The sequence below is a fragment of the Eulemur rufifrons genome, chromosome 3, assembly GCF_041146395.1.
Source record: "Eulemur rufifrons isolate Redbay chromosome 3, OSU_ERuf_1, whole genome shotgun sequence".
NCBI classification, from domain to species: Eukaryota; Metazoa; Chordata; class Mammalia; order Primates; family Lemuridae; genus Eulemur; species Eulemur rufifrons.
The window spans coordinates 26,187,749-26,259,837 of record NC_090985.1 but is presented as its reverse complement, the minus strand read 5'-3'; positions in this window follow the sequence as shown (position 1 = coordinate 26,259,837).

Sequence of the window (72,089 nt, the reverse complement as noted above, 5' to 3'; positions counted from 1 at the left end):
GGATGCAAACAAAGCACCAAGGAAGCAGAATCAGGATGCGCTGTGGAGCTCTGAATTAACGCAGGCAACCTCCCCTCTGGCTGCAGACATGCAAAGTGCTGATCAAAATGGGAGCCTTCCTCCTGGATATCAACACATGGTGAAGCTTAAAACTAATAGATCATTTTAAAAAGACACATAATATATTTTTAGAAAGAGGTTGCAGCTTAGAAGATGGATTGAGAAGGTCCAACATAGTTGAGTTTCAGAAGAGACAGAGTGGATTGAAGAGGAAATATTTATGAAGATCATGGCTAAGAATATTCTAGAACCGCAGAAAGTTGTAAATCCTCAGCTAAAATAAGCATAACTTGTTCCACGCAGGATACATGTAAATAAACCCACAAGAAGACATGTCTTAATGAAATTGAATAGTGCCATAGAGAAAACCTTAAAAGCTCTGAGAGAGAAGAGATTAAGACATAGTTCTGATCAGCCACAAGGGATGCTGAGAGACAATATAGCACTAAGTTCAAATCGCTGAGGAAAAGCAGCATTTCACTAGAATTCTATACCCAGCCATGCTATCACTCAAGGAGGACAAAAATGGGAATTTTTAGATATACAAGGACTGAGAGAGATAACTGACTCCTAGCCCTCATTGAAAGAACTAATAAATGATGTGATTCAGCAAGGAAAAGAAAACACAGGGTGGGGAGGAAAGCAAAATTCAGTACACAAAGGGTGCATTGATTGACAAAATATATTTGTAAATATAATTCATTATTAACTAATTAAAAAGCTCACTAACTTTCTATGCCTTTTTAAGAAGTTATAGCAAAGCCCTATGCAATGAGTAGTGATCCAAAGGTCCTGATCATGGAAAGGAAGGTGGAAATTGGGTAACTTTATGTTTTCTGAAAAGTTTTTAGTTAATTATGTGTATTATAATTTTAAGTAATCACTAAAACATTTGAAATATAACTCACCTCCTCAAAACCTGCTGAAGTACAAAAGGGAAAGGTGTAGACCCAAGAGAAGGCAAGAGAGGTTGTCAGGGACTGATAGTGTTTGTCCTCCAAACCCCTATGAAGAAACCCTCACCTCCCGAGTGACAGTAACGGGGTGGGGGAGGGGGCGGGCGGGGAATCTTTGGGAGGTGGTTGGGTCTGAGCAGAGCACTCACGATGGGATCAGTGCCCTGTAAGAAGAGACACATGAGAGTTTGCTTCCTCTCTCTGCTCTCTACTGTGTAAGGGTACAACAAGAAGGCAGCTGTCTGCAAACCAGGTAGAGAGCCCTCACCAAGAACTGAGTCTGCTGGCACCTTGATCTTAGACTTTGAGCCTTCAGAACTGTGAGAAATAAAGGCTTGTCATTCAAGCATCCTGGTTTATGGTATTTTTTTTTTTTTTATGGCAGCTGAGCTAAGACAGATGATGAAAAAAGTAAGGAAAAACAAAGGATTGTAAAACCAACATAAGATAATAGAAATAAGTCCAATATAACAGTAATCAAATACGATAAATGCAACTGTGTTAAAACAAATAGAAATAAAATGAGAATATAAATGGAATTTATATGTATGTATATAGAGAGATTAAAATAAAAGCACAGGTTACTAATCATAATAGAACTATCCTAGCAATATTGATATCAGGTGAGATTGAATTTACAGAAGGTGATGGTTGAACCAGAGAAGCATTTCCGCCTAAGTTAGGAATAAGACACAGCTGCCCACCATCGGTACGACCACTCAGCATTTCGCTGAAGGCACTATCTGTGCGATAAGAAAGGGAAAAAATACTGACAATGGAAAGGGCTAACATTGTGGCTATTTGCAAATTACACGGTTGTCTAGAAAATCCAGAAAAATTAGAAAAAATTATTAAAGCTGAGAAGAGAATTCAACAGACATAATGATCAACATATAAAAATGAAGTAGTTGACAATAAAGCCATCACTTAAGAAAGAGTGTTCCCAAGTACCATCAAATAGCAAATAAGAAATGTAATAGAGAAAAAATTCCCATTTACAACAGCAACAAAAACTATATGTTACCTAGAACAAATGTAATAAAAGATGCATATGAATTTTTATGAAGAAAATTACAAAATTTATTGATAGGCAAAATAAAAGATCTGAATAGATGGAGAGATTTTCATAGATGAGTAGATTTAATATCACAAATATGACAATTCTGTTCAAAATTAATTAATAAATCCAGTGGTATCCCAATCAAAATCCCAATAGCATTGTTAGTGAACATTGACAAACCAATTCCAAAATTTATGTGGAGGAGTATAAGTCCAAGAATTGACAGACTAATTTTGAAGAAAATAAGTTTAAGGAGAGGGACTTGCATATCAGGAGCAACGAAGTAGAATGGAAACATAGTAAGTAGACTAGGCCGTACAGGCACAGAGAATTAACGAATGGATCAATGGAACAAAAACAGAACTCGGAATAGCCCTAGAATAGAATGATGCATATGTGGGAATTTGATGAATTGCAGAGGTGGTATTACAAATCAGTGAAGTCTGGATGGATGGCTTAATAAGGGAACTTTCCACCAGAAAAAAAATTTAATTAGATTTCATTCCTCACCCTATTCAATATAATGAACGCCACATGATTAAAGACAAAAATGAGGATTTTAAAAAAAAGGCCTTAAAACTTCTCAAAAGAATTATGGAATATTTTTGTTGTGACCTGAGAATAAGAAATAATTTCTTAGACAAGACACAAAGAGAACAACACTTAAAGCAAAAGAGTGATGAATGTAACCACGACGAACGAAAAAACTTTGGTACAAAAAAAAAAAAATCCATTAAAACAAAAGAAATGCAACCACAGGCGAGGAACAATTTGCAGTACATATAGCAAAGCACTAGTGTCCAGAATATATAAATAACTTTTAGCAATCAATAAGAAAAAAGTGAATAATGCAATAGAAAAATGGAGAAAGGTATGAACATCAATTCACCAGAGAGCATTCCCATGTGGCCAATAGCCTGGAAAGAGGCATCGACTCACCAGCAACCAGGGAAATGCAAGCTGAACAGCAGGCACCACTTCACACTCACTGCAGGAGCAAAATCGCCCTGTCCAAGGGCACCAAGGGCTGATGGGGGTGAGGATGCTGGGGCAGAGGCCGCCTGCTGTGGAGTAGGAAGTGGATCATTGTTTCAGCACTGTGGACAGCAGCCTGGCAGGCCCATTGAGGGGGAGTGCCCCAGAAATTCCGCTTCTGTCTTGTCACCCCCACCAGCCCTTGTCATTACAGAACTGTGTAACAACCTTTACCCTCCTGAAATGAAAGCCATAGGCAATATAACCTAACCGGCACATATTATTTCAAAAAAAATCAATATATAATGCTCTATCTGTAATATAAAATGGAAACAAAAGGAGAGTGATTTATAGTAAAACAATATGTAATTCAGTATGTAAATGCACAGGCACAGCTAAATGAATGACTCAATGAAGCTACCAAATGCTTTTCTTTTTCTTATAATGAGAAAGTTTGTATTTAAAATACTTAGCTGAATATTGTCCATACTCACATATGCCATTTTGAAACAAGACTAAACAAAATACTTGCATGTATGTGTGTGCATGATCACTGTTAACTGTCAAGGAGAGCGCAGGCCAAAAGAGACACATTGTACTGGTGCCCAGAAGAGAGGATTATGTGCTGTGTGATTCTGTGGGGGTGACATTTACCTAGAAAAGCAGGAGCCCCCAGGTGAGCCACCATGGTAGCACTGCTCAAATACCACAAGAAGCATGCCCATTGGTGACATGATAATCTGAAATTGTGAAGAACTCTTGATAAAGTTCTGAACAAAACACAGTTCAATCTAACCTCGATTTCTAAGATAGTTACATTCCTGGAAGATTTAGAATAACATTTTTAGTTTATATTAAATCTATGCAAAAATATGTTATTTGTATGTCAAATTTAATAAAGAGATTTACCTACACAAATGCTCAGAGGGAACATTTGAAACTTGTGGGAGGTGCAGGGCGATTCTTCATGTGCATGATCACAGTGTGTCTAGCACCCCTGGCCTTAACCCCTAAATGCCACTGCTATGATCCCAGGCACCGTGAAAGCAGCAAGCATTCCCCATAAGTGGGTCATGGCAGGGATAATGATGCCACCGCGCACCAGTGCCCCAAAGGACCTCTCAGGCACGTGCACAGGCAGCTATGCACGCAGTTGCTTAGTGTTTGTGACGGTGGACACTTAGGAAATGATCACGTGTGATGAAATATCAAACAGTGGTTAAAATAAATAAACTCGGGGCACTTTTGCTGCTAGTAATGTGGGCTCAGTGATTACAACCAACTTTCTGCTAAAACTGCATGAAATATCAAAACAACCCTGTAAAGGCACTGAACCATGGGGCAGAAGAAAGAGTCCAGAATTGACTCACACAAGGTAGCCAAGTGACTTTCACTAAGATGCAATAACAGTCGCCTTTGCAATGGAGAAAGGGTGGTCTTTTCCATAGATGGTTGAAACAACTGGACATCCACGTGCAAAAACTGAACCTTGACCCATAGCTCACAGGTTACACAGAAACGAACCCAAAATGGATCGCAGGCTTGAAAGTACATGTGTCGTAGTGTAAAGAAATGTAAACGTATAAAACTTCTAGAGGAACACATTGGGGAAAATCTTTTTGACCTTGAGTTAGGCCAGGAGTTAGTACACTATGGCCCGTGGGCAGAATCTAGCCCAAGGGCTATTTTTACATAGCTGCCTTTGTAAGAATGTGTTTGCATTACTAAAGGCCTATAAAACATGCACACACGCATACACACACACACCCACACACACCCCCCAAACCGAAAAGCAAGAATATACAATGGAGATAGAGATCATATGTGGTCTGCAAAGACTAAACTATTTATTTTCTTACCCTTTGCAGAAATATTTAATAGTTTGCCAATCCCTTTGTTTGGTAAAGTTTTATTTGATATAACATCAAAAACACAACACAAAAAAGAAAAATATTGGTAAGTTGAATTTGATCAAAACTAAAGCTTTTGATGTGTGAAAGGCACTACTAAGAGAATGAAAAGATTTTCGTGGGAGATGTATTTGCATCTGAGAGATAATATTTTCAAATCATTACGTATCTGACAAAGGACTTTTATCTAGAATATATAAGGAATGCTCATAACTTAATAATAAGAAAACCAACAAGCCAATAAAAAGCAGGCACAAGTTTTAAACAGACATTTCACCTAAGAAAATGTATAGGTGGCAAATAAGCAGATGAAAATCATGTGTGTACATGTTCGTGTGTGTGTGTGTGTATGTGACAATACCAAGTGCAGTCAAGGACGCAGAGCAACTGGAAGTCCTGTGTGCTGCCGGTGGGAATACAAACTGGCACAGCAGCAACTTTGGAAAAACAGTTTGGCATTTTCCTAAAAAGTCAAACTTGCCATATGGCTCAGCAATCCCACTCCTAGGTATTTTCCTAAGAGAAACGAAAACCTATATTCACACTAAAACCTGTATATAAATGTTTGCTGGAATCACCAAAATCTGGAAGCCACCCAGGTATTCTCAAGCAGGTGACAGGGTAAACACACTGTGCTCCAACCGTACACGGAACGCTCCTCGGCAACATGAAGGAGCGAACTCCTGCTACACAAGCGCTCGGATGCATCGCCGCAAAGGCGCGGTGCTGAGTGCAGAAGGCAGACGCCAGGTGCTGCTACTCATGGTTCTGTTTATGTGACATTTCAGGGAAAGCCCAACTTTTGCAGAAAGGCATGGAGAAGGGATCAGTGGTCACCAGGAGTCGGGAGCGCGGGAAGGATTGACCACAAAGAGGTGGGACCAGGAAATTTGGGGACTGTTCTGGTTGGAATTGCTCCATTTCCTAACCGTGATGGTGGGTACATGACTCTGAAGATTTGTCAAAATCTGTTCAACTGCATATCACAAAGAGTAAGAGAGAACATTATTGTATGTAAACTAAATATAAATTTAAATAAGCAAACACAAGTATAGGTGTTCAAATATTTGCTTGGTCAATTCTACTTAAGGGAATATAGACTCTTATAGAAACCTGGAAGAGAAGGGTGCAAAGATATACCTATGAGGATGTTCACTGCAGAGTTGTTTGTAACAGCAAATGTTGAAAATAAATCCAAATGTCAGAGGTCTATTTGAATAAAATCTGATATAGCTACAAGACTTTAATGAACTCTACTTAATGAATGATATGGCTACATTTTAAAAGCACATTTCAATGAAAAGAGCAAGTTGTGTAATATATAGAGCAGGGATGCTAATTATTGTAGCTTTATAAGTCTGGATTTATAATTCACTTGCAGGTAATTTTTAAAACCCCCAAGGCAATGGTACATATTCTTCATCGATACTCGTCGTAGCATAACTACAAGTTCACCCTCCGCAGATAAGACAGTAATTTTTCTCTGGGCCCAAGGAAAATAAAAGAGACTTACACAGTATCAGAATTATTAATGTCCTTTCTATTTACAAAATCTGGAGCAAAAATGACAAAATGTTAATTTGGGTGGGTAGATGTGGGTGTTTGTTTTTAATTCACTGCAAAAAGTGATAAGAGCTGTGATTATCTGTTGGCCTCAGTTTCCTTGCCGGGGCCCCAGGGCTGGTTTTCCCTGCACCTGTTGGCTCCAGGCCCACCATTGCGCACCCCGGGACCGTGTTCCCAGCTTCCCCTGCCAGCGGGCTTGCTCGTCACTTCTGCCAGTGGGAGACAGGTCCCACTGGTGCCACCTCAGCACTCCTCAGGCCACTGCAGCCACTCCCCCCTCCCTCAGCGAAGCCAGCAAGGCCAGGCTCTGAGCTTCCCATACGAGATCCCAACACCAGCCCCACAGGGCCCTCCACTGAGCTCCCGGTGCTGCAAATAGCACCAGCTCCAAGCCACAAAGCTGCTTCCTGCAGTGACTGTGGTCAGGGCCACCAACCCTGTGGTTAGCATCCCTCAGATTTTCACGTGCAGACCCTTTGCACACCTTTGCTTAGTCGTCTCCTGGCTTCAGTGAGCCACCACCTTTCCCATCAGCCCAGATCCAGCTCCATCGTCTTTTCTGAGCCTCTCCTGGGCCCAGGGCTGCACAGAACCACACGCTTTGATGTCTATACAACCCAGTTTAGTGAAAATGCACCCACCTGGCACGCAACAGCAACAGCACTGCTCTATGGTGGGGCACAGAGGAGCACGACAGCGCCAACCTTGCAGGGCTGCAAGACCCCTGTGAAGACAGGCATGAGCACAAACTGCACACCAGGCACCATCCTGCATGCGTATGAGTTAAAGCACACCTAGGCTAACTACGCAGAAGGAAGATCCTCTGACGGGAAGAGCCAGGGTGACCCAGGGAGCTCACTGGGTTCCCAGGCCGAAGGCAGGCCCTGCAGTCAGAGGAGGCGGGGCAGGGCCAGGGTGTGGGAACAGCATGGGAAAAGGCTCAGAGGCCTGAACCAGTGAGACCTGCCTGGAGAACCCCAAGCAACCCAGCCAACCTGAAGAACAGGGCTGGGGCTCCCGCCACTGGGACTGGCCCTGGGCTGTGCTTTTGGGGCCACGAAGGACACCAAGCAGCTCAATCCAGGACTATGAAGCAAGAAAGTGCCCTCTACGCTGTCACATGCTGTGCCCACAAGGTGGCTTAGCAGGTGGGTTGGGCATAGTGACTAAGGACGTGGCGGGGCACAAAAGCTCCCCGTGCAATCTCTGGAGTTAACATGTTGGCTTCCCGGAAAACAGGGGACGCATTAAAAAGATCAGTGTCATGACACCTCCTAGCTGTCACCCTGACATCAGTCCCTCACTGAGCCCTGCAAATTTCACCTCTTAAATTGTTTTAAATCACTCATACTTCTCTCCATCCCCCACCTCCACAGCCTGCGCCATCATTGCCCTGGGCCTTGGCAGCTGCGACAGCCTCAGGACTGTTCTAGTCTCTGCCAGCCCCCTCCCACCCTCACCCTGTGCCACCGAAGGCCTGGCTCTGTCTCTGATGATGGCAGGGTGGCCCCAGCCTGCCTGTCCGGCCTCCTGACCTTCCACACTGCCCGGCTTCCCATCGCCTGGCTGCAGCCTCCTCCCTCAGACACATGCTCAGGAGTCTCTGTCAAGGCCACCTGCAAAGCACAACCTGAGTGTGTCATTTTAACAAAAGTCAACACTCATTTATAATTAAAAACTCTTAGAAAACCAGGAGTAGAGAGTAACCTCCTAAATTTACATTTAACATTGAAATCACCTAGCATCACCATTAATATGATTATGTGATAAAGTGAAAATGAATGCTGTCCCCTGACAGCAGGAACAAGGCGGGGATGTCCCCTCCCACCACTGCGAGTCAGCGTGGAACTGGAAGGTCCAGCCAATGAAATAGGACGAGATGAGGAAGTGAAAGGCATACTGGTCAGAAAGGAAGAAATGAAACGGGACCACTGTACCTATCTGCAGGTGACACAATGGTGCTAGGGAATTTACAACACACACAACTTCTATAAGTAGTAAGTGTGTTCAGTAAGGTATCAAGATACAAGAGCAACATACAAAAATCAATTGTATTTCTAAGTACCAACAATGAATATTTGGGAACAGAAATTAAAAATATCATTTATAATCACTCCAAAACATTGGTCTAAATCTAACAAAATGTGTAGGACTTGCATGCTGAAATCCACACAACGCTGACCAAAGCACTCAAAGAACCTTTAAACAAATGGAGGGACATAACCTGTTCGTGGATGAGAAGACTCAACATAATGATGCCAAGTTTCCCTAAATTGATGTACAGGTTAAATGAAATTCCTATCAAAGTGCCAGTAAGGTTTTTTAATAGTTATAAACCATATTGTTTTAAAATTTATAGGGGAAGGAAAACAGAATAGCTAAAATAATTTTGAAAAGAGGAATAAACAGAAGGAATCAGTCTACCTGGTTTCAGGATTTATCTTACCACTACAGTAACTGAGTCCACGCGGTATTGGTGGAGGGAAGGACAAAAAGACCAGTGGAACAGAGGAGAGAGCCCAGAAATCGACCGTCACAAATATGTCCCACTGATTTTTGACAAAAGCACAAAAGCAACTCAGTGGAGGAACTTGAACATCAGTAGGCAAAAGAGAAAGGAAAAAACTCTCAACCTAAACCTTACACTTTGCATAAAAACTAACTCACAATGAACCCCAGATTTAAATGGAAAGTTATAAACCTTTTAAAGCATAACACAGGAAAAGATCTTCAGGATCTATGGATTGATGAATAGTACCTAGGTGTGGATACCAAAAGCATGATCTATTAAAAAAAATTAAAAGCTTTTGTTCTGCAAAAGACCCTGTTAAAAGGATGAAAAGACAGGCTACCAACTGGGACAACGTGTTTGCAAACCACATGTATAATAAGGGACAGGTATCTGGAATACATTATTAAGAAAACCCACACAGAATCACTTAGGAAGTGGGCAGGAGCCTGCAGAGACACTCGTTGGTGAGGGTGTGCAGATGGCAGGTGAGCACGGCAGACGCGCTCGGCGTCGCTCGGCGTCAGGGAAATGCAAATTGAGACCACGGTAAGAAATCACTACACATCTAACAGAACAGCTAAAATTACATACACAAAGTATCCTATATATGCAAATGCCAAATGCTGGTGGAGATGCAGGGAAATCGGAGCTCTCGTGCATTCTGGAGGGAATATAAAGTGGCACAGACGCTTTAAAGCAGCGTTTGGCAGTTTCTTTTAAAAACCGACCACATATTTACCATACGACCCAGCAATTGCACTCCTGGGCATTTATCCCAGAGAAGTGAAAACTTATGTCCACATGCGTATTTGGGCATGATTATTTATAGCGGTTTTGTTTGCAATAGCCAAAAATTAGACACAACAAAAATGACCCTTCCTAAGTGGATGGTTAAACGCACTGTGGTCCATCCATACCATGAAACACGACTCAGGAATAAAAAGGAAAAAGCGTTTGGTACACGCAATAATTTGAACGGCTTCCCATGGCCGAGTAAAATAAGCTGACCTCGAAAGGTCGCATGCTGTATGAATTCATGAATGCAACATTCTTGAAATGACAAAATCACAGAACTGGGAGCAGATGAGTCAGTGCCAGGGGTGAGGGGTGGCAGTGAGGCCAGTGTCCTGACTAGAGGGCGTGGCCCGGGGACCTTGGTGGGGACGGAGCGGCTCTGTGTCGGTTGCAGTGGTGGTTACTCGAATCTACACGCAGTCAAAAGCCAAAGAGCTGAGCCGGTCCCGTTCCAGTGTCAAGTCCCTGGGCTGGACCGAGTACTGGGTGTCTTTATCACGCTGTGTATGTAACTGTGTAAGATGTGACCACTGGGGGACACTGGGAGACGGCTACACAGGACCTCTCCGTGCCATCTTTACAACTTCCTGTGAGTCCATAATGATTTCAAAATAAAAAGTTTTTAAAATGTTTATTGTAAAAAAAATTTAAAAGACATGGTATGCAAAACCTTACATCCAGCCCACTGGTGTGACTGTCCTCCTTCTCCTCCACCCCAACAAGGGTGGTTCTGGGGGGTGGATTTGGAAGCCTTGTCGCATCTCTGTGCTCACAGCCTGCCAGGAGGTGGAGGGGAGCCTGTTCCCGAAACCCGTAGTCCAGGCTTCCCTCGCTCCTGGGCACGCTCCGAGTGTGTCTGTGGGGTGTGGATGAGACGCTGAGGACCACATGGGACAAGGGGTCCAGACACTTTGCTAAGTGGAAACCCTGACACGTTACAGGTGGGATATTGAGATAGTCCGGGCCTTTCCTCCCCGGACTGTGAGTGTCCTGAAGGCAGGGCGGTGTCGTGCCCTGCTGGAATCCTCGGGGCAGCCCTGGCTCTGCAGGAACCTGGAGGACAGGTGCCTGGGTTTTAGGACAGGAGGCGAAGTGGGCAGTGTCACTTCTCCTTCAGGGGCAGCAGGGCCCCTGCAGCACAGACGGGAGGCACCCTGCCTCTGTCCCCAGGACCCTGGTAATGGCAGTGCCATGGGCAGGAGGCTGGTGAAAGCCACGGCCTTTCAGAGAGCTGGGAAGGTCCAGCAGGCAGCGGGAATCCTCCCACTGGGAGGTTTTAGGATTAGAAGAAAATCAAAGAAACCCTCCGTCCAGTGATGGCTTCACACAGGGCTATTTTTAAGACATCTAATGCCAGGGCTTGTCAGATGGGATTGTGATTAGGTAGCGGGGTGTGTGTGTGTGCGCACACACGCAGGGGCATCTGTGGGCTTTTAATTTTGCCGTGGAGATTACTTGCGTTTTCCCCGAGCCCAAGCATCTCGCTCTCCCTGTGAGTGACAGTGCCCTGCAGTTTGAGATCCGCTGGGCTGTTCCTGGGATCTGAGCACCTGTGTGACTCCTTCAGTCACAGGCTGACTGAGTGGCTCAGCGCCAGCCCCCGCCCACCCTCCAGGAGATCACGGTCCAGGAAAGCCCAAGTTCTAGGGTCGCTCGCAGGAGCGAGGAGCAGGGGGCTTCTTCTAGGAGGCGGGGCGTACCAGGAAGGCTCGCCGCCCCCAGGAGACTGGCTGTGAGCTGCGCTGCCCCAGAATGGGGGTTCTTTGGGGATCGGGCCAGGCACCTAGCAAGTTTTAGGGAAGAGCCTCACTGTGCTCTGTGACACACACAAACCCAAGGGAAGCCTGCAGGGTCATGAGTCAAGTAGATGTTTTTAGATCCAGCCGTCTTCCCTCATGGGAGCTATTCCCGGTCACCCTGTCCTGCGCTTGGAGGCTCGGGACGCAGTCCAGCCTCACCTGCTGGCATCCTGGGCAGGTCTGGACAGCCACCCTCGACAGCACTGAGATTTCTCGGATGCTTTTGTACTGGCTCAAGCCCTGGGCCCCCGGCCCATCTCCGTAGCCTCTTGCACCCAGTCCTCTTCATTTTAACCTGGTCTCTGCCAGCCCTCGCCAAGCACCCGGCCTCGTACCCCGGCCAGCGGCAGGGCACCACACAGCAGGGATGGGGCGAGTGACCGTCCATCCACCAAGGAAGCCCGGCCCAGAGAGAGGTAAAGAGAGTCACCAGGGCCCTGTCCCAGTGCTGGAACTTGCTGGAGATGAGCTAGCAGAGGTACTCTTGCCAGGCTAAGGGAACACGGATCCTCCAGGAGGTGGGACCCACAGGTCTGCGCAGGGTTGGGGAGGTAAACCTGGCCCACACCAAGCCTTCCTGCGGCAGAAGCCTTGCCCGCCCCACGGCGCGGAGCCCGGTTCTGCGAGGAATGTCAGCACCATCCTTTGAAACGGAACTTCTAGCAGGATGAAGGGCCTGAGAAGCATCTGACGGCTCCCGCTGAGATCCATCAATTGTCCCAGTGTGATTTCTTAATCATCTGGCAAGTAATTAGCTGGCATCCTCATTAACACGCGGGAGCTTTGTAAAAGTTTCAGGAAGGAGGCAGCTGCACTGGGCAAAATTCAAATTGGGTGATTTTTAATTACAGATGATCCTACCACGGACAGATGCCTTGTCAGTTTTGCCGCCTGTTTATTTTTCACCGTTTCCTGGACATGAGAAGGAAAGTGCTTGTCACTTACCTTTGTGCTCATCCCAAGAGACAGAAAAGGACAAAGGGAACAACAGTGATGGGTGGGATGGGATAGTGTTGGCCACTGGGGGGACCTTGAGAAGCAGCTGGGCATGGACCACGGGGAGAGAAGGTGTCCTAGTCCACCCCAGGCTGCGACAACAAGGTGCCATAGCTGGGGTGGCTTTCGAACAACAGAGATGCATTTCTCACAGCTCTGGAGGCTGGAAGTCCAAGATCAAGGCAGATTTAGCGTCTGGGGAGGGTGGGCTTCCTTATTCACACACAGCACCTTCTTGCTGTGTCTTCACATGGTGGGAGGGACAGGGAGCTGTTTGGCCTCCTCTTCTAAGGGCACTGATCCCACTCATGAGGGCCCCACCCCCATGACCTCTTCACCTCCCAAAGGCTCCCCCTCCTAATACCATCACCCTGGGAGTTAGGATGTCAACATGCGAATTTCTGGGGGGAAACAAACATTCAGTCCATAACCGACGGTGATACGGAGTGAGGGCTGGCAGAGCACGTGGGAGCGATGGGTGCTCAGCTGTTCAGTTGCATGCACACGTGTGCGTGTGTGTGCATGTGAGTGTGTGTGAGAGTGTGTTGTGTGCATGTGTAGGTGTGCGTGCATGCTTGTGTTCCTTCATGTGTTCAACACGAAGAAGCCGAGTGTTCTTCCGTCTCGGCCAGCTGGGAAATGCGGGTTTCCTTCACTGGATACTCACCGTGCACGTTTACATAGTGAAGACCATCAGATGTCCTGCAGTTAAGAATTTTTTGTTAAATTTCCCTTTGCCCACCATTTCTCAAGTATCATTGTTAAAACTTTGTTTTTGCAACCATATCAACAAATCCCACCAGGCCGAGTACTGGGGAATCCAGCCTAGGACACCCATGTTTATTATAAACCCGCTACCTGAAGATCCAACATTTCATCCAGCCCTAACCAGAACCCTGAAAGGGGCGTTTCTGACATTGTGAACATTGAAGGCCAAACAAGTGGCTCGTGCAAGGTCACTGTGCTACTAGGTGGCGGACAGAATTTCTTCCCACTCTCAGATAAAAAGCTCTCCATCCCCTGCGCCACCTCCTTGGTGATCTAAGACAGCAGGGGCTTCACCCTAGGAGCCCGCTCAGCTGTCCCCACTTTCTCTCCACCAGCAGTCAGAGGAGGACCGGGCTCTCCCCACACTACTGAGGAGGACACAGGGTCCTGAGGGAGCAGCGGGGCCAGTCTCCCTCCCTGGCTCCTGCATCCTGCAGCACCTCTGCCTCACGGCCCAGCCCTGCCTCCGCCTCTGCCTCCGCCACACCACGGCCGACCCTCCCCACAGCCTGACACCCACTCGGCCACCACGCAGCTGTCCAACACAGGAGCCACCAGCAGATGTGGGGCTGGAATTAAAATTAGAACTAATGAAAGTTAGATACAATTAAGAATTCAGTTCCTTGGTTGTACTGGCCACAGGGTGCATGCTCAGTAGCCACATGTGGCCAGTGGCCATCCTATCAGACCGCGCAGACGTGGAACATTGGTCTTCCAGAAGGACCTATGGGGTGCTGCTCATGGCAGGCAACCTTCTCTGAAAAGGGCCAAGCAGTCGCTATTCCCAGTCTCTGAAACTGTATTTCCCCTACACTCTTTCTCGTACTTTTGATGATGTTTTCCAGCAAAACTAAGGCATAAACCCAGACAGAGGCGGTCATGGGAAGCTGGGAGAGGGGGCCGAGCAGGAAGGCGGGTGCCAGTGGACACGCACAGTGGGCTGCCCACCCTGGAGCAGGCCGGGGGGCTTGGAGACTTGGAGACAAAGTGTAGGGGACGAGAATAGTTATAGAACTGAATATAAATGTCACCCCCTGCAGTCCTACCAGAAGTCAGCTTCGGAAGTGGGGGAGGTCGGGGGTTAATATCTTCATTTTATAAAGTGGGGAGTCAGGAGACACCCTCTGTATTTGGTGGCAAAGACTTAAAGAGTAAGCACATTGGGTGAAGTTACAGGAATTAAATAGTAATGACTTTGCTGGCAAATGAGGTGATGAAGTGAACTAAATTCCCATCCATTACTGTAGGAAGTCAATTGGTGATGCAGAAAATTGAAAGCAAAAAATGTAAATAATGGATAGGAATTTTATTTGAAATATAAAGGCGACTACTGCTGGGAGGGCTTGACTTCAGGCGGGGAAGGGCTAGAAGGCAGGGAGAGGGCAGCGCCTGTTATTGTAAACTGTTCTCTTGTTACTATGCTACCAATGAGTGTATTAAATGATAAAAGGAATAAAATGCAGTGAGTTACCTCTGGCCAGCAGGGAGGGGTGGGTAGCTATAAAGACAAGCTCCGTGCAGCGCACCTGGGGGTGTTCTGCGACTGTCGGGGTGACCGCACGGCCTCCTGTCTCTGGGGAGGTCTCAGCGCAAGCCTGCTTTCCTGGTATGTTTGCCAATTCTCCCCTTTTTCTCCTCAAGGCCCCAGGTTGGACAACTAAATCTAGGGCTGCCCTAAGTCGAGCTGACGTGGTGTTGCTGGTTGCGCACCCAGCACCCAGCCCCCTTCCAGCCGGGGCCAGCCCAGGGACTAGCGCAGAAAGTCAGGTCTCGCCCAGTCAGAGCCATGCATTCCCTGTTCCCAGGCTTGGCCCAGGCTCGGGCCCATGACCCAGACAGGTCCTGAGGGAGGGCTTGGCGGGGAGGTTCCACCCTCTTAGGGAAGACCCATCCGAGTTGGTGCACCATGACTGAGATGTCAGCCGTGAGCTGGAGAACTACGGACAAAGACAAAGACATTTTTAGACAGTAACGTCGCTGTGAATTAGTGCGCAACTGGTCGTGCAGGAGGAGAAAGGGCGGTATCGAGGCAAGCCTTCAGTGCAACAGGGTGGTGACAAACACTGAAGGCGGCCCAGGATTGGAGGAAAATAACTTCAGTGGGTTTTAAACAGGCTGAATTTGAGAGGCGCCAGCATTCTCTGATGGAGAGGTCGAGTCACCACAGCTCATGTTTATTAAATCCTTATGTGTACTAGACAATTTTAAAAGTGATTTTCAATGTACTACCTTATTTAATTCTCACAGTAACCCTAGATTCATAAATTCTATAGTTTACCACTAAATTGAGGCACAGAGACGTTCATTAACTTAACCCAAGGTCACACAGCTAATGGGAGGTGAAATCTGAAGTTGAGTCGGAGAGTTCAGTTCCACAGCCCATCCTGGGTAGCTCCTCTGTGACAGATTCTGTCTTCCACCCACCCGTCAGGTCCCATCCCTGTCCTGCTCCACCCGCGGTGGCCCAGGGGGGCCAGGTCCAGGAATAGCATCATTTATACCCCTGTATGCAGCTTCCGGCTGTACTCAACCAAGGGGAGCTGGGCAGTGGGAGAGGAGTGAGATGGGGGTGTGGGCTTCCCTGCCCTCCCTGCTTGTCATGGGGGTCACATCCCTCTCCCAAAGACCATCTGGCTCTTGCATGTCCTGGCAGCTCTTCCCTTCCCTGCTGTCCCTGTCCCAGGGGTGACAGTGGCTCCCTGTGGGGCTCGTTCTGTTGGTTTCCCCTGTGAAACCCACACACTTGTAAACAGTCCCTGCAGTGGAGCCCTGTGTGAGCCTGCCATCTGCTTCCTGGTGGGACCCTGGTTGGCAGCAGAGCTCAGGAAATATAAATTTGAGAGTCATCAGCATAAATACGATCATTAGAGCAGCAGGTGTGCAGGAGATGTCCCGGAGAGGGTGTGGAGAAGGGGTGGCGAGGCCTGCCACCAGGCCGTGGCAGATGCCAACGCTGGAAGGGGGGCCCAGGAGCGTACGCTGGTGCAGAGGGGCAGAGAAGGTACTGGAATGGTGGGAGGGGAGGCCCAAGAACAGGAGGGCCCAGGGAGAGAGGCTTGGAACACCTTGAGCCATGGGAAGCCGTGGCCTCAGCGTCCCGAGACCTTGTCCGCAGGGTGGCCCCAGGTGACGGAGGCACAGCACAGACGGGGCTGGGAATGGACAAATGGACAGAGCCGGAGGGTGGAGCCGGCAAGGGGAGCTAAACTTGAGAATTTAACTGCAGAAGGGACGGAGGGTCGGAGGAGAGCACAGGTGTCCCTTCTACCCTCTGGACCCGCACGCGTCTGTCTCCCACTGCCCTCTGCTGGGGGAGGGCGCCTTATGGATTGCACCAAAAGGCGCTCTGGCCCCAGCTTTGGGTGGGATGCGCTCAATAGGCACCATTGGGAGGCTCGGACCAAGGCTGCCACCCCTCAGCCCTCTCCTGCCGGCCGCCTCCCCCCTTGACCAAGGCAACTGGTGGCCACTTCCCAGGCCAGCAGTGGGACAGCTCAGGAGAAAGTGCTCCCACAGGATGAAGGCAGGCCAGGTGGGGGTGGCAGATATTGGACAGAGAGGGACATTCTGATTCCGTGATTCCAGAACTAGGGATTCTGAAAGTGAAAGAGCTGGGAGAGATGATAAGGCCCATGGTGTGGAATGGGACCTGCTAAGAGAAATAACAGGCATACACCGTGCTCTGTGCCCAGAGAGACACGCTGAGCAGCCGACTGGCTCCGTGACGAGCACAACCAAGGAAAACTAGGAGTGCAGGACAGGCGGTCAGGGCCAAGAGCTGGTGGTGGCAGCAGCTCCAGGGACAGGAGACCCAGAGGCGGGTCTCAGGCAGAGAGTGTCCTGGTCTCTCCTGCAGCAAGGGACCTGTGGGTGGCCTGCAGTTCCCGGCAGTACCCTGGAGGCAGGACTCTACATGCGGGACAGGTCATCCTGCCCTTCTGTGCCAGCAGCTCTCTGTCCCACAGGTGGGCACTCAGTAGCTATTCCCTCTGTCATGCCAACTGTCATTGTCAACTTCTCTCCTCCTGGGGGAGCGGATAAGCCACTGATGCTCTTGTGCCCTCCCCACTCCTGCCCTGGCCCCTAGGTGCTCCGTGGGTGTGGGGTCGGGGGAGGAGGAGGGCAGGTGCGGAGGGTGCTCTGGGGCAGGAGACCCAGGGGGGCTGAGAAAGGGAAGGGAAGGGAGATGAGGTGGGTGGCGTTTCCCCAGGGGCAGCACATCCACTGAAACAGAGGGTGCCAGCTTCCCTCCTCGCTGAGGGACCCTGCTGCCCACCAGCCAATGTGCTCAGTGGGCTCCTCCATAGACACCCTGCACCCGTCGCTCCTCCGGGCTGGTCCGTCCCCTCCCAGCATTCCAGAGTCACACACCGACCTGGAGGGGGCTGAGCCACGTTGCTCTCAGCCCCTGCTGCCCGCCCTGTTCAGGACTCTCTCTGCCCTTCAGCTGTGCCAGCCTTGGGCTGTACCCCAGAACCACTAACACTGGAGTCAGGGGGCAGTGGCCTGGCCCTCTCCTTGTACTGGATCAGAACTCTCAAACATTGGTGTGTACCGGGACAACCTTGTTACAAATGGTGGCACTTGTCATCCAAGCAGACTCTTGGCTCTGTCCTTGAAGTTCTCAGAGTCTCTTCCATGTCAAACCCAAAGCCTATTGCCACATTAACCAGTATCCCCAAGGACATCCTGGTGGTCTCCACTGGCCCTGTTAAACACCAGAGGGTTAAAGACTCCAAGGGGCCTGGATCCCCTCGGCCCAGACCCCTCCCCTCCAGGTAAGAGCCTCCTTTTCCACTCCCCGTGAACAAGGGGGGAGACGTGTAAGGAGGAGCAACCAGGAGGTAGGAGGGAAACAGGAGAAGGGAGGAAGCCCGGGCATCTCCCGGAAGAGAGGCCTCAGGACAGCTGAGGCTTCCAAGCAGCGGAGACGGGGACTGAGGACGTCTCCTGCGTCAGCAAGACGTGGCCTGGGGTCTGGCCCAAGGACTTTCAGTGGGTCGCACAGGAAGAAGCAAGACGATAAGCTCAGGAGTCAGTTGTGAGAAGACAGAGTGAGAAAGAGGACAGTGCTTTGTAAGGAGCTTGACTGTGAAGGGGGAGAGAGGAGCTGATGCGGACTGAGAACAAGCTTTGTTTTTTTAAAGTGGGAGAGATTTGATCTTGTTTGATGCAGATATCAAAACTATCAAGGCAGGCAAGAGATTACAGATATAGCAGAAAAGGTATGGATTACTTGCTTGAGGCTAAGACAGTAAGACATAAAATGACAACATAATGCTCATGTAGAATAACTACAGTAATCTTATTCCTAGTAAAATGGTAAATGTGGTAACTAGTTTAGACATTATACACACACACACACACACACACACGTAAATTAAAAGTCATCTTAAAAGCATCTATGATCAGGTAAGCTCAGAGGAATTCTCAGCACACAGAACAAATGGAGATGTGAACCCAGCTCTCTCTTGATGGAATTTGCCAACAGGGTGGCCTCATGCCCCAGTTCTCAAGGTCCCTGGAAACAAAGAACAATGCCCAGGTCCGTCCAGTGAGGGAGGCCTCGTAGGAGCTTGGTCCCATCAAACCATTGCTTCATGGGGCTGTGCACTCAACACCACTGTGAAGAAGACACGAACTCGGGTCCTCTCCCTGGCACATTAAAGGAAAACCCACTGGCTCAGATCTTGGCACAAGAAGGAAAGAATTTGGACACAAGCCAGCCCTTCAGTGGGTTTAGAGCCTGAATTCATACTAGCTGGGTGGGCTCAGAACCGCAAGGCCATAACTTAACTTATAGGACTGATAAGGTCCCCAAGATCCTGACAGAAGCAAATTCAAACCCTCCCTGGAGGAACCCATCCTCACCACGAGTATAAACAAAAGTATAATGAGAATAGGAACACATTTAGAATTCGATGAAAGGGAAAATACTACAAGGGCAAGCTTGTGCGACACAACTGAAGAAATATTTAGGAGAAAAATGATGGCCTTAAATGCCCACATGAGGATAAAAGAGAGGCTGAAAAGTAATGACTTAAGCATCCATCATTAGAAGTTAGAAAAAATAACTGGCAAAATAAACCCAACCTAGAATAATAGAATGATGAAATTAATAATAAAGATAAGATAAACTAATGAAATAGGAAAGACACAGATAATAGAGTCGACAAGGTCAAAAGATGGTCTTTTGAAAATATTAATAAAAGTGACAAATCCTTGGTGAGACTGATCATGAGATGAGATAAGGCACAAAGAATAAAAGTGGTGAAAGAGGACAGAGCTGCAGAAGCTGAGTAGGATGAGAAGACAATGAGAGACTCCCACTTCCAGCCACGACAAGGGTAACAGGAATGGACTCATTTGAAAAATGAACTTAAAAAGTGGACAATATACGTGAGATAGTGGTTTCCAAGATTCTGGACACCAGAGGAGGGACAGTAATCTCTGGGAGACAGGAAAAAAATGAGCCCTCTGACTTCTCCAGGTCACTGCTCAGTTTCAGGCCATGGCCCAGGGAAAAAGAACCCGCGGGGGACACAGAAGACTGAGTTGGGGACTGGAGATGAGAGATCAGGGGACCAAGGGGGCTGGAGTTCTTCAGAGCACAGAGAGCAGAGACCCACTCAGAGAAAGAGCCCTGGCGACCCGCAGAGGGGCCCCTTTGAGCACCCAGGGGTCAGTGCATGCATGTGAAGACATCACTCAAGGCTGGGGAAAGAAGCATCAGGAAAGATGAACAACAACACACACACACACACAGGAGTGGGGGCAGTGCCCGTTCCCACCAGCCAGACCCCACAATTCGTGAAGCACTGGGTAGAGTCCTCAGTCTGGTCTTATCTTGGAAGTGGGGAATCTAGTCCTAGATTTAATGCTGCTCTGCTTCTGCCTCAAAAATCTTAAAAGGAAAATATGAAATCGTTTCCATGCAACCTGAGTCCAGAATAACCCTCAAAAATCTACAGGAACACAAGCATGTCTATCACCCAACAGGGTCAAAATCACAATGCAGTGAATTTGACTAAAAATTATGAGGCATGCAAAGAAGCAGAGAAGTATCATCAATAAGGAGGAGAAAGCCAATCAGTTGGTTAACCTAGAATTTATACAGGTATTATAACTAGTAGATACAGACATTAAAACAACTATTATAAATACATCTACTATGTTCTAAAAGCTAAAGGAAGAATTGATCAAGTCAACACGGAACATATGAAAAAGATTCAAATCACACTTCTAGAGATGAAAAATATAATATTTGAGATGAAAAATACATAGTATAAAATGAAGAGGAGAAAAGACATTGCAGAAGCAAAGGTCAGTGATCTGGAAGACAAAGTGAAAGAAATTATTCAAAAAAATGCACAGAGTTTTTTTTGTTTTAAAGACTAAAAAATTTAATAGAGCATCAGAGAACTGTGTGACAATGTCAAGTGGACTAATATACGTGTAATTAGAATCTCTGAAGGAAGGGAGAAAGAAATGGAAATAGGAAATTTTTGCAAAAATAATGGTTAGAAATTTTATAACTTTGATGAAAACTGTAAAATCCACAGATCCAAGAGGCTTAATAAACTTCAACAATAAGATGCATGAAGAAAATAAAACAAATGCACACTGTAATCAGGTAGGTCAAAACCAGTGACACAGAGAAAATCTTACACGTAGGAAGAGAAAAGGACACATTACACACAGAGGAATAAAGCTAAGTGTGATGGCAGATTTTTTGAAACAATGCAAGGAAGACAGTGGAGCAATATTTTTAAAGTGTGGAAAGGAAAAAAGTCAAAATAAAATTTTATACCTAGTGAAAATATCTTTCAAAAATGAAGTATTGTTCAAAAGATTCCAATGTCTTCTCTGACATGAGCAAGCTTGGAAGTTGTCATTCCTGCACTCGAACTACCACTCTCAAAATGGGAGAGCCCAGCAAATCCAGAGAATCCGCATCAGTGTATGTGACGGAGAAATCACTGTAGCCAGTGACTATGGGATGTTTAAATGGTAACTCCAACAAGTTACTGGGGCTGAGTATGGACTAGCCTGAGAGCTAAGAAAGCCCGGTGTTCAGTGTAAAGTCCCCACACTTTGTGGGTTTTACCTCCAGGAGACCCCAGGTCCTCCCCCATTTGGCCAAGGGGAGGAAAAAGGTAGCCATTTTGAAGTATGCTCAGGGGAAAATTAAAATAAACCCAGAACATTTTCCACAACAAAGGCCCCCCCAGTGAGGGAAAACACTTCACCACAGCCTTATGGGACTTGGGAGAAGAGAAATCTCCAGCCCTCTCTAGCCTTCAGGTCTTGCCTAAGGAGGGAAAAAGAAGCTGAGAGGTAAAATGTAGGCACACCCCAGAGGCACAGGGTCACTAAAATCTTTATAAATCTCAGTCAATATCCCAGGGGACTTATTTTTGTAGAAACTGAGAGGCTCATTCTAAAATTCCTATGAAAAATAAAAGAACCTAGAATAGCCAGTACATTTTGGAAAAACAAGAACCAAATTAGAAAACTAGAACTACCAGCTTTTGACACTTACCCAGTGTGGCATTGCCATCAAGACAGATAAAAACATCGGTGGACAAGGTAGGGAGTCCAGAAAGTGATCCAGCTGAGGCAGGAAGAATTCTAAGCACCTCCCCTCCCTCCGAGATTTCCCATTCTCATCCCCAGGACCGTGAATACCATGGATAGCTGTTAATAGGTTGAGTTACAAGGCAAAAAGGTAGTTAGGATGTAATTAAGCTCACTAATCAGTTGACCTTAAAAGAGAGAAGTTATCCTGGATGATCTGGGTGGGACTGACCGAATCACTTAAAAGCAGCAGAGGAGGTTAGGGACTCAAGGCAGGAGACAGAGTCAGCACATGGTTGCCAGCAGGTGGGACAGGCACCTTGTGAGGACTGGCAGCTGCTAGAAGCTGGGAGTGGCCGCTGGCTGAAAAGCAGCAAAGAAATGGAAGCCTCAGCCCTACAGCTGCAAGGGACTTATTTCTGCCAAAACTCTGAACAAACTTAGCAGCAGACTCTTTCCCACATCCCCCAGGCAAGAGCTCAACCTGGCTCCCACCTGGATTCCACCCTGGTGAGACCCTGAGCAGAGAACCCATTTGAGCCCACCCGACCTTCAGACCTGCAGGGCTGTAAGCTAGCAAGTGGGCATTGTTTTAAGCCACCGGGTTTGTGCTAATTTGTTACAGGGTGGTAGAAAACTAATATAACTACACACATGTGGACAGCGGGCTTTTGGCAAAGATGCAAAATCAATTTTGGAGAAAGGGTAGTCTTGTCGGCAAATGGTGCTGTAAGGATGTTGGATATTAATACACATAAAATGAACTTAGATCGGTACCACACTCCATATACAGTGACTCAAAATAGATCACAGACATAAATGAAAATTCAACATTCATTCATGATTGAAATCCATAGCCAACTAGAAAAAAATAGTTGAGGAAGGAAAAGAAAGCCTACAGTAAATACATTCAATTTTTAACATGTAGAAAGTATTCCTTTTGAGATTAAGAGAAAGAAGGAAAATAATACATGCTGTCACTTCTACTTAACATTGCACTGCAGGCGGAAGCCTCGCGGTAGACGAGAAATGGAACTCAAGGGAATACAGATAGAGAGGAAAGGAAATATACCATGTTGTGTGCATGGAAAGTACAAAACAATCTACAGATAAATTATTGGAATTAATATGATTCCTCAACATGATTGCTGGATACAAATTAAAATATCAGGATTATTTGCATTTCTACATACCAGCAAGACAACAAAAGATGTGCAAGAGCTTTTTGGAGAAAACACAGAGAAATTTCTACAATTTTGGTGAAAATTGTATCAACTGGAGAACATTCTATCATTTCACTGGGAATTGTTAAAGAAAATATAAATAAATAAATAACATTCCATTTTCATGGATTAGAAGATTCAGTGTGGAAAATGTGAATTCTCCAAAACTGATCTATAAATTCAATGCAATCATACAAATCCTCATAATTTTTGGTGCAAAACCTGGGAAACTAATCCTAAAATACCTATGAAAATACAAAGGGCCCCAAATCACCAACATTCTCCAAAATTAGCAATATAAGCAAACTTGTCCTTCCAGTTAGCAAGATTTTTATACCCCTAGCTTAGGAGAGAGCAATTATTGCTCAGGGCCACACAGTAGTGCCAGCAGAACAGGATGGAGCCCAGAAACAGACCCATGGATATGCAGGTATTTCTGTATTCAGGGTTGTTATTGAAGATCAGAGGCCACAAACTGGGCTTTTCAAGAAATCATGCTGGGAAATTGGGTGTCAGCACAAAAAAACAAATGAAATTGAATCCCTACCTCATACCACATGCAAAAAACAATTCCACAGGAATTTAAGATTTAGAGAAGGCAAAGCTCTGATGCTATTGAAAAATATCATAGCAGAAAATCTTCAAATCTTTTGAGGAGAGAAAGATTTTTTAATAAGATGAAAAGTACAAACCCAAAGGAAAAGATTTATTAATTTGTTTACATAAAATTAAAGAACTCTTATTTATCAAGAGAAATCTTTAAAAATAAAAGAAGAAGCCACACGATAGAAGATATTTGTATCATATCCAATGATTCGAAACATGCAAAGAACTCCTCTCAACAGAAAAAAAAATGGGCAAAAGACTTCGAGACAGCTCACCAAAAAAAAAGAAAAAAAAAAAATCCAAATATCTTACAAACATGAAAATATGCCCAGTGTGACTAGTGATCAGGAAAAGGAAAATTTAAATCACACTAAGATGCCACTGCACACCTACCAGATTGGCAAAAGTCAAAAAGTCAAACACCAGCAAAGATGTCAACGATGAGGAGTGATGAGGATTTCCCAGCACTTGGACAACCAGACAATTTGCAAACTAACCTGGCGTTCCTGAGAAATCTGAACACGCCCACCTTCAAGGCTTGGCGATTCCACTTCTATGTCCCCAACCTCAGGGTGTGGGACACATGCCCCAGACTGTGCATTGCAGCCCTGTTCGTGACAGCCCCAAACCCGAATCCCCCCCCCCCCGTCCCTCAAACTGACATGAATAAGTACGCTGCGGTGAACTCACATGGGGCTCCTCTGTACACAAACCTCACGAACATGCCGAGTGAGAAAAGCAAGTCCCAGAGGGACACACGCAGGCTGCTTCCATCCGCACAGACTTCGGAGGCAGGCGGGAGTGAGCCACGTGTTGTGTAAGGATACATGCATGGAAGGTAAAACTACACGCATACAGCAAAGGCACATGACCACCCAAACCGGGGCAGCTGTCACCTCTGGGAAAGAGGAGGGTGCATGGGGGGAGGGAGGAGTGCAGGAGCCCCCGGGAGCTGACAATGCTCTAACCTCCACGGTGAGTGTAGCGATACTGGCTTTAGCATGATTATTGAAATGTGTGTGTGTTTCATGCACTTTCTGTGTACATGTTGTATTCTGTAATGGCCACCTTAGTAAAGAACATCTTCCTGAAGATTGCAGAGGAAAGGAGTCTGGGAAAGGATTGCCACTTCAACCAGAAGCAGAACAACCAGAGAACTGGCGTGCCTGGCTGGATGCAGAATGCCACAGCACCCTGAAGGTCAGGGCCAGAAAGCCACGAGGAGGAACTGAGTGAGATGAGAAGGCAATGCCAGTGGAGGAGGGGAGACGAGCAAAGGTCGCAGGGAAACCAAAAATGCAATCACAGCTGGAAAATCCACGTGGGACAGGGGAGAAAAGACACGGTTAGGCAGGAGACCAAATCAGTGACAACCCCGAGACGCTGCCACACGATCTCGGGAGAATGACACGTATCTGAATCCTCCGTGTGCAGAGTTTTTGCTGGGGACAACAGAGCCTAGAAATCCAAACTTTGAAAGGATGGAAACGTTTCTAAGGAAGAACGCAGATAACTTGGAACAGGAGCAATTATCAAAACGTAATTGAAGAAAACGTTACTGGATAAAAAAAGAACAGAGCGTCAAGGTCGCAGATGCACCCTCTCCCAAAGTCGGGGGGACTGCCACAGGCCTGGCAGCTATTTTTCTATTTATTTTATTTCAAGAATGAGCGTGTCATCTTTTAGCATGCTGTCAGAAAATAATTATACTGCAAAGGAACAAAAATGACGTTGGCCTCCAATTTCTCATCTGCAGTAGTAGGTGCAAGCAGACACTGGGGCTAGGTGTGCAGATATCAGAGGGAAATCTGTGTTTTGGTTCAAGAAAGGTTTCCAAGGGAGATGAATGAAGGGTAATAACCCACGGACAGGTTAGAGCAGACACGCGGGGCAGAAAGAACATGCTGGAAATCACCAGACCATGAACTGGCTGAGAGACGGTAGGGAGTGGGGGAGGTTGAAGCTGTTTCTCATGAGCTCCCAGGAGCAGGGATTGGGGGAGGAAAGCTGAGGGCGACCCAAGAGCAGCATGCAGGGAACAAGGGGACCCCGGATGGGGAGCCCAGAGAGCTGGGCCCAGAGCACCTGGGCGGGTGGGCCTGACGAGAGTGTCTGGGGGACGCGGCGCCCAGAAGCCGCACTGGGCACGTTGGACACGCGGGAGCTGCTCTGCCCAGGAGGTGTTAGCGGCCAGCGAGAGGCAAGAAGGGGCCAGAGCAACCAGCAGCAGGTGAGTCTGGGAAGAAACGGAGCGACACCTGGGCAGGATCCCAAGCAATTGTGACCCCGGCAGCCACTTCACCCTTGAATAGCCGTGCAAGCGATGTGCGAGGGGACCCCTGCAGGAAAATGCTCCTTCTTGTCACCCTAGGACGTTGGCCTGAAGCCCCTGGGGAGATCCCCAGCCGTGGTGAGCTGGATGGGACACCTGAGTCACCACGAGGAGGGCCCAGGGCCCAGCCAACAGGTGCGAAGACACTTGCTTGTGCCCAGGATGGAGTGCAGTACAGAGAGGGTTGGGAATGGCCAACCTGAGGGTCTGGAGTTTGGCTGTGGACTCTTGAGCCGAGGGACACACTGCACATCCGGGAGAGGGTCAGGGAGCCAGTTGGAGACGCAGGAGGGGATGCTAGCAGAGCCCCTCGGCCCCCTTGCTCAGAGCACCTGTCCCACAGCCAGGACCTGGGTCACCTATGGGCACAAGAACCCCTTTTGTCCTCCAGCCAATTCCCAGAGTACAAGGGAGCACCCATCCCCCAAAGCAGGTGCCCTGGGGGCAGTTTAAATGACCTGATTGGCACCAGTGCCCACTGCCTAGTCCCAGGGACACAGGCATGGGGGCTTGTGTGGGAGACCAGACCAGGTTTAGGGAAATAAAGGAGCCAATTTTGTTCCCACTTCCCGGTCCTAGGGCGGCCCAGGCCCAGCTGCCAAGCCCAAGTGGATCTGCGTCCCCAAGGAGCCACGTCTCTCTCCAAAGGCAGGGCTCTCCCGCAGGAGCAGAAGCCACGTGACTGTCCACTCAGGAGCTCTCTGAGACTGCAGGCTGGGGGTGGCCCATGAAGCTGTGGCTCCCCAGTCCAGAATTGCCCCCGGCAGGTGTAGGCCTCTGCCCTGCCCTCACCTGACCAGCTGCAGGCACAGGGACCAGCCCACGGAGCCTCCTCTTGCCACAGCCAGCCCTGCTTCCGCCAGCGCCCTGAGGCTCCCACTCTGCTGGCTGGTTTCTGGGTCTCCCTCTCCAGATTGGCAGCCACAGACGGACATCACCGGAAGGGTCAGGGGCCAGGCAGAAAACAGCTCTGCTTACGGACCACCCAGCTGGCGCCCCGCTCACCACCAATTACAGCGTCTGCTTGGCTGGGTTTCCCGCCCTGTGCAGGCAGCACTCCCAACCTTTCCCAGAGGTCACAGCTGAACCAAGTAATTTGAACCAGTCCATTCCACGCTTAACAACTCCCGGCACAGAGCTCCGCTTGGTGTCAGCCGTCTGTCTTCGTTGGGAGGCTGATGGATTGGCAATGGTTTATTGTATTTTATCTTATTTTTCTCCTGCCCTCTTCGGGTCGAGGTGGGGAGGGAGCACTGGCTTCCCCTAGGGGAATAATTAACGCTCTTTGGTTTGGAGCCAGATTTAACGAGGCTAATGGCCGAGTGAGCCAAGCCTCTGTGAGCACAGCAGAGGCTGGAGGAAGCCCCGGCCAAGCCTCCCCAGGACCAGGCGGCTCGGTGGGTGGGCGCACCTCAGAGGAATCCAGTCTCAGAGCCACTCATGGCCACCACGAAAGCTGAGGACTGCAGGTCCCTTCCCTCAGAGAGCCATTGTTTGCATCTGCCACCTGGAGACAATGATGAACATGTGCATCTAATGTCGGAAGGCACGGTGAGCGTGGAACACCAGCCTCTCGCTGACCCATGCAGCAGGGGTAACTATCAGTCACTCACGAGTCTGTTCAAGACTCATGACCTGAGGGTCAGGCCCGTGCCCAAGCCCAGGCAGGAGAGCGCCCTGGCTCCCACCATGGCATTGCCTCCAGGTGGCCCTCTCCTCTGCCCACCTGCCCTGCCAGGAAGATGCCAGAGCAAGGGAGCCCTGCCTGGTGCCCCTGGGAAGAAGCCAGGCCTCTCATGGGGGCTTCGCGTGTGTCCCCACCTCGGCCACTGCTCCAGGCCACCTGGGCTCTCTGCCAAGTGGGATGACCCAAGATGCCCCCTTTGACATTGCACAAGTCAAAGGGTAGTTCAAAAACTGGACATCCAGACACATAAATTTTGACTCTTGATCTAATATAACGCAATAAAATACAAGGAAATAACATGCATGGTATCGTAACCTCTTAGTACATAAAAACTGCGTATTACTCTCAGATTTCATTTGTAGTAGGACCTATTGCCATATGGTGCAGGACTGAATAATGTCAGAATATTGTTAAGATTATTTTTTTGCTTGCTTATTTCAACATATGGACCTTAGACTCAGGACTTCCCCTAAATTCTTCCCTCTATAAAACCTTTAAGATGATTAATTAATTTATTTAAAATTTTGATTTAATTTCCTTAGACAAATGTGCACCTCTGCATATTTTTGCATAAATGTGAACACGTGCTGGATTTTGGCACAGTCTTTCCTCCTTTGTGTGGCTCTGCCAGACACTGCCTTCCCTCTTAACCCCAGAAGCCACGCGCCTTTCTGCTTTAAATGATGATTTATGCCGCGCCGTGTGCAGCGCATTCCGCAGCGCCCGGCTTCCTCTCGCCTGACCCGTCTGATGCTCCGAGGGCCTGCTGCGGGGGGTGGGGGGTGCGCTGGGAGGCACAGCTCACAGCAGGGGGGGCTCAGCCAGGGGAAGCGGCTCCTCCATGTCTGCCCAGCAGTTCCCGGGAAGCCTGGGCGGCGTCCAGAGCTGCAGACCCCTTCCCGCCATCGCCTAAGATAGGGCGACGCATGGAAATAGCACTTAACACCTAATGGGGTCCTCCGAGCAGCCTCCAGGAGACTTTGCCCAAAATTTTTAATCTCTCTAAGTGCACTTACCTGGAGCTGGAGCTGTGGCTGCGTGGACGGGGTGGGACAAGGCTGTGCGCCCAGCGGGATGCCCCCAGCAAAGCTCAGCCACTGACTGCTGCTGCTCGTCCACGTGGGGAGCGGAGGCAGAGTGCTGATCTCAGTGCGTCCCACGGCACGACGCCCTGCACGTGTAGGCACTTCAGTACTGTTTAATTAAAACTTCAGGTGAGGAAGGCTGGCCTGGTCGGCTAGAGAATTAAGTTTGTGCACCTGCTCTGGCCTTTGCCCTCCTTATTGCCCTGTCCACGTCATCGTCCACTCACGGACTCACCGACGGGCTGCTGCTTCAGTAGCCAGTCTGTCTCCCAGCAAGAAGAGGCGGCACACTGGCTGAGCCCTGGGGCTGCAGCCCCTTCAGCCTCACCCACTGCTCATCCCCAGTCCCCAGCACCAAGGCCCAGCAGAGGGGCCCTCCCAGCAGGTGCCCACAGAATCTCACTGGGACTTCGACTCAGGCGAGGGGTGGGCTCCCCTCCTGGTTGCAGGTAGGACCCCATGACAGTCTCATAGGCCCCTCCTGCCTGATGGGGGACTGCAGGGAAGTCCTCCCCTCACCTTCCACAGTAGGATGGATGTCGCCCGGGTGTTGAGTCTGTCGAGCCCCTTTGCCTTGGCCCGCGCGGTCCCTCCTGCAGCGCCCGTCCTTCTGGACTCTGCTTGGGGCGACGTGCCGGGCAGAGCCCTCCGTGCGCCCTCGCTCCCTCCGCCTGTCCAGTACACCCCTACACCCCGTCTGCACCACGTGCAGCACCTCGCCCCAGCGCCCACTCACCCTCCAGCCTTCCCTCCCCCACCCCACTGCACCCAGCCTCACTGGCCCCCTCCCAGGACAGAAAGGGGCCATCCTCCACTCTCACGGCCCTCCTGCCTGCCCCCTGCATCCTGAAGCTGTGGCTTTGCTGTCCCTTCATCCGGAAGTGTTCCCTGGCCCTGGACCTGGGATAGGTGCCCTGCCATGGCTCTCGAGGCACCTCCGTGTCCATGCCAGATGCTGTCATGGGCTTGCAGGTCTAACCACTGTCCCTGCTCAAACTGTCTTCCCAGGAAGGCCCCACAAAGTGCCCCATCTGTCTGGTCCATGGATGGGGACCTCAGGTCCCCCCATGGCGAGTCCAGCCACCGAGGCAGAGCCCATACTTCACCAGGCCCATGTGTTCTCAACATCACAGGTACAGACCCATTCACTCCTCACTGCAGACCAATGTGGAGGTATTGGCTCCACTTTGCAAGGGGAAACTGAGGCACAGACCATTAAGTGACTTGTCCCAAGTCACGCAACGGGTGAGTAGCAGAGCTGGGATTTGAACTCCAGTTGTCTGGCCATTGTCCAGAGCTGTCCCAGTGAAATGCCAGCCATGTAGGAAATTTTCAATTTTCTAGTAGCCTCATTTAAAAATGTAAAAAAAAAAATGAAACAGGTGAAATTAATTTTAATAAAGTATTTTCCTTAACACAGTAAATATGCAAAATAAGGTCATTTTAACATGTAATCAATGTAAAAACTGTTGGAGACATTTTACACTCTGTGTTTTGTATTAAGTCTTTGAAATAAGGTGCGTATTTTACACTTGCAGCAGCCCTTTCAGGACCTGTTGCGTGTCAGGAACTCATGCCCACATGTGACTCACGGCTGCCGCTCCATGGCCAGGGCGGGTCTAGCCTGCAGAACCGCGAAGGTTCATACGCAGGGCAGAATGGCGCATTGGGGGGAGGATGGACAGACTGGCGGGCAAGTGAACAGTTACTTTCCACTTCCCATTCTCTGTCCTCCACTTGTCCTCTAGCCTGGGTGTCCTCGGTGGCCTGGGCACTTTCCGACTTGCCTGTAGGCTCCCAGGGTCCATCCCAGGGGCCGGCGCACAGTAGGTGCTCAGTAAGTGTTTGCTGAGCAATACTGATTGAATCACGGTGCTGCCGGCTGCCTCGATCCAAGGAGACGCCCCTGCCTTGGCTCCCCTGGGACCCCTGGGGCTCAGAACTCCGAGACGTTGTCCTCTGCCCTGAGTGCTGTGGCATTGGCTCCAGGACAATCCATTACAGCGTGTCCCAGGCTATCTTCGCAGACATGTATGTAACATTTAGATTCTCTCCTTGGAAGCCTGCAGGTTCCACAATTCAATAAACATCAGAGCAAAGGTTATTTTAACTCCGCAGTTAAAACCGATGTGGTGATATATTGGTCTGATGACTCCTTTTATGAAATTACTTCTGAAATGTTATGTTTTCATTCTGGGAAACTCATTCCAGCTCTGTTCTTCCTTGAACTTTATAACTTCCTCTGCCTACCGCGGTGTACCTATCCAGGGTTCTGGAAGTTTCTCCAGAGCCTCCGACCTGAGCTGACGGGCGGGTGTGGATGACAGTGAGAGCCTGGGGCTCCTCCATCGGCGCGCAGCTGGCGGTGGATGACACATCCTGGCCTCCCCCTCAGATTCGGCGCGGAGCCCCTCCACCCCCGCCCCATCTTCCAGGCTGCTTGTGGAGCGTCGGGCCCCAAAACTGCCGCTCGTCAACACGTCCCACATGTCAGATTTTCTCCCCAGAGGCGGCTGCATATCATGATGAAAACCACCCCGGGGCTTTTTGTGAGCTGCACTGAAGGCATCGGTGGTGGAGAGTTCTAGATGCTGAGTGTGTGTGTCACCTGCACAGCCTCTAATTAGAGCACCTCTGACAGCCAGAGATGGGGTGCCCAGGAGGCTGAGGCGAGGAGCAGGTGAGAGCCCAAGTGGCACCCCGAGGTGGCAGGAATGGGCTGAGAGGGGTCCCGCTTGTCCACACCCCACCCCGGACTTGTCCACACATGTGCTGACCTCTCTGTGCCACTCCTCAGCTGGCTCAGTCCTCACGGCCTCGAGAACCCGCCCCCGTGCGTCCCCCAGCCCTGGTGCCATCGGCTCCGGGGATGGACTGGAGCCGGGGGCCTGAGCCACTGGTTCCCACCACTGTCCCCACCGCAGTGACAGTGATGGGCGGAGGCCCACAGGCCTGACTGGGCCCCAGCTTTTGCCATGCTCTGCTTGGTGGCCACTGGCTGGGCCACACGGGCTTCCCGGCGCCCTGAGCCAGGTCCTCTTGTGTGGGGTGCGGCACGAAGGCTCTGGGCATGCAAAGGGGCCACTCGCCCCAGGCACCAGCACAGCAACCGTTGCTGCGTCTGTCTCCGTGGAGAAAGGAAGCTGAGTAGAGCCGCACACCTCCGTAGGCTGGGGCTGGGCGGATTCCTCCACATTCCTCCCAGGAGCACCTGGCGCGGCCACGTTGCTCCCTCTGTGTACTCTTCTCATTTTCCTGTCCCAGCGACTGCCCAGATGTCCGTGGTAGGGGCACAGCCAGGGCCAGCGGGGAGAGGAGGCAGGAGACCGAGGTCTGCGTGGAAGACACTAGGGTGTGCCCAGCCAAGCCTCTGCCTCTCTGAACCCCGATGGGCCTGGCTCTCACACAGGCTGGGGCCCCATGGGAGCCGGGTGCTGGGGGACAGAGCGGGGAGCACTCGGCATCAGTAGTTCCCCACCATGTGCGTCAGACCAGGATGCTGGGGGGCAGCAGAGGGGCGAGGCCTGGCCTCCAGAAAGCACCGTTGGCTCAAGGACCTTCACGGTCTGTCTTACTCCCCAACAGTGAAACATCTGTCTGTTCCCATCCTAGGATCTGCTATCTCTCACCCCAGCCTTTCTCAACCTCAGCACCACTGACATTTGGGTCCCACGTCCTCTGCAGGGGGCCATCCTGTGCGCTGCAGGGCATGGAACGGCATCCCTGGCCTCCACCCACCAGCCACCTGAATCACACCCTAAGATGTGACGACCCAAAGTGTCTCCAGGCAAAGCCCAATGTCCCCTGGGGGCAAGAAGTTCCTGTTGGAACCACTGGCTTAGTCTAGTATTTACAGCGTTCATAACTATTCTCCAAGCTCTGAGGCGTGCACGCAGCTTGCAATAGGTCAGGCATGGCTGTGTCCCCCTGGTGATGAGAGTAATGACAGCAAACACAGGCCCCCCACCATGCACTGAAACCTGCTTGGGCCTGTTACACCCACCAGCTCTCGTAAGCCTCCCAGCACCCCTGGGAGGTGGGGTCACCGTCATCCCCACCTCGAGGGCACAGAACCTGCAGCACAGGAGCAACGCCAGTGCTCAGAATTCTAACTGCTCGGCCCCATGGGCCTCTCCAGTAGCCATTCCACGCCAGTGGGCTGGAAAGACCCAGGGAACTCCGCTGCAGGGGTCAGATGGCAGCTGGGAGAGCCGGTGCCCAGCGGGAGGCCGCAGAGCCCCACCCTGCCCATCTTCCTCCAGGTTCTCAATGCTCCTTTCCCTGAGACACTCACATCTTACATGACTTAAATAGGCATTCCTAAGAGCATTGTATTTTCATGTAATTCCACCGTTTCTTGCAGTAGTTGTAAAGGGGGAGGGAACATCCAACCCAGCTAATTGCAGGTTCTGCGGAACCGGAGGTAGAGTGCGTCACCACTGAAACCGGCTTATTATCGATCAGAGGCTCGACAGGCCCGAGTCCAGGGCCAGACTCTTGCCAGCAGCCGTTGTCACACCTCCGCTGACATCTCTGCATTGCTTTTCAGCTGGTAATTCCTTAAAGACTGAGACAATAGTCATTTCATATCGTTTGCTCAAATGAACAGTTCCCTGAGCAAATAATAATAATAAAAAAATGTCCCCGAGAAGCCAATTAGACGCTGCAGCTTGTACCAAGCGACGGCCTTTTAATAGACACCCTTTTTACAAGCGCAGCTGTGTCACCCAGATGAAAAATCAGGCCCCCCTTTTGCGGCTGATATGTAAATAAATGCAGGCGATTGCATATGTAATAGCCCTCTTCCATCAACAGGGCGTAGAAACCCGATAGGAACACTTCAGATAAGGGGACAATTTCTGGAAGAGATTTTTCTAAAGAGAATGAAGGATGGTGGAGGCAGGAAGGAAAGGACAAGAGACCGTCAGGGTCGAAATCGTGACCCAGCCCAGAGGGAGGACTCAGCTTCCTGCGCAAACGCCGCACACCGGCTGCTCTGCAAGGACAGCGGCTGCTCCACGTGGGCCGTTCCCTGCACGTGCACCGGCCACGGTGACTCCCACTGTGGGGCACACACAGCCTTTCTAGATCTCATAACCTCTGAGATCTTCTCTCCAGAAAGATGCACGTATGCGCAACGTTTTGTGTTTAGATCCGGGGACTCAGGGACCCTGAAGTCGACCCTTGGGCCCTAAGTCAAGACCAGGAGAGTCTTCTGGGGCCAGGTTCTCCCCCAGGGCCATTCTGCCCCAGGATGTGTGGCAATGTGTGCAGGCACATCTGCGCTTGTCACGGCTGGGGCAGGGGAGCCGGGGCATCTCGCTGGGGGGAGGCCAGGTATGTGCTCAGCTTCCCACAATGCACAGGGCAGCCCCTGCCCCAAGTGTCAGCAGAGTTGAGACAGCCTGCTCTGGGGTCATCTGCCCACGGTGGGCCCCCTAGAGCAGCGGTCCCCAACCTTTTTGGCGGCACTGGTTTCATGAAAGACAATTTTTCCATGGATGGGGGATGGGGTGTGGGGTGTTGTGGGTTGGGGGTGGTGCGGAGCTCAGGCAGTGATGGGCGGCCCGTTTCCTAACAGGCCACGGACTGCAGCCCTAGAGCATCCCTCTAACCACCTTGCATTTACACATGGGAAAGCATTTACACCTGGGGGGGCACGGGGAGGAGGGGGAACCCTGGGGAGGAGGGAGACCATGGGGAAGAGGGGGGAGGTGCTCCTTGGCCGTGGAGCTCTGTGCTGACGGGCAGGGGTCGGAAGGTCCTGTGAGGGAAACCATCTCCCTTGTATGTCCCTTGACCCGTCCTGCAGTGGGTGACAGCCCGTGCCCAGAGGCAGGGTCCGGGGTCCTGGCCACCTGCGGCCCCTCAGGGCCTGTGTGGTCTGAGCCTGGCTCCTCCGTCCACGTGGCTGCCCTGCAAAGCCCTCGCAGACACCCTCACAGTGCAGCCAGGTGCGCTCCTGGGCCAGCGTTCTCCCGGAACCAGGGGAAGGGCTGCTGCTCCCCCAAGGACGGGCGCCGGGCCTCCCGCACCCCACGTGGTCGTCTCCAAGCCCAGCCACCCCCGCCTGGCCTGTGTGGCTCCTCGCCTTGGTCAGCTCCCGTTTGTTGGCTTCTCTGTGACAAAAATCACTGCACTCTCGAGAGTCCTAAGAACACGGCCTGTGTGTGAGGAAGCCCCCTCCCCCGCCCCGTCAAGGTCACCAGTGGTGACAAAACAGCACACGGATTACTGATGTATTCCTTAATCTCATACAAACATAGGCAAATATATATATTTACATGTGTAGTTTTGCTGCTTTCCTTTTTTCACCAGAATGGAATTCCGCTGCCTGTGCTCCCCCGGGACGCCCTCGCGCAACATCTGCGGCGGCCGTGGTTCCAGGTCACTGCGCCGCGTGGAGCCTCATCCATTTTCATAACCGCGCGGTAGCCCGGAGCTGCCAGCCACGCACGTCTCTATCACCCTCTGGGTGACGGGCTCCCGAGGGAGGGGTCAGGCCTCCCTTAGCTCGGTCACCCCAACAAGGAGGACACGTGTGTGTGCACACGCTAACTCATAGGCACATATGCACACACGCACACACATGCACATAGGAACATTCTGGGGTCAAGTGAGTGGACAGTGACCTTTCGGGTGCCGAGACCCCACCCCAGCTTATAGGCCTTCGTCTCCTCTCTGGCCACACAGCCAGGCCAGGCCAGGCCTCCCCGGGCCCCTGAGCAGGGCATGTCCCTTCCCTGAGCTAATGCAGGGCATGTCCCCTCCCTGCCCTAATGCAGGGCTCAGACTGGCGGCTTAAACAGCAGAGACTCACTTCCTCACACTTCTGGAGGCTGGAAGTCCAAGATCAGGGTGTCAGCGGGGTTGGTTTCTCCCAAGGCCTCTGTCCTTGGTCCGTAGAGGGCGTCTTCTCCCCGGTCCTGCGTGGGTGTCTGATCTCCTCTTAGAAGGACACCAGGCAGTTGGGTTGGGGCTCACCTCAATGGCCTCATTTTAACCTAATTACCTTTTTGAAGGCTCTGTCCCCAAACACGGTCACACTCTGAGGTCCTGGGGGTCAGGGCTTCCACTTAGGAATCTGGGGACACCATCCAGCCCATAATAGTCCCCATGCCTAGACAGATGGGTGGCCCCTTTGACCATGAAGCCCTGGTCCAGGGAGCACAGAAGCACAGCTGCCGGGACAGGCAGGGACAGGCACTTCCAAAGCCTTATTCTCTGTAAAGTGACACTGAGTATTGTTAACTATGCAAGAAACCCTTTGCTCAGAACCAGACCACGTCCCGGTGGTGGGAACATGGGTTTTTTCTTTTCTCCTTTCACTTTCCAAAGCACCCTGCCATGCTCTCATGTGACATTCCTAATAGTAAAATCAGCAACAAACCTTGGAAGGGGAGGGGCACAGGGGGTTCCCAGGGGGGGCCTGCTCCCTCCCTACCCCCCTAGAGCCTGGGGTGAACTCCCTGAGTGAGCCCTCGCCCCGCCGACCTGGGAAGGGTGTGTGTCCCCCTCACCTGGCTGTCATGGGCCACCACAGCTGTCTCCTGCTCTCTCCTCTCTGACAACTGGCAGGCCAGGTCCTGGGATCCGATTACGGCTGTCACCCTATCTCGCCTGAGTGCCAATCCGCCAGGCTCCACGGCTGCTTCCGTGTCACCCATCGATTCTGCCCGATCCCATTTTCCAACTGACGTCCCAGCAGCTTCTGGCCTTTCCAAGCCAGCTCGGAGCAGCTTCCCCAGCGTGGGGACAGGGAGCTGAGCCGCACGCTGGGGGTAAGCCAATGCACTATCTCCTTCAACCTGTTCCTTGTGCATCTGGGGAAACTGAGGCATGGTGAGAAGCAGGGATTCCCTCCCCCTCCCTCAGGAGCCCGATTCCTACCCTCTTGTCCACCACAGCTGCTGTGTCTCTCCAGCCTGGGCTTGGGCTGGACTCCACACTCAGCCCACCTGGCCTGCAGGGGGCCCAGCGGTCCCTCCACGGCCACTGCCCTGTACACTGGCCGAGCACCTGCCGTGTCGCCCCACCTGCCGTGCTGCGTGTGCCCTTGCTCCAGCTCACACTGACTCGAGCTGAGGTTGTGAGTCCAGCACAGCCAGCAACTCGCCCAGGCAGGGGCAACCTCACCTGCCCCCAGGAGACTGGACACTCCTCACCGGGGACTCTCATGCCAGGTGGCTGCTCCTGCAGGGTGGTGACCTGGGACCAGGAGGGAAGTGCTGAGAAAAAGGGACCACCTCTGGCCTCGGCCTCCAGGTGTGGGAGCCCGAGTGGCTTGGAGACGTGGGTGTGGCTCCAGTCTTTAGGCTGCAGGGGAGAGAGCCAGAGGCCACACAGACAGTGTCCAGGACAAAACTGGAGGGGACAGCCAGGTGGGCTGTGCTGGGCCAATGGGTCCTGGCTGATAGGATGTGGGGTCCTGCGTGTTTGGAAGGGGGGCCAGTGTGGAGTGGGCTGCAGCAGTGTGTTGGGGGCAGGCCTGAGGCCTCAGCAGGTGGGAAAGGCTGTTGGGGCTGCCCAGGGTGTCCCCACCCTTGCCTGGTCCTGCAGCCATATGGGGTATGTGAGGGACAGAACCCACCCTCACCTGGCTGGCACGGGAAGGCCCTGGGGCTCCTGGGGCTGAAAGCCGTATGGGGGGCCAGACCGCAGCAGGCCGGCTGGCAGAGAGGCCAGAGGAGGGGCAGCCCTTCTTGCACGTGGCGGTGGGCAGGCATCCAGGCCTCCTCCCACAGACAGCAGCAAGAGTGCCTCCTCACCCCACCCTGAGCAGGCCGTTGGAAGCACAGACCTCAGGAGCTGAGAAGACGACACAGGCTCCCTGTCCCGCAGCCATGGGCGCCCTCCTGCTTACAGTAGCCCCTCTGCCCCGGCCTCGCTGCCCCACCCACTGGGTCTCTTGGGGCTCTCGTGGCCCCTCCTCCAGGCGGTCTGGGTGGCCCAGTGTCCGCCTGGATGCTCAGATTGGAGTATCTGACCTTGAGTCAACATCCCTCAGCTTCCTGGACCAGCCGAGCAGGAAGAGGCCCTGCCGCGCTGGCCCAGCAAGGGATGCTCTGCCTCGGCTTACACCTGTGTGCACGTACACGTACATCCCGCACATGCATGCCTGTGATGCACATGTGCACGTATGCACACACACATAGACACATGAATGTGCATGTACCTGCACAGTTGTGTGCACACACACGCATACACGCCCTTAGATACATCACCTGCCTCCGGGGCCCAGGGTCTTCCTGCCCCCAGGATCCTTCTGACATTTGACCCCAGTGGTTTAGCGCACCCCCACCCCCCAGACCCACCTCTGGCAGCACAGACAGAGGCTCCCACAGCCCCTGCTCACTGCGGACCTCACTGCCCAGAGCCCCGCACCAGACCCCCTTCCAGAGCAAGGGCAGCACCTCGGGCAGGTGCCTCCCAGACACAGGCGCAGGCGCTGCAGAAACCCAGAGGGAGAGGGGGATTGTTCGGGTGTAGAAAGTTCTGGATCCCAAGCTCTCTGCTTCTCTTTGTGTTATTTGTCCTCTTGGAAACAGTATGGTTCACAGGAGAAACAGACACTGCGTATTGTGCTGCTCACAGATCGGGGCTGATGATGATGCCGCCACCCCCATCCCACCCCATGGCCACACCCACCACCCACAAGGCCCTCCGACCTGCCTCCAGCAACCTGGAGTGGTCTTCGGAGCAGATGGCAAGCGACAGCCTGGCCTGGCCCGAGTCCATCTGCCCTGCTTCAGGCATCTCACCCGCCGGCCACACACATACTTTCAGCCACATCAGCATTTTGCAAAATGCCATCTCCAAGTGGGGGGCTCTTGTGGGCTGTCGTGGCTGCCAACCATCTAATTCTGACACAATCTGGCCAGCGTGAGCACACCGAGCTTCATTGGCATGCAGAGGGATGTGCGAAGTGCCCGCCACACCACGCCGCTTCTCAGAACCACACACGTTAGGATGGGCTCAGGGCCATTCGTCCCCTCCCTCTCAGCTCGGCCAGCTCCACTTCTGCATCCAGCCTTTGCTGGAATCTCCCAGGGCAGGGACCAGACCGCCTCTCAGAGCAGCAGCCCCCCACCAGGCACCTCGCTGTCAGAAGTCCTTCCACTGAGCGAGGAAGAACTCTGCCGTCAGTGCTGGTGGGGCCAGACTGAAACAGGCATTTTATACACACACGCACACACAACAGAGAGGGGGAGGGAGGAGGGAAGGGAACGGGAGAAGAGAGGAAAAGGAGGATGGGGCAGACGGGTGGGGAGAGGAGGAATGCTTTGGCCCAGATGGTGCCTGGAAGGTAAAGGGCACCTCTGCTTCAGGTAGAGTTGGATCCAGGAGCACAGCTGGTCTCCTCCCTTCTCTGGCTCTGTTCTCTCTGTGACAGCTCCATTCTAGGCTCTGTGTGTGGCAAAATGATCCCCATCCAGCAGCTCCAGACCCACATCTTCAAGGTCAAATTCAACAGTAAAGCAAGAGGGAACCTCTCACCACAGAAGCTTGCATCCTGAGCCTACCCTCGGCGCAGAGGATGTGGCACCTGTCCCCCAAAGCAGCAGCGGGGCTGAAGTCAGCTGTTGGTCTAGTTGGAGGCCAAATGGCATCTCTGGTGCCCTGGTGTTGTCTGTGAGTGGGACAAAGATTCTAGCCTCGAGGGGCTCTTGTCCCAAGGAGAGGGGACCAGGTCAAGGTGCCAACAGCCCAGCCCAGCCCAAGTGTCTGCTCTGAGCCCAAACCCATGCCCAGCAGAGGAGGTGGGACCAAAGCCTGCAAAGCTCTCCCTGTAATGCGTCAGAAGTCACCAGCCAGGCTGGGTGTTATGTTGAATTTCAACCCACAAACTCTCCCGTGTTTGTTGACGGCTGCACACGTGATGCATTCTGTGAGCTCTGCTCCCACACAGGGCGGGTTCCTCCGACTCTGTAGAAGGTTCTCCAGGAAACCCAGGCTGGAGGTCAGGCCAGGACGGTGTTGGTGAGACTGATTGACTGGATATCAGGTGAGCCTGCTGAGGACACCCAAGGAGTCACGTAAATGACAGAAGCGGGTAGAGAGGACGCCACTGCTGGGTGCAGCACAGCAGAGTCCAGCCAGTGGTGACCCGGAACCCAGGTGGGCAGTGGCTGGTGATCTAGACTGGCCCCTTCACAGTGAGTCCCAGGGCTGGGCGGGTGGGCAGGTGGGGTTCAGAGCTGCCTGGGTCCTGACAGGGCAGGGGAGGAGACAGAGGCAGAGATCCCCTTGGGGGACCAGCATGCAGGGCTCAGGCGAGAGATGGGGGTACTCTCCGAACTCTGACCCCCAGCCCCTCTGTTGCTGACCTCCAGGGTGTGGGCTGGGTCCAGGGAGGGGGCCTGCAGACCCTGCTGGTGCTGGTTCCACAACATGAAGCTAAGGGCAGGGAGGCTCGGGCCCGCCTGGGCTGAGACACCTGGGGCAGGAGCTTCAGTGAGGCTGTGGGCAGACCCAGGGACCCGCTGGAAAAGCTGCTTCTCAGGAGACCAAACTGTCTTGGATATCCCTTGGCCCTGGGTCAGTCCCTGCCCTGGGGACATTTGTCATTGAGACCTGGCCTGCTTGTGCAGCTGGAGTAACCCTTCTGCGCACATCACCACCCTGTCCCGTAAGCCATCCCTCTGTTGGGGTGACCACCTGCCTCTGATTCTAACCTCCCCCAATAACGCTGCAGTGAACGTCCTCAGAAATGTCCCGTAGAGCCACTGTGGGAGACTCTCTACCAAGATGCCCAGGAATGGAGTCTCAGGCTGTAGGCGGAGGCAGGTGCGTGACCTCGCTGAGAACTCCCTTGTCGTCCTAGAGGCTCCCCCTGTCAGGCCGCCCCGCTCCTCGGGCGCTCCGGTGGGCGCACATCCTCTCTCCCTCTGGGTTTCTCATCATCTGCTTCCCGCCCGTCGGGAGTCACACACTTTGCAGGTCTCCCCACCTGGTCTGTGTCCTTGGTCTCTGGTGCCCTCCACTTAGAAGAAAAAGTTCACTTTAAAAAAATGTTTTTTTTTAAATAGAGAAGGGGTCTCACTGTGTTGCCCAGACTGGTATGGAACTCCTGGGCTCAGGTGATCCTCCTGCCTCAGCCCCCTAAGTGCTGGGATTACAGGTGTGAGCGACCGTGCCCAGCCCAAAACGTCCACTCCAATGAGACCTAATCCATCAGGTACTCCTCTCCTCGTGACTGCTGCTAGTGGGGTCTTGATTAGAAAGTCCCCTTGGCCCACCGTCACAAAGATATTCTCCTGCGTTTTTAAATTAATATTATCATTTTATCTTCCTCACTTACGTGCTGAACCCATCTGGAGTTAATTTAGTTAACACGGTGTGAAGGCAGAAACCAATTTTATTTTTCTCCATACACTGCCAAGACTTCCAACACTATTTAACAAATCATCTACCCTCCCCCAAACACGCGTGATCTCAGGTACTTGGGGGGCTCTTTCTTCACTCCACCCCTGCTGCCTTGCTTGTCTAAAATCTGTGCGTCCCTTGAAGCCCCCCCCCCAATCCCTGTGGCTTTGTATCAGTTCTAAAGTCTAGTAGCTGAGCTTTCCCCAACACTCAAAATTTTACTCATTTTTTAAAAATGCTTTAAGCTACTCATAGAGTTTATTTTTCTATACATAATTTGGAATCTGTTTTCCAAGTTCCAAAAATTCCTATGGAAAGTTTGATCAGATAATGTAATGAATCCATAAGTTAATTTAGGAGAAATTGACACCTTTACAGTCTTCATTACCCCGTTCTTGAGTATGGTTGCGTTAGTCTGCAATTGCCGCAATAATCGTGCCTAACCAGCCATTCCAAGCCCAGTCGTTGACAACAGCAGCATCTGGCGCCTTGCTGAGGCGGCGTGGCTGGGCTTGGCAGCAGGCACAGGCTGCCTCGGGCTGTTCTCCTGTGTTCTCGTGCTCTCTCTGGCCCAGTGGACTGGCCGGGGGCAGGTTCTGCTCATGGCTAATAAGAGGAAGGAGAAGGCAGAAGGAAAAATGCTTCGCCTCTGACAGACTGAGGTCAAAGTTGCAAACTGTTGCTCCCGCCCATGTCCATGCTTTGGCCAAAGGCAGTCAAATGGCCAAGGGCAACAGCAGTTGGGCTGGGAGAAGTATTAATAACTGGACGAAAGCACAGGGGTCCGCCAGCCCTTGGCAGAGGGCAGAATGTCTAATCTTATTATAGGGGAGCTGAGACTTGCAAACAGTCTCCAATCTCCCACGGAGGCAAATCGTAGTTATTCAGATGTTTTTGTGTTGTTTACTAGTCACAGATGCTTCTCTGTGAAGGTCGGGGGTGTCCTAGGTCAGGCAACCGGGGCATGGCTCACCCGCTGCAGGGACACCTGGGTGGGAGCGCTGGCCTCAGCCTGGAGTGGCTCCTGGAAGCCACTCTGTCACCCAAGGGGAAATGAGACCGGGCTCTGCAGCACTGCTGGGCACGGGGCTCGGCTGTGGGAACATGAGATGACCGGGTCAGCTGGAGTTCGGACCTGTGGAAAGAACGTGGCTGGGGAGTCAGGCACCACGGACGCCAGCAGCGTGGGCTCTGCGGCCGATTCTCCGCGTGGCCACTCTGGGCCCCCAGCTCTCCCGTGTGAATCACGAGGGGCCGGACACGATGGCCTGCAGAGGCCCTTCCCAACCTGTGGGATTGCACGGGTCTGTGATTTACGGTCACATCTGAAGAAGAGTCCCAGGGGCAGAGTGAGGGGACCTGCCACTCGGGGGAGATCGGGGCAGTGTGCGGGGTCGGTTATGAATTCAGGGAGGGGTGTGTGCGTGGGTGGGGGGTGAGGAGGCAGGGTGCTCACTGTGCGTGAGTTTCTGTGAGAAGGAATCGGGCAGAAAGCCCAGGTGGACCTGTGCGGCCAGAGTGTCAGGAGGACGGGAAGCAGGCGTTGGCCCGACTGGAGGAGGCCGAATCCCCCGCCCTGGCAGAGCCAGCAGTGGAGTGGGCTCCCTCGAGACAGACGCAGCGAGCTCTGCAGCTCTGGGACCGGGTGGGGTGGAGGCCGCCAACTCTAAGCAGCTGTGGTTGATGGAACATGTCTTCGGTCCTTATCCTTGTATCTCCAGCAGTGTAAGAAGGCCCAGCGCCGCATCCTGCCCTTTCCCTAAATGCATCCTCCAGTTCACACCAGACGGGCTCGGGGTGGTGTCCGCCTGCGGAGGGCTGTGCTGCACACACTGAGCATGGAGTCCCGCAGCGCGGTGGCCAAGGTGGCTCCTGTCTGTGCACCACAGGGAGGGGCTTGGGGGGTTCGGGTGGCAGGGGAGGGGAAGGAGAGGTGAAGGCCTCTAATTATTCAAGCGCTCACCTAGTGCATTGGACCTGGCTTTTCCCCCTGGAAGAGGACTCCAGGAAGACAAAAAGGCTGCATGCTGGGCACTCCTGGAAGAAACAAGGTGTGCTTGCCAGGTGAGCAGATGGAATTGAGGGAGAGAGGGAAGGGAGAGGAAGCCATCTCCCCCACCCCACGAAGAGTCCCATGGTTGAGATGCCAGTTGGTCCAACTTACCCAACTTAGTGTCTGCAAGCAGGGGCACACCCAGGTGCCCCACGGTGAGGAAGCCCAGGTCAGCTTCCTTGACTCCAGTCCCAGGAGGAGGGGTGGGATGGAAGAAGCATGTCTGGGAGCTTCCAGTGGGATGGTGGCAGGACTGCAGACTCGTTTGTTCTTCCCACACCTCGTCATCTCCTTGGCGCCCTCTTCCCTGCCCTGCCAAAGCGGAGTCAGCTGCGGGGGAATGGCCCTGTGAAGGCTGGTCAGCAGAGGGTGTCCAGGGAGGAAAGGCTGTGGCTGACACGCTCCGTCTCACCTCTCCAGGGCACGCAGCTGCACTGCCACCAGCTGCCGCCTGCATTCCTTCACCCGCCCCACGCTGGGCTTCCAGGAGGCTCCGCCCACGTGCACCAGGGGTCACAGGTGCTGGGGCATTAACACCCCCGGGAGCAGCCCTCAACGAGTGACTGGCGGGAGGCGGTGTATAAATACTGCAATTCGCACCCCTGATGCAGGATGAGGTCAAGGTGCATGCACTATGCCAGGGCCCCGAGTCCCAGGGCACGGGCTTCTCTGCCTACCTGCCTGCTCTGGCGACTGGCCTGGAAACATACCCCTGGCTGCTGCCTCCCCTCTGACTCAGGCCCCCGCTCCCCACCTGGCACCTCCGAGCTCATCTCCTAATAAACACTTTGCACTTGGAGCCCTCCTCCCAGGGGCTGCTTCTGGGAGAACTGAAATAAAACACAGCCCCGAGTGTGTCTTTGTGGCCCACGAAGTGTGCCTCTCGGGCACCAAGCAGCGCCCCTGTGTTGGGCAGCAGCGTCTTCCCTGGGCGTCTGCTCCAGGCTCCCACCATCCTCCTGGAGGAAGCTCAGAGAGAGGGAGAGAAGTCAGGGGAGTGCTGGGGTCAGCCCTGGCTCTGGCCGAGGGGCCCTTGGACCTCCTGCAGGGCCCAGGAAGTTCCCACAGTGGCAAACCACAGCAGGAAGAGGCAAACATTCTGGCTTGCTACAGATGCTCTGTCCCAGGGTCCCCTCTGCAGGGGTGCGCCTCTAGAGCACAGAGTGGTGGGGGTGTCCCCTGCATGGACCCCCTGTCTCATTGCTCTGCAGTTCATCCCCAGAAACAGCTGGGGGTGTGCTAGCTCAGAGGCCTGGGGAGGAGGAGTCAGGGTGAGGATTCTCTCTTTGGGCTCACTGCGTTAGAGGCAGTCCCACCAGAGCAGCTGCCTGAATGGGCAGAGGAGAGAGTGTGAACTCCAAGCCAGAGAGAACATGTCCCTCTCCGCAGCTGCTCTGAGTGCCTCACCCACCCCTCCCAGCGGGGAGTAAGGGCATGCACAGACCTGGGTCGCCATCCTTCCCTGGGAGGTGTCCGGAGCTCCTCCTGCTGCCCCATGGACAGATGGACGGGACCCCACGGGCTGTAGATGTGCAAAGAGCTGGGGAGCCAGAGGAGAGAGAAGAGAACCAGAGCTGGCCCCGAGCTGATAAGGACAAAAGATCATAAAGATCACAGTAGTTTATGATGTGTTGAGCACTGAAACAAGAATTGAGCATGCAACGTGTCCTTTAACTCTTCCCAACCTCTAAGAAGCATGTGCTGATATCATCCCCATTTTCTCTCCCAGGAACTGAACGTTGAGAGGTGACTTCTGAAGCTAAAGGTCACTCGACCAGCATGTCTCAAAAAGCCAGCATTGTGGGAAGACGGAGAGAGATGAGCCCTCCCTCTGGGTGGTCGTCTGGGGACATCGGGCTGTGGATGGTGTTGATGCCTAGTGTTTTCATGAGTTCCCTGACTTGTCCTCAGCTGTCACCGATGTCTCCTTGGATCCTCAGAGAAACCCATCTCAACAGATGAAGAAGCTGCAAAGCTGCGACTCCGGAGCTCAGGCAGCTCTGGACAGCCACGTGCCCGCCTCCCTGCTCTCCGCCTCTGTGCCGTGTCTCCCGAGTCCTCTTCCTGGGAGGCCCCTCCATCCTTCCTGCTGGCCGGCTCCGCCCATCCTTCTCCATTGGACACACAATCACTACCTGGGGGGTCCTCCCCACCGGCATCCAGGCTCAGAGGCCTTTCATGCTTCCATGGCAACCACCGCCACCCTGCAGGAGTGCTCGCTCGTGGTCTTTCTCTCATCCCACCTCCCGGTGCAGAGCAGGTGCCCATCCGTGGAATGCTGCTGCCATGGACACACACATGAAGGAAGTTCCCTTCCTCCTGGCGGAGTTGCCCTGAGCACCTGATCCAGCGAGGGCCCTCTGCCCAAGGGTGACGTCGGCTCAGCTCCTGATTTCAGGAAACGGACATAACGTGCCATCAGGCTCAAGGGGAGAGTGGCTTTCTAAGGAGTGTGGGAAGAACGTGGCTTAGGAGAGAAAACGGAAGAAAAGCAGCACATAGCGGCCACTTCCTGTGCTGTGTGCTTCATCTCCTTCCTCTCTCAGTTTCCATGACAAATGTCGCAGGTGGGGGCTGCTGTGTTCCTTTAAGTGATGCATAAATCTGGGGCTTAGAGAAATTCAGTCCCTGCTGCAGAGCCCCTCAGCTTAGGGCTGGAATTCAAACCCAGGTCTGTCTTACTTCCCAAGTAGCACCTGATGGCCAGGGATGATTCTAGAAGGACAGATTTATCCTGTGATACTAAGGGCAGTTGGGTATCCAAGGAGCATGTTCACTCACCTTTGAAAGTAACAGTATGATGAGGAAGCTTGCTTGTCCTCAAAACCATCTAAGAACTTCCAGCATAGACAACACCAAAATTTAGTGAGACTACAGTGCTTACACACGAGGGACTTTCTTATCTTCCTAGGAAAAATAAATCCAAGTGAAATAGAGCTCATATGGCTAATGTTTTTGGCCATGATAGAACCCAAATAGTATTTATTTAAGAAATTCAAACATTTGTGTGTTGTCTGCACTCCACAGCACTGCCAAATTATTCTTCATTTTGTCTGGACTTAGCACAGGCAGCCTGGATAAATACAACTAAAGATGATTTTCACTGAAATAATCCAAACATTTGCTTCAGTTTTTGGTTTCTACATAAAATTGTATTTGCTGGACCCCCAGAACGTGCTTAGGACCAAATTAGGTTGTGTGAAATTGAAAATATGGGGAAAAGCAGACTATAGAAGCTTATAGTCTGGTTATGGGAAGAAGTCAATTATATGAAATGGATGCCCTACGTTTATTGAATGTGTTGTACCAGACCAACTCTCCTGTAAAGAATAGCTTTAGAAGCTGGATAGAATGCAAGCAAAATTGCTGCTTGAAGGCATTGCAAGGTAACCGGACAGCCAAGACGTTAGGCGCCAATAGCATCTCCCAGGAGGAAGGCATGAGGGAGGCAGGCTGAAGCCCCCCATCCCTGTCTGCCTTTTCCTCTGGGGGCTTTTGCAATTTTCTTTCGGGGCAGAGTCCAAGCAGAGAACTACATCTCATGGGTCTGAAAAGATCAAATTGGGGTCCAGGGCTCTCCAGGCAGTCAGGACTTGAGGGACCATGATCTACAAGAAAGAGAATTTCGGAGAACAGAGCCCACCATTTTGCACAGATTTTTCTCTTGGGGAATTTGCCAAATCCCAAGCCTCACGGGTCATAAGAGGCTTACAAACCAAAGCAGCTGCTCAGTACTAAGAAGCCAAAAGGAGCTTTAAAGTCTTACAGAACTTGGGAGACAAAAACTTCCAAGGAAGAGAAGGGTCCTGGTGTTCCCTTCCGCTTTTTGCTGAGGCGCCAGCAGGGCTCTAGACCAAGCACAAAAACTAGAACAGTCTTTGCACAGCCCAAAACCCAGCCTCAAAGCATCCCAGTCCCTGCTTTCACCAACATCACACTCTTCTACTCTACTGCTGGGCAAGAGAAGATTAAGTCCACTCTGGAGGAAGAAAACCTCCTCCGGCTCTTCCAATGTTTTTCACGCACAATGTCAAACATTCAATAAGAATGTGTCGGGCATGCCCGCAGAGAAGGGCACAATGGAAACAGACCTACATCTGATCTAGCTTTTGAGGTTTTCAGACACAGACTTTAAAATAACTATAACTAATACATTCATAAAATACATAACCAAATTGAGAATTTTACCCTAGAACTGGTAAGAATAACAAATGAAAAATACAATAATTGAAATTCAGAGGTATCTAAGTCAGATCCTACTCAGGAGATATGAGTCACAAATCTGAACAGAGAAGACATTTTAGTGTAAGGATAATTAGTTGATGACAGGGGACTAACTACTAAAGTGTAAGGAGAGACCTGAGGGGCACATGAATAAAAGCTGCAAGGCGGGGGCAGGGCACCTCAGGAAGGAAGACATTCAGCAGAGGGGACCCCATGTCCTCAGTTCAGCCCTCACTGGACAAGGCTCCCGGCCACCATTTGGCAGAAAAGCTCATGGAGGTGTCAGGTCAGGGCCCCACACATCCAGTGGCCAACACAATTCTCTAGGCAGCTTTCTGAACTCCGAGGGACGGCATCTGGAATGTAGCCATGGTAACTCCGGGAGGGCAACGAGAAGCCAGAGAAAGGGTGACACGGGGTCAGTGACGAAAGCCGCAGGCTCGAGGTGTGTGTGGTATAAGGGTGCGCGAGCACGGCACAACCTCTCCAAATGGGAAGTAGCTTTCCTGCCCGAGACAGCTACGGGCGCACCTTGTCTTATTGCACTTCACTTTATTGTGCCTCTTGGATGCTGCGATTTTTGAAAATTGAAGGTTTGTGGCAATCCTGCATCCAGCAGATCTGTCGGCACTATTTTCCCAACAGCACGCACTCACTTTGTGTCTCTAAGTCATATTTCAGTAACGTTTGGACTATTTCAAACTTTTTATTATACCTATCATGATGATCTGTGCTCAGTAATCTTTGATGTTACTATTGTGATAGGTTTTGGGGACCACAAATCATGCCCCTATATACGATAGCAAACAGATGAATATTGTAGCGTTCTGAATGCTCCACAGACCAGCTGTCCCCAGTCTCTCGTCCTCTCCTCGGGCCGCCCTGTTCCTGAGACACGACAGCATTGAAATTAGGCCAGTAAATAACCCTACAATGTCTTCTGCATGTTCAAATGGAAAGAAAAGTAGTGCATCTCTCATTTTAATTAAAAAGCTAGAAATGATTACTCCTAGGGAGGCAAGTCCAAAGCTGAGAAGGGTGAAAGCTAGAGCTCCTGTGCCAGGTAAGCAAGCTGAGACTGCAAAGGAAGGGCTCGCAAAGACATTAGAAGGCCTACTCCAGAGGACACACAGATGGTAAGAAAGCAAAATGGGAAAGTTTTAGTGGTAGGAATGGACGACCAAACCAGCCACAGCACTCCCTTAAACAAGAGCCTAACCCAGAGCAAGGCCCTAACCCCTTTAATTTTATAAAGGCTGAGAGTGGTGAGGAAGCTGCAGAAGAAAAGTTGGAAGCTAGCGGAGGTTGGCTCATGAGGTTTAAGGGAAGAAGTCATCTCCACAACATAAAAGTGCAAGGTGAGGAGCAAGCGTTGACATAGAAGCTGCAGCAAGTTATTCAGAAGAGCTAGCTAAGGCCATGGGGGAAGGTGGGTGCACTAAACAACAGATTTTCAATGTGGATAAAACAGCTTTCTATAAAGAAGCTTTAGAGAGAACTCAATGCCTGCTTCAAAGCTTCAAAGGACAGGCTGACTCTCTTACTAGGAGCTAATGCAGCTGGTGACTTTAAGTTGAAGCCAATGCTCATCTACCATTCCCCAGATCCTAGGGCCCTTATGAGTGATGCTAAATCTACTCTGCCTGTGCTCTAGAAATGGAACAACAAAGCCTGGATGACAGCACAACTGTTTACAGCATGGTTTTCTCAATATTTTAAGCCCACTGTTGAGACCTACTGCTCAGAAAAAAAAATATTCCTTTCAAAATATTACTGCTCACTGACACCTATCACCCCAGAGCTCTGATGGGGACATACAAGGAGATTACAAGGAGATTAATATTTTCATGCCTGCTAACACAACATCCATTCTGTAGCCATGGATCAAGGAGTCATTTCAACTTTCATGTCTTATGATTTAAGAAATACATTTCATAAGGCTGTAGCTGCCATAGAGAGTGATTTCTCTGATGGATCTGGGCAAAGTACATTAAAAACCTTCTGGAAAGAATTTGTCATTTTAGATGCCTTCAAGAACTTCCATAGGCCAGGTGCAGTGGCTCACACCTGTAATCTTAGCACTCTGGGAGGCTGAGGTGGGAGGATTGCTCGAAGTCAGGAGTTCAAGACCAGCCTGAGAAGAGCAAGATCCTGTCTCTACTAAAAATAGAAAAAAATAGCCAGGTGTATATTCCCAGCTACTTAGGAGGCTGAGGCAGGTGGCTTGTTTGAGCCCAGGAGTTTGAAGTTTCCATGAGCTATGGATGATGCCACTGCACTCTAGCCTGAGCAACAGAGCAAGACTATGTCAAAAAAAAAAACAAAAAAAAAAAACTAACTTTCATAATTTATGGAAGGAGGTCAAAATATCAACATTAACAGGTTTTTGGAAGTTGATTCCAACCCTCATGGATGACTTTGAGGGATTCAAGCCTTCAGTGGAGGAAGTCACTGCAGATGTGGTGGAAATAGCAAGAGATTGGAATTAGAAGTGGAGCCTGAAGATGTGATTGAATTGTTGCAATCTCATGATGACAATTTAAGGGATGAGGAGTTGTTTCTTATGGAAAGAAAACAAAGCAGTTTCTTGAGATGGAATCTACTCCTGGTAGGCTGGGCACAGTGGCTCACACCTGTAATCCTAGCACTCTGGGAGGCCAAGGCAGGAGGACAGCTTGAGCTCAGGAGCTCAAGATTAGCCTGAACAACAGCAAGACTCTGTCTCTACTAAAAACAGAAAAAATTAGCCAGGCATGCATTCCCAGCTACTTGGGAGGCTGAGGCAGGAGGATCACTTGAGCCCAGGAGTTAGAGGCTGCAGTGAGCTATCATGATGCCACTGCACTCTCCCTGGGGCAACAGAGTGAGACCCTGTCTCAAAAAAGTAAAAAAAGAAAGAAGTTGGAATATACTCCTGGTGGTGAAGATGCTGTGAACATTGTTGAAATGACAACAAAGGGTTCAGAATATTACATAAACTTAGCTGATAGAGCAGCGGCAAGATTTGAGAGGATTGACTCCAATTTTGAAAGAAGCTCTAATGTGGGTAAAATGCTATCAAACAGCATCACATGCCGCAGACAAATATTTCATGAAAGGAAGAGTCAATTGATGTGCCACACTTCAGTGTTGTATTATTTTAAGAAATTGTCACACCACTGCCACCTTCAGCAACACCACCCTGCTCAGTCAGCACCATCAACATCGAGGCTAAGACCCTCCACCAGCAAAAAATGACAACTTGCTGAAGGCTCAGATGATCGTTAGCATTTTTTAGCAATAAAGTATTTTTAATTAAGGTAGGTATATTTTTAGACATCATGCAATTGTGCACTTAATAGACTACAAAATGGTATAAACATAACTTTTATATGCACTGAGAAACAAAAAATTTGTGTGAATGGCTCTTTTGCAGCATTCACTCTATTCTGGTTGTCTGGCACCAAATCCACAATATCTCTAAATTGTGCCTATATAAATGCTGGAAAAAATATTCAAACAACTGTTGGAAGGCACTGGAGGGTGACTAAAACAGGCAAAAGCTGGAGGAGATGCAGCCCCCGAGATAAAGAGTTTAATCTGGGCAAGTTCCACACTCATTTGGTTTTTCTCCTGAGGGAGTCCCCAGTCCACGGGACACAAGCAGATCAGAGCACAAGCAGGCAGCAGTCTCCTGGGCTGGGAGCTGGCAATCAATTTTTAGGACACCAGGGGGGCTGGAAGTCAGAGGAAAAAATTCTGGATTGGAGGAAGTCACAGAGGATGATCCCCTAAATCTGCATACTCCCCTCAGATTCTTGGCACACCGTGCCATACATGTACACATACACATACACATACACATGCACATACACATACACAGACACAGACACAGGCACAGGGCAAGTTGCTAAGAAGCCTCACCAAAAAGTAGCTGGAAGTTTGAAAGAAATTAGCAGGAAATTGAGCAGCTGCCCAGCACTAGAAAAAGAGTTTAGAGTTCAAGTTTTACCATGTTAGAAGGCCTTGATAAACACCATGGCCATTCAGTTGGAAATCCAGAAGAAGTTTAGGAATAAGGACTCCACCCTAAGACCAATATCCACACCCTAAGACTAAGGGCAAAATTTAATAGATTTCCCTAACATAGCTTACAGTACTGTAGGACCAAGATGGTATGCCAGCAATTTAATTACCTTCTAGAACAAAATTTAACACTCTCAGAAGAAGATAACAGAATCTTAAGACTCTATAACTCATCTTCTGTAAGGTCCACTATAAAAACAAAAATTATCAGACACGGGATGAGGCAGGAATCTGGCATCCAAAGTCAAAGGAAAAAACAGTTAATAGAACCAGACCCACACATTGTATAGATGTTGGATGTAGATAAAAATGACTTTAAAATACTTATTATAACTATGTTAAAGTATCTATAAGGAAAAATGTATATAATGAATAAAGTGGTAGGGAATTGAGGGAGAGCTATAGAAATTCTAGAAGTGAATAAAAAAATCACTCAATAGAATCATTAAACTTGAAGACATGATATTAGACCTTGGATAAACTGAAGCACAGAGAAAAAAGACTAAAAATAAATAAATAGAGGCTCATTGGCTTGTGGAGAAATATTAAGCAATCCAACACATACATAACTAAAATCCAAGGAGGAGAAGAGAGAATGGGAAAGAAAACATATTTAAATACTTACTAGCTGAAATTTTCTAAATATGATTAAAACATCAATCTATCCATCCAAAAAAAATCAATAAAATCAAGCAAAATAAATACAAACAAAAACACAAGTAGGCACATCATAGTCAAACTGCTAAACATCATAGTTAAAAAGAAAATTTTAAAGGCAGGCAGAAGGCAAAGAGAAAAGTTACAGTTGATTTCTTGCCAGAAACAATGAAGCCAGAAGACAGTGGAATGTTGTCTTTAAACGTTAACTAGAATTCTATAATCAGCAAAATGCTCTAAAACTTGAGGGTCAGATAAAGATTTTTTTATACAAATGAAAATTGAGAGAAGTCATCACCAGTACTCTCACACTGGAACAAAAGGTTTCCTCCAGCTAGAGAAAGAAGGAATGTGCTGGAAATGGCAAATACATGGGTAAGATGATTTTTTTCCTTAAATTCTTGAAAAGTCAGTCGACAGATAATAAGCAAAAAGGAAAGAATTAGAATGTCACCTTTTGCTACTCTGAATGAATTAGTAGGTATAGACATGAAAAACCTGTGGCTGTTCACATGACAAAAAGAGATACAATCTGAAATTATGTAGCTCCCACTGTCTGGCCAAGCACCAAATAATATCCTGGCAAAGGGATTAAGCCTGAGTCTGACCCAGCCTCTGGCTCCAGCTGCCAGTTTGCAAAACAGTCTAAAGGACAGAGGAGCACGTTGAAAATGCTATCAGCAAAATCCAGGCTGTGAGAAGGCTACAAGTCAAAGGACCAGGCTTCCCCACAGACAATGACAAGGAAAAGGAAGAAATAGACGGAGAATGTATAGGATAAAAGAAACTTAAAAGATGTGTCAAATTTTAAAAATTGGGCAAGACTACTGAGCTGTAACATGGGGGAATTCACATTTAAATGATAACATTACTTTTTTAAAAAGATGCCATTACTATGAAAGTCGGGGAACTGTTTACTTGCGGAATTTGGAGCCGGTGGAGGACATGTGATTGAGATGGGGCCATGAACTGGGTTCCCAGGGTGGGTGACCAAGTTGTATTTCTTGAACTGATGGTAATTACCAGGGTGTTTGCCTAAAAATATTTTGTAAACCAAACATTTATTTTGCATGGTTCTCTGTATGTGTTTTATTTTGCAATAAAAATATTTTACAAAGTAAATCGACGTTTTAAAGCAAAAACAGTAACAATGTAATATGAGGCTTATAACACATGCAAAAGTAAAATTACAGTGCATGCCTGTGGTGAGGAAACTACCAAACTTCCCAAGGAAATAATCACTCCTAATGATTAGAAAGAACAAGTCTTAGGGCTCCCACAGCACGGGTAACGTTGAGAATATTTTCTGTCTCAACAGTCAAACTTCAAGACCTCATCATTCATAGGGCGTCTGGTATTCAAAAGGGTCCTGCCTCCGGAGAAGGAGATGGTTATCCCTAGATTAGCTGTGGCTCTGAGCCAGCCTAACAAAGTTGAAAAGAATAGGAAAGGTCAAACTGTTTCCAAGTAACTTGACTGTATCTCAGCAAAATTCGGAAAATATTTATAGAAGCACAAAAATATCCAGCACCCAACAAGATAAAATCTACAGTGTTTGTTCCCAGATCAAAATTTACCAGGTATGCAAAGAAGCAGGAAATTTGACCCCAGCTGATGAGAAAAAAGCATTAGGGAAAGAATGACACAGAACTGACAGATTATAGCAGCAATAGACAAGGACGTTAGAACAGTTCTTATGACTATATTCCATATGTTCAGAAAGATAGAGGCGAGATCGAACATATTAAGTAACGACATAGATGATAGGAAAGGACCCAAACTGAACTTCTAGAGATGAAAATCCCTGTGTCAATTGAAGGCAGGAAAAAAGACAAGACAAATAGAAAACAAACACCGTGCTTAAGGTAGCATTCAACCAAATATTATCGATAATTACATTAAATTCAAATGTTCTCAGCACCCCAATTAGAAGACAGAGATTTTCAAATTGGATGAAAAAAATAAAGACCCAACTCTCTGCTGCCTATAAAAAGCCCACTCTAAATATAAAGACACAAATAAAAGCAAAACGACAGGAAATGGTATCCCATGCTAACGCTCACCGAAAGAAAGCTGGAGTCGCTGCATTGATATCAGACAAAGTGGATTCAGAGCAAAGAATGTTGCCAGGAATTTAAAAAGATCATTTCAAAAACGATAAACGGGTCAACTCACCAAGAGGATGCAACAATCCTAAATGTGTATGTGTTAACAACAGAGAAACACAGCACGTGGAACAAAAACTGGTAGTAACAAGAGATGAATAGACAAATCCACAAAAATAGTGGGATTTCAACATCCAGCTTTCAATAGCTGATGAAATGAGGAGGGGGAATGGTTAGGGACATGGAAAACTCGAACAACAGCATTCACCAATCTGACCGATTGACATTTATCATTTAAAAAGCAAATTCTTTTCCGGTGCGTGTGGAGCGTTTTACTGGCACAGACCGTATTCTGGGCCATCCAAGCAACATCTCAATACACTCGAAAGGACTCAAGGCATATGCTGCAGTGTGACTGTGTCCCCTCCAAAATACAGGTGCTGCCAGTGTGACAACACTCACGGGTGGGCCTTTGGGAGGTGACGAGCCCTGAGGGATTAAGGCCTTTGCACAGGAGGCTTCCCCTGCGTTTGGGCCTCTTGCTCTTTCACCTTCCGCAGGTGAGGACGCTGCACCCCTCCCTGCCAGAGAACGCAGCCCTCCCTGGGCAGCTGGGCCTATTGGCACCTTGATGGTGGACTTCTCAGCCTCCAGAACTTTGAGAAAAATAAATTTATGCTGCTTATAAATTGCTCAGTCTTAGGTGTTTTGTTACAGTGGCACAAAATGGACTAAGACATCGTACAAAGTATGTTCTGTGACCACAATGGACCTAAGTTAGACATCAACAGCAAAAGATTTCCGGACAGTTTCTGAATGTTGGAACACCAAACAACATACTTGTAAATAACCCATGCATTAAACAGGAAATCCACAGGGAAATTAGAAAGCATTGTGAGCTGAATGAAAATGAAAACAGCATATCGGGACTTGTAAGATGTCACTAAAACGGCAGATAGGAGAAAATTTAGAGCACTGAAGACCAATATTATAAGAAAAGAAAGGTTTCAAATCAAATCTTTCTCTTTTAGCCTTAAAGAGCTAGTAAAAGGAGAGAAAATTAAACTGAAATTAAGCAGAAGTGAGGACACTATAAAGATAAGGGAAGGAATCAATGAGACAGAACCGAGCAATACAGAGGACCAGAGAAGCCAGAAGGGGATTTTTGGGGAGGGTTAAAATTGGTAACCTTCTACCCATTGACCAGGAAAAAAGTGAGAAGACATAAATCCTAAATATCAGAAAAGAGAATGATGACATCACTCCAGATTATATAGATAACAAAAGGATATTGAGGAAATATTATGAATCTTATCCCAATAAATTTGACAACTTAGATAAAATTCACACATTATCTAAGTACACAAATAATCAAATTTCTTTCAAAAGGGAATAGCTAACTGGGATAGCCCTTTATCTATTTAAAGAAAATGAATTTGCAGTTAAGGACGTTTTCACAAAGAAAACTCTCGTAATTTTTGATGAAGTGCCACTCCAGTATGGTGGAGAAAGATAGTCTTTTAAATAAATCATGTTGACTTAATCCGATATCTATATGGGAAAAAATGAATTGACCTTCACTTCACATCATTTAAAAGCAGTTTAAAAACCACATCAAAATACGAGGTCCAGATAGATTTTAGACCTAAATGTGAAAAGTAAAATAATAAAGCCTCCAGAAGATAACACAGGGCCCTTCGTTCATGACCTTGAGATAGTTATGAACCATGAAGGAAAAGACTAATATATCGGCTTTTATCAGAATTAATAATTTATGACCATCAAAAGGCTCCTATCCAGACTATGTTTTAAAGAAAACTTCAATAAATAAACAGGAAAAACACAAACAACCCTTTTTTTAAAAAAAGAAAATCGCAAATAGCTGGAACAAGCACTTCACAAGGATAATATGGAATTGGATAATAAACAAGTGTGCCCAATCTCATTAGTCGTCAAGAAAATGTACATTAAAACCACTGAACACTTTCACTGCACAGAATGGCTAAATTTTTAAATTGGAAATACAAAATGCTGATGAAGATGTGAAGTAACTGGAAATGCACAGCCAGTGGGAGTGTGAATGGACACAGCCGCTCCGAGAAACTGGTCGTCGGTGCTCCCCGATGCTGAGTAGGTGATATCTTATGGCCTGTTAATTCCATTCATTGATACATACCCAACAGAAAGGTTGCATCTATTTACCAAAAGACATGTACATGAAAGTTTCTAGCAGTTCTACTTGTTAATAGCCAAAAAATTAGCACCAATTACATTGTCCATCAACAGTAGAATGGAGAGATAAGTCTTCATTTCCTCATATGGTGGAGTGATGTAGCAATAAAAATAAAGGAATGTTGCTACTCGCAACAACACGGATGAGTCACAAACATGATGTTGAGAGAGCCGCCAGGCTCAAACGAGTACAGAGTATGATATACGACTCTATTTATGTAAAGTTCTAAACGGGCAACACTGAGCTCAGATGTTAGCTGGAAGGACGACGCGTGTCTCTGGGGAGTGGGGTGAGGCAGGGCAGGGGAGGCTTGGACTGTCCCCCTCCTGACCTGGCTAGTGCTTAGCTGGTGAGCTCACTCTGAAATCTCATCATCTCTGAATGTGTATTCTACTTAAATAAAATGTTAAATAGTTATATGAAAGGAGTAACAGTGGAATTCAAATTATGTGGCACTGATGCCACAGAAGGATGGTATACCCTAACAGGAGCTCTCAGTTCAAGTCCCAGCTCTGCCATTTCCTACCCCAAACCGTGGGGAAGGCACGTAAGCTTCCTCAACTGGAACGGCCCCGTCTTTCAGCCTCATTATAAAGATGTTCCAGCTTTAATAGCCGACTTTAGTTAATGCACCTAATGGACCACCTGGCATAGAGCAAACCTGCTAAACGTGGTGGTGCTGGGTGTCGGCAGAGAGCGTGGACTCCAGAGTGACGTTGAGTTTGAATTCCAGCTCTGCCTCTTCTGCCTGTCTCACCTTGAGAAGTTACTTCACATCCTATTTCTCTGTTTCTTCATCTATGAAATGAGTCTGATGATGTGAGAAATAAATGAGTTAAGACTTAGCAAGCACATGTACCATGCCACCTTTGTGTTTGTAATTATTATAATTACAATTATGCTTTGATACTGGAGCTTGGAGAAGGGAAATCCTGGTAGGTGAGAAGCTCGTGGGAGGATTCTGAGAGAAGGTGGGACTTCCACTGGCCTTGCAGGGACGAATGAGATTTAGGGCATCTCAATTCAGTGAACTGGGCTTTTTTTGGTTCTCTTCTTTTTGCCTTCCCTGCTACTTAAATAGGATCCCTAGTCAAGAAATTCAAAGACTCCCAGAGTCCAGCCCTAATAGACCCTCTCACGATAGTCCCAGGAGGAAACTGTTGCCCAGAGGGGTCAGGAGCCCTTCAGGGTTCCCCGTGGGTCTCAGATGGACATGGTCAGGTCACTCCTCCGCTCCGCAGGCACCTGGGGATGCTCTGGACTCACACTCCTCGCCCATCCCAAAGCTGTGGCCGGAGAGTCTGGTTTCCCTGATTAGATGTGAATGCCCTGCAGACGATCACTGTATTCTTGTCACTAAGTACAGCAGCCAACTGCAAGGAGGCCCTGGGACATGTGGGATGAGTATGCACACAGATAAAGGGATAAATCCCGGAGCAGTTAAGGCCTAAAGACTGTGTCTCCTTAAAGTGAAAACATTGATCATCACCAGCCTCCCCCCAAACTCCTCCTTTTCATCTAACTTCACCAGCTAGCACAGGAGCTAATGGGCTTTTACAGCTTTTAAATCCAACATACTAATTATAGTTCAAAGAACCACGTGCAGATTCAAGCATTTTTCTTTTACCACGTTTCCTGATCTTTATGAAGAACTAATTAAAAACTTTTTTTTTTTTCCTGTTGTTGCTTGTCTACCGGTTTTGCCAATTTGCAGTCTGACATGTGGTGCTAATTAGAAGAGAGGCCACCGGGAGATCCCCACTGTCTGGGATGCTGGGGCCCAGGGAGGACGTGCCTCTGAGAAATGTGGGCATCAGAGATAAACCAACCTTTAAGAAAAGATTCAATAAGCACTTACGGGTGCTGCTCTCTGCCCAGCAAGGTGTAAGCTCTCCACAGAGAACTAGACTCCCGGGAGGCTTAGGTTCTGGTCTAGCAGGGAACACGAACACGTACATACAAGCATGGTGGGTGTCACCCGAGTCCCCTGCACAGTTTTGCACATGGACATATTGAGGCCCAAACCCATGTCTCACTACTCCCCGCAACAGCCTACAAAGTAGCTGTTCCCACCCTCGTTTCACAGATAAAGAACCCAAAGCACAGAGAATTCAAGTGACGTGCGAAGGTCTCGCAGCTACCATGAGTAGACAGAGGAGTTGATTCCACACTGGAACCCCAAGGCAATTGGATTGAACTGGACTCTGACAGTGGAGCTTGGACCAGCTCCTTGGGGGTGTTGTACAGGATGCTTGGGAGGCTGCCCCTGGAAAAGTGAGGGGAGTGGGGGTATTTGGGAAGAGGACCCCCTGGTATGACAAAGGCCAACAGGCAGCAGAGAGTGCAGCCAGGTGGGATGCACGGGTGGGCGTGGTGGGGAGACCGGGCAGGGGTGGAGAAGAGCCAGGGCTCTGGGGCCACACTGGGGCTGTGCCCTGGAGGCCACGGGGAATGCTGATAGCATCTAAATGATGCTGGGGTGTAGGCTGGTTTGCAGCTTAAAGACTGCTCTGGTTTGGTGCGAGGTAAACTCACAGGGAGGACAACTTGAGGGAGCGAGGCTGGGAGGTGGCTGTCACTGTTATCCAGGTGGGGTCTGTGGTGGCCTCACCCAGGCCGGAGGCAGCAGGATGGAGAACGAAGGGCAAATTCCACAAATAGTTCAGAGGTGGATGTGACAGGATTTAGCAAGATGGTTGACACGTGGGGACAGAGGAGAAGGAAGAGTCTCGGGTTTCTGATGTGGGCAGCTGCGTGGATGGGGGCGCTGAGACGGGGATTCGGGATGAAGAGTGGGGACGAGGACAGCTAGGGAGGACGGAAAGTGGACTGCAGCGTGGTGAGCGCACCTGTGCCTTCAGTCCTAACTTATTGGCCTTTCATCCCTCTGGACTGAGGCTCACCTTGTCTCTTGGGCTCTGCCTTCTGCACAGTAAAGACAGTCCTCAGAAGTCTCCTAAGTGCCCTTTTATCTTAGAAAGCATCTGGTCTTTCTGTGACTGACTTTAGTGACAGAGTTGCTGCTGAGTCCCCACTGCCCTCGTAATTCCCGGGTAGGATTTATGCAAACCTGGTTGGGAAGATTGGATTGAATGACAGGTGCTATGTCAGGGCCAGGGACTCAGTGCCTGAGTCTCTCCATGATGATCTCAATTCGTGCCCCTAAGATCATCAGGGGAGATATCACAGTGAACCATGTGAAGTCACTGACATTCAACTGTTCTTGACCTACAGAAATGGCAATTTCGTGGAGTTCAACTTAATATATGCAAGGAAACACAATGCTACGTTAAAATTATCAGAGACCCTGCGTTGCTCCCTGGTGAAGACAGATACACGGGGCCAGTGCTGAAGCCAGTTCTGAAGCCAGTTCTTCCCCAGGCTCTCGGGGCCTCATTCTTCTCTGTTCAGCCCTCGGTACTGACACGCTTCACAGAGACCAGCCGGCCAGGCAAGCGCCCGCTTAACACATGTCAGACCCGCTCTAACGAGTGGGCCCTTTGAGCGACATTTTGTGGGGAGGAGGAAGAGGAAGTTATAAAGTAGATGCAGAGAAGGGGGTTCTAAGCAATCTCTCCCCCCTTCGAGCCACCCAGGTACTGATACCAGAGGTGGGGAAGGTCAGATTTGGTAATTGGCAAAATACTTGCAGCGTAGATGCTGAAAGAACCTTCGTCTAGAAGGGGATTTCCAAGGGATGATTGATCAGAACAGTACCCAAGCATACAAGATGCACACATGTGCGAGCGCGCGCGCACACACACACACAGAGGAGACTGCCGAGGGAGTCCTTGCTGACAAACACCTCTGGCACAGGCCCCATTTGTAGGTTAACTCTTCCTGAGTTAGTTCGGATCCCTTAAGAAGTAGATGCCAAGACGGAATTAGATGTGTAAAAGATGTGTTAGGGGACACACCCGAGAAGGATCGGGGGAGGGAACTAAAGAGGGTGAAGAGCCTCCGCTCTTCTGCGGGCTTGACACCGTTGAAGGGAAGGGGGCGGACGGGGGCTGGAAGCCTGGTGCATGGTGTGCTGGGCCCAGGGGGGCTGCTGCTGTGTCCACCAGCCCCTGTGCCCCACAGCAGGAAGTCTGAGCACAGTTTTATGGCTATATCCCATTTATTCTGGAAAAGTTCCACTGATTTCACAGGATGTGAACTGCCGCACTGAAGAAAAGTAACTCAGCTGGTTTTCGGTCGCTGGGGAACCGGCTGGGGGACTGTCGGTGCTCTTTGGTGTGGAGAGGGACTGGGCACATTCACACTTTGTGAACACTTGCTCTTCTGAGGTGAGTTTGAGACTCTGCATAAACCTCCCTCCGTGGTGCTCAGACCCGCACGGAATGTGAGCTTCCCCGAGACCCCCCAGCCAGGCAGACTGACTGCTGTCTTCATCTTGTTCCTTGCTGAGCTCAGGAGAACCGTGGTGGTGGAGTGGAGGAAGGGGATGGCAGGAATACGTCCTCGTTGTGGCCGTTAAGGCCGTGCCATGCGTGAAGGCACGTAGGCAGAGCTGGATTCAAACATTGAGGCAGCTCCTGCCTGTCACTTGCTGTGCACATCTGGACACGCTCTGAACTTCCCTGAGCCACACTGGAAAACACATGACAGTACTTACCTTTCAGGACGCCCGTGAGAATGGCATGAGCTGACCTGTGAAAACTGACTAGCAGTGTGCCTGGCATTGTACAGGCTCTGTGTGAAAAACCAGCCTCTTCCTGTCTCCCACACCCCCTTCCTCTAGATCCCATCCCCTCTGGTGTCAACGGAATTCAATATAGTATGCGATCTTTATGATTTAATGGATGATAAAGTAGCAATTAAATATACAGACGGATGCAGTCAAATGCCAAATCATAAATTGTGTATTGAACACTTCCTCTAGGGACAGGCATATAATCTTGGCTGGGAGCAGTCACATTCAGCACCACGGACAGCACACAGGGGGGGTCCTGTGGGAAGGCCCAGGTGGGGGCTAGATGAAGCTGTCCTCCCACGTTCCTTGTCTGTGACCACTCGACAATATCTTGCCTCTCTCTCCTGCATCTTCTAATTTCCCTACTTTATGGAATTATAAAATTCTCATGTAAATATCTGTCATATACACAAAATGTGTATCCATGTGCACATATATATATACATATATGTGCACACATATGCATGCATGAAATATGTGTGCATGTAGTATGCATACATAGTTTTCATATATGTGTGTGTGCATGTGTACACCTATAAATTGGCCCCGAGTTCCTCTGTGGTGTCCTTTCCTCTCCTCCCATTTAGAGCTTGTCCACGTCACCTCTATGTACTGTTTCCACTCCTCTTTCCATTACCACGTGTAATCCCACCAATTACAGCAGGATTCAACCAAAACAGTGCTTGTCAATGACTTCATGCTGCCAAAACCAATGGTCATTTCTCTCTTCTCATTTTGCTCAGCCTGTTACCAGCATTTGGCCGGACGATCCTTGATGTACTTCCCCGCCAGGCTCCAAGAACATCACGCGTTGCTGGCTCTCCTCCCACGTCACTGGCCACCCCTTCTCGCCAGTGTCCTCTGCTGGTTATTCCTCAACTTTCCTACCTCCAAATATCGGATTCTCCTGGGACCTGCTGTCAGACCAGCTCTTTTCTCCAAATTCACTAACCTAAATAAAATAGTTGTCCCAGCCTGGATTTTTTTTCTAAACTCCAGAATTATATATCCAAATCTAGCCAAGACTGCACTTAGATATTTAAAAGACACCTCAAACCTAAGATGCCAAAACTAAACATTTTCTCCCTCTCCTCAAATCCATCTGCTCACCTACATTCTTCCCCATCATAGTAAAGGACGATTCTTTCAACATTTTCTCGTGTTAAAAATCTTGGGGATATTCTTGACTCTTCTTTTCATATCATGTCAATGATATCCAATGCAGAAGAAAAACCTTTTACCTCGATTTTCAAAATACATCAGTGTCCAAATCCTTCCCATTACCTCCCCGCTAGCACCTTTGTCCAATGCACCAGTTCACCTGCACCATTGTGCTGTCTCTCCTGTGCACTTTCTCCGCCTCTCCCTGTCTGTCTCTCTACGTCTCTCTCACTTCCCACCTCTCTGGTCTAATTTGACACAGTGTCTAGGATGATCCCATGAAAGCACTCGTCCTGTCGTGCTCATAATCGCCTCCCATGGCCCCATCGCACTCGGAACCCAGGTCTCTACAGTGGCCTACAAAGTCCTGCATGATCTTTAACACCCTCTCCCCTACACACGTGTACATCTCGCCAGCGTCCTGCCCACCGTCCTGTCCCCCACTGCTCCCCAGCTGCACCCACCCAGGGCCTCTCCCTGTGGCCCTCACACCTCCCTCTTCATCTCTCAGTTCTCAGTTCCAGTGTCACCTCATCAGATGCCTTGCCTGACAACTGTATAGAAAATAGCACCTTCCACAATCATTCTCTTTGTCTTATAGCACTTGTTACCCGTTGACGTATTCCTTATTTATCGTTTGCTTTTCCCACGGAACGCGAGCTCTGTGAGAGCAAGGCTCTCTGTCTTGGTCACTGCTCCATGCTCAGCTCTAAAAACAACACTTGGCTCACAACACCGGTTGGGAGAAAACAAGGAAGCAAGAGGTGCGGAGCAGGGCCTGCGGAGGAATGAAGGATGAGACAGGCCGTGTCCGACATTTAGTAATGAATGCCTGGAAATCAGGGCCAGTTCTGATTCGTGTTCTCGGCCCCCAGAGCTTGCTTTGCAGCACACACGAGACCCTCGGGAAGCGATTGCTCAGTGAGCGGGTTATTGAAGGAAGAAATGAATGAATGAATCAATGCATGACCCAACCAGCCCAGGGTGGGGAAGGGTCTGGCTTAGATCTCTCCAGAAACCAAGCATTCCCTAAGCAGTTGGGGGCATAGCTCGGGCTGGGTGAACATGGGATGGATCCAGTTTCCAGCAAAAAAGTGTTTTCATGCTTCGTGGAGCCTGAGCCACAGGCCTCGCCCTGGTCCTCCATCTGGGCGTAGTGTCAGCAGGCCTGAGCCAATCAGCCACAAGTGACAGGGGTGGGAAGAGAGTCTGAATCCCGACCTTCCCCAGACAGCATTTCATTCGGACACAAGACCTTCTGCTCAAGGTGGAAGAGCCTGCAGAACAGAGGTGGCCTCCAGCGATGCCAAAGTGGGAGTTCTCCATTTGTTTTCCAGAGCAGAGTTGCAGCAGGACTGGGGCATCATGGTGCCCACGCCGTGAGGAGTGCACCAGGGGTCGTGGGTTCTGAGCTCCCGGTGCCTGTTCACGGCCAGTGGGACGTCATGTATTGAAGTCATTACACAAGAAGCCACTGTCCTCAGAAAGGAGATTGCTGCCGGGATTCCTGCTGCTCATTAAGTGCCAAGTGAGCTCTAATTTAATTATCAGCTGAACAATAGCTTGATGGGAGTATTAGTTTTATCAGTGTGTGTGTGTGTGTGTGTGTGTGTGTGTATGGACACGTGCATTTTCTTTCTAAGTGGTTGCAAATAATGAATAAACCAATAAACTGACACATCATAATTCAGACCTCTCAATGCAATCAGACGCTTATCGGGAAGTGCAATTGCGTCTGAAGTGAGTGGAGGTCTGTGGCCGCAGCCTTGGCTTTCTGTGCGGAGTCTGCACCGGGAGCGTGTCAAAGCCCCACCACAGAGATGCACTTCGTCACCATTAATTGTGCGCAGGATATTTATGAGCATGGTTGGCTGTTAACTTGGCCCTGCAGCAATTAATATTTACATTTGCAGTCCCAGCCTGGTAGTGGGCAGCTAGCGGGCCTGGTCAATTGCTCTGCCACCCCCCAGCCTCTTTCTGGATCTTTCCTGATCATGGAAGCATCTTTCCCAGGGAATCGTATAATGGGCCTTTCATGTGTTGCTGATTATAATTACCTTTTTATTGCTATGCAAATCTCTTGACATTTAATCTGCCAACTAAAAGGACGGACAAGGTAACCAGCAGAAGTGGAGCCAGAGGAGCCAGAATTGAGGCTGGGGCAAGACCATGGGCCAGAGTGCTCAGGTGTGCAGGGAAGGCTGCCTAGTCCATGTCCAAACCGAAGGAGGTGCTGTCCTTCTGTGTATAAGTTATTCAGAACGTGGCCACTTGGAGGACCGTGGGGGGGCCTGTGGCCAAGACGCAGCAGGGAGCACGGCCTCTGGGGAAGCACAGGAGAAGCTTCCCACACCCACACTGTCTCGTCTCCCCTTCTGGAGGGGCTGCTCCCTGGGACAGGGGCCACAGTCCCCACACAGCAGGGCATTCTAGGAGCAAGGACCCGGTTTCCTGATCAACTGAGAGCTGGCCAGGCCTCCTCACCAGAGTTTCTCTGGATGGGAAAGCAGAGTGAAGGGCGCCTCTCCCACACCCCAACCACCAGTCCGGGGTCTCCTGGGGGCTGGTGGGGCCATGAATCCTGGGGGGGCAGGGGCTGTGTGCCAGGACCCAGCCTGACTCAGGAGCGGCTTGCTGCGCGGCATCGAATGGGAGTGTCAGGCTTAGTGCCAAGGGTGATGTCTCCTCATCCTGGCCAGCAGTTGCTGCATCGAGGGCTGTCTCAGTCCATTTTCTGCTGCTATAACTGAATAACACAGGCTGGGTAATTTATAAAGAGCAAAGATATATTTCTTACAATTCTGGAGACCGGGAAGTCCAAGATCAAGGGGTCACACCTGGTGAGGGCCTCGTGCAGAAGTGAGACAGTGAGGGTGAGAGAAAACAAGAGGTCAAAGGTGCAGCCCTTTCCTAAGGGCGTGAGTCCATCCAGGAGGGTCAAGCCCTCAGGACCCACATGCCTCATGGAGAGCCCCACCTCCCACCACTGTTGCCCTGGGAATTAACTCTCCAACACATGCTTTTGGGGGACACATTCAAACTGTAGCAGATCCTATCTCTTCTATCCCACTAGGGTGCTCCTGGATGCTGATGGCATAGTTTTGTCTCTCTGACCACTCAGTGCAGCAGGGAGAGGTGGCCTCACGCCCAGGCATCCCCTCCCGCAGCAACGCAAACGAGGCAGAGCTGCACCAGCCTCCCAAGACCACTCAGGAGGGCAGGAGCTGCGGGGCCAGGGGAGGAGGCTGCCACTTCTCCATGGCTACTCTGGGAAGGCTCAGGGTGGGGTAGAACGGGAGAGATTTTACAGCAAGGATGCAAATGGAAGCCAAGGAAGCCCATTCTGCCGGGCAGCCCAGGCCTGACCCCACTGCCCGCCCCCAGGGTCCCCACAACTTCCCACCTTGTGACCTCCAGCGAGCTGCCGCCCTCTCTGCTCCCACTTTTGTCATCTCTAAAATGTCAGGAGGGTTCGAGGAGATCATGCCAAGTGACAAGTTTATATGCTACAAACAGACAATTTTTCAATAAAAGGTTACATAATTGCTTTTGTAGTATAGCAATTGTATCACACTATGACTTCACAGATATTACTTAGTGATATGGTAGCCTCATATCTACCCTTAACTTAAAGAAAAATTATATATAAATTTAAATAAAAATAGGATGATAGATACAGCAAAACTCACTGAGGTGACATGAGATTAATGAAAGCTTGAGGAATGTGGAAAGGTTGAATGGAAAAAATCCCAACACGGAGATTTAGTCATGTTCGTATGCATGTGCTCACGTGTGCGCACCCTCCACACACTCGCACTCCCTGGATGGCTTCTTGCCTTTTACCTTGAGTAGATGAGACCCTCCGGCGGCCACCAAGCTCTAGTCTCCCAGCCTGGCAGCCATGAACACAGGTGACACTCCAGACCCAGCCAACAGCCCAGCCTCCCTGATTTTGTACAAAGGAAAAAAAATATTAACAAAGGCATACACACACACACACACACACACACACACACGCTCACTCTTCCATCCCGTAAATCAATTAATTCCTACAACTGGGTAAACTGTGAGGAAACATTCAATAACTCCCCTAAATGTTCCATCCGGGCCCTCAACAGCTCGTTAGATTATACAAGGTGTGGGTAATTACCCGGGGAAGAGACACCACTTTCCTGTGACGCCTAATTTCCTCTCCTGCCTTTAGCTTCTCCTAATGCAAAAGAGAACAATTCATGGGCCCATGGCCAAGTGTGCATAGTGTGTGCGCGCGTGCAAATGCATGTGTGTGTGCTGTGTGCAGCGGGCGTCATCTCTCTGGGATCGTGGATCCCTTTCTCCCGCCTTCTAAAGCCTGGGGCACTAAGGAAGGAGGTGCCCATAGGAACATGGCTGGTCTTTAAGGAAACCCGTTTGATTTCCCTTCATGCAGCCAGAGAAGGGGCTACGAGGAGTGCTTGCCCACGGAGCCTGCACTGGGGAGGATGGGGTGGCCCAGTGTCCGACCTGCTGGTGAGTCCCAGCTCCGAGTCAGTCTCTATGACACGTACAGGAGGGTGGGATTTGGGGCCAGCTGCTGAGCGGGTGCCCGCACCCCATGAGCACATGGTCACTCTCTATCAAAAGTTGTGGCAATGGCGCCCTCATCACGGAGGTGTAGGGCTGGAATGAGCCAGCACTCGAGGGCAGGGGAGATGTCCCATTACTGCTGTGGGTGGTGCTGTCATCATTTTCACAGTTAGAAACTCAAGAAGGCTGTGCCCAGTGCAGGCTGGTCTCCCCCGTGCTGCTGCTGAGAGCCATAGCCACAGTTTTCACCCTCCACCTACCTAGTGGGGCTCTGGGCCCAGCACCAGTGCCTGACACACAGCAGGTTTTCAAAAATGATGTCAAAGAAATAAACACAGGGTTTGAGAAAGGTTGGTGCTCCCATTCACCAGGTGGGAAAGGGAGGCTGGGCACCCAGGAAACGGGCTGGACGGCCCAGCATGGAGAGTGCTCAGGACCAGATCCAGTCCCAGGGCTGCTCCACCGGAGCTTGCAGGACCCCCTCGTCCCACTCATTGCCCGGGCCTTCCCTTCCTTCTGGGGGGAACTTAAAGGAATTTGGACCCTTTCCCAAGCTCTGGGGTGCTTGGTGATGGGGGTGGCTGGCCCCTCCAAACCCTCCCTCAGGGCCAGTGGCCCGACAGGCCCTCATCAGCTGGACCAGCTTCTGGAGCAGGTGTCAGCTGGGACTGGGCACGGGTGCCTTGAAGAGCATGCACGATGTTAAAATCTGCGAGGCTCGGGAGGGGCTGGCCAGCTAGCGGGGCGATGGGTGGGGGAGGAGTGCACGTTCACAGGCACACGCACAGGTACAAAGGCTCACAGGGGCACCTCGGGAAGGGGGCTTCCAGAGGGGTTGCCTTTTTAGGGAGGAGGAGGTAGGGTTACAGAAGAGAGGGGTGCAGGCCCCTGTGCACTGGGGCAGCCTCTCTCTGGGAGAGGAAGAGGAGAGTGCTCTTCTCACCCACTAGGCTCTATTTAAATGCCCGGCAGGGCTCCTTGTCCCCACAGCTACCCCCAAGGAGGGGGGGTGTGGCGTTAGCCGTGGCGAGGCAGCCCTTCTTTGAGATACGTGTTCCCCATCATCCAGCCCAAACCCCAATGTCTCCATTCCTCCTCAACAGATCAGAGAGTCACCTTTGGCTGTAGGTCCCTTCTCCAAAACAAGGAATGAGGAGAGAGAACAGCAGGGCTTGGAAGATGTTAGACTGAGAGGTCAGAGACTCCCTGCCGATGCAGCTCGCTGCGAGACCCGCAACACGACTGTCCCTCCAGCTCTGCCGTCCCAGGAGCTGGGGATGCTATGGAGACGGCCACCATCCGTGGTCGGGGAGCTGGCACCTGCGGAGAGCCCCAGGGCGGCACGGGTGCCTCTGCTGAAACCCAGAACAATGCTCCCTCCCCGCCTCCCCCCAGGGCTGGTGAGAGAATCACAGGAGACAATTGGTGAGGAGATGCCTTTGAGAAGTAGAACAGCTATAATCCAGGCTGCTATTATTATGGGTATAACAATAAGCACAATCGAGCCTTTCAGATGGGGCGAGGCTGGCAAGGGGATATTGGGGCCGTCCTGGATTGAAGACTGTGGAATCCCAGAGCTCAGGGGTGACCAAGTGCACTTCCGGTGCCCACCCGAGTGCCCTCGGCAGCCTTCTCCTCTGGGCGGGGGCCCAGGGGTGGGTACCTGCTCCGGTTGTCATGTCTTTAGACAGCCCCCACGGCAGGTCCCAGAAATAACAACCATTGTCATTAGTTCTTTTTTTTTTTTTTAGTCTCCTCTCTTTTTCTTTCCTTTTGCTTTACTTTTTAAAATTTTTTTATTTCAGCATATTACAGGGTTACAAATATTTAGGTCATGTATATATTGCCTTTGCCCCACCTGAGTCAGAGCTTCAAGCGTGTCCATTCCCCAGCCGGTGTGCACAGCACCCATTAGGTGTGAATATACCCATTCCCTCCTCTCGCCTCCCGTCTGCCCGACATTAGTTCTTTTTTTATGGGAATTTCTTGGACATAATCCTGGGGCCCTGAGTCCTGGTGTCTCCAAGACAATCACCTTCAGGGATGGAGCCGAGTCGCTGCTAGGCTGGGCCGGGACAGCTGTTGGAGGCACCGTAGGGAACCAGGTCCCTGAGTGCTGACCTGAGAGGACACAGGACCATGGGGGAAGGCATTTGAGGAATCCCAGGAGGGCAGAACTGTCTGAGAGCTGTACTGGGTTGAACAGTGCCCCCCAAAGATTCATGTCCACTCAGAACTTCAGGCTGTGACCTTAGTTGGAAGTAGGGTTTTTACATATGTAATGGGTTAAAATGAGATCGTACTAGATTAGGATGGCCCTAAACCCAATGGCTGGTGTTCGTAAGAAGAGAAGACAGACACACACAGGGAGAAGGCCCTGTGACCACAGAGGCTGAGATCAGAGTGACCCATCCACAAGCCAAGGACACCAAGGATTGCCCGTCACCCCAGAGCTGGTAGAGACCCAGCTTTGGGAACTCCCCACTGAGCCAGGCTTCCCCATTTGTGTAACGGGAATTGTCATATTCCCTTCACAGTGACGTCACCAAGAGTAAGTGAAAGTGTGTACCGGGCGCCATGTATTGTACTTGACCCACAATAGGGGCCCGAGAACAGCACAATGGCAGCTACCTACTGCTTGTCTGAGGTGATGATGACAGAACCAAGCAGAAGTATGGGACTGACCGGCGGGGTCAGGTCAGAGAAGAGCAATCAGCAAAGTGAGCCAGGAGCCAGGTGTGGGGAGGAAACACAGGTTGGCCTAATGCAACGGCCAAGGTCAGCTGCAGGCAGGGACAGAACCAGGCTGGTGGTCAGGCAGTCCCATGGGTGGGGACAGCCCTATCCATGGCCTTGCTCAGGTCTGTCCAAAGACAGGGCCACCAGCGAGGGTGGTCTTGGCTTCCCCACCCATCACTCAGGGCCCCACAGAGCCAGGGCCTGGGTCCAGGAGTCTCTGGGGCAGGCTTCCTTCTGGAAGCATCTCTCTCCTCCAGGTCCTCTCGTCCCTGCATCTCTCTGCCCTCAGCACAGGCCCTGCGGGCTGGAACCAGCAATCAGCAGTTGTCTTCCTTGGGCAGAAGCAGCCTCAGTCCTTCTCAGGAAGCTCCCAGGTCTCTTCCTGAGCCAGCCACCCCCTCGTTCTAAATGCCAGCCGCCAGCAAGACCACGGAGACCACCACAGAGAGCTCTCGGCGCTGGGGACTTGCAGCTGAAAGGGACTTTGAGGGGCCATCTGCTCTGCCCACCTCCCCCAGCTGAGGTTTATTTCCACAGAGCTGCGTCTCAGGATGGAGAAGGGGGCCAGAGGGCATTCAGGGCAGTCTCTGCCCAGGCCCCGAGTTGTTTGGGCCCCACTGAGTCTGCATTGAACACTCCCAGGGTCTGGAGGGCTCACTCCCTTGCGAAGCCGCCATTTCACTGTGAAACATCTCTGACTGCCAGAGACCGTTTCTCACGCTGAGCAGGTCTGTTCGCCCGTAGCTTCACCCCATCGATCCTACCTCCGGATTTGGTGACTGCACGTGGCCTATTTGCTCCATCTTCCCATCCCAGAAATTTTAACACTGCTTTGGAAACTAACTCATCTGAGTGTCTGCTCCCCAATGGATTAACACGTTTCTTCACATGTGAACAGCTCTGAAACGAGGGTATGTCTTACAATCAGAAGGGCCTTGCAGTCTAACTGGCAGTCTTTTTTTCTTTTTAATAACATGTTGAATAATAGTGCAGCTTAAAATCTAACTGCCTTAGACTCTGTGAAAGGCAGCCCATGTGTGTAGCTGACCTTGTGTACACTCACACCTGTACACTCACACCTGTACGCTCACACCTGTGCACTCACACCCGTACGTTCACACCTGTGCACTCACACCCGTACGTTCACACCTGTGCACTCACACCTATGTACTCACACCTGTGCACAACCAGGAGGAAAAGCAGCCCCTGCAGCCAGGAAGTTGAGGATACGCCCAAGGCCGCAGTTCAGAAGCCACAGCCCCAGGATCTGAGCTCCAGCCCATTAGACTGCAAAGCCTGCAATGCATACACAGCCCAGAGCTGCTCAGCGTGCCTGGCCAGGCTATCCCTGGTGACCATAAGGGTCCTGCCCTACCCCGAAGCCCACTCAGAGGCCAGGCATCCGAGCTCCAGCGGCTTCCTCAGCTCCCAGCCCTGATCACGGGAGGGCCAGCGGCAGCAGCCTGCCCTGGGCAGAGCCGGGCGGGGCTCATGCAGTCAAGCTCTCTCAGTGCTCCTGTTGGCCCGTCTGTCCGTGTCATTAATGTCTCAGTGAAAGTCAATTTGCAGGCGGCCACTTTCAGCACGTCTGTTCACCACTGGGCTGCAGCCTTGCTTGGTCTCTTTTCTCCCCTGGATATGCAGAGCAGAAGGTGGTGGTTGAGCTCACTGGTGAGTCCCTTGAAGAAGTGGGAGGGTCGTGTCTCCCCATGATCCCCAGCACTGCTGGAGGAGGGCCTCAGAGAGAAGAGAGCTGTGCCCAGAGTGGCCGAGGGCTCGGGTGAAGGTCCAGGTGGAGTCCTCCCCCAGAGGGTCACGTGCACTGTTTCATGACATTGTCCATGGACAACTGGACCACACTGGGCAAAGCCCTTAGCCTCCCTTGGACTCAGTCTGCACCTCTGCCAAGCGAAGGTGGCATCAGGCTTCCTGTCCACCCCCAGGGTTGTGGAGAGACCCCCCGCAGAGCCTCTGTGAAGGCCCCTGTGGCCAATGGGAGAGCGTCACTAGCCTCTCCTTGCTATAGGGACGGGAGAGACCTGTGACTTGCCAAGATCATAGCTCAAGGCTGAGCCAAGACTCCCTGCCTTCGCAGACACCGAAAGGGTGGGAGAATCTCTGCCTCTGAGGGCTGCTCTGCCCCCCCATGCCGGACACCTTCTCTACCTGGCATCGGGCTCCTGCTGGAGGCAGGGGTTGGGGGTGAGCCAGCGAGGCCTGCGGCACGTGTACCCCACCCTGCATGTAGCCCAGTAGATAAACAGCGTGGCCTCCACAATCCCATCGACCCTGTCCTAGTTCCCACACTGGGAAAGTC